The 71,882-nt window shown below is 46.5% G+C and overlaps 3 protein-coding genes across 4 annotated transcripts; 1 reads left to right on the plus strand and 2 right to left on the minus strand.

Moving 5' to 3' along the window:
- The first annotated feature begins 16,231 nt into the window (after positions 1-16,231).
- LOC123190334 (receptor protein kinase-like protein ZAR1) lies at positions 16,232-21,868 on the plus strand. Its single transcript, XM_044602957.1, has 2 exons — positions 16,232-18,114; positions 20,911-21,868. The coding sequence occupies exons 1-2, from the start codon at positions 16,293-16,295 to the stop codon at positions 21,624-21,626; spliced, it is 2,538 nt and encodes an 845-aa protein (XP_044458892.1). The 5' UTR covers positions 16,232-16,292; the 3' UTR covers positions 21,627-21,868.
- Positions 21,869-24,315: 2,447 nt separating this feature from the next.
- Positions 24,316-30,801, minus strand: LOC123190335 (HBS1-like protein). Of its 2 annotated transcripts, none has more exons than XM_044602959.1 (11): positions 30,592-30,801; positions 30,109-30,242; positions 28,225-28,374; positions 27,989-28,129; positions 26,903-27,237; positions 26,669-26,779; positions 26,082-26,581; positions 25,702-25,870; positions 25,015-25,254; positions 24,804-24,935; positions 24,316-24,693 (listed from the first exon to the last, which is right to left on the minus strand). In XM_044602959.1, the coding sequence occupies exons 2-11, from the start codon at positions 30,236-30,238 to the stop codon at positions 24,559-24,561; spliced, it is 2,043 nt and encodes a 680-aa protein (XP_044458894.1). In that variant the 5' UTR covers positions 30,239-30,242; positions 30,592-30,801; the 3' UTR covers positions 24,316-24,558. The 2 variants fall into 2 exon arrangements, with proteins under 2 accessions (XP_044458894.1, XP_044458893.1); XM_044602958.1 differs by having other exon boundaries at positions 27,989-28,132.
- An 8,611-nt stretch (positions 30,802-39,412) lies between these two features.
- Positions 39,413-47,863, minus strand: LOC123190336 (26S proteasome non-ATPase regulatory subunit 13 homolog B). Its single transcript, XM_044602960.1, has 10 exons — positions 47,744-47,863; positions 47,049-47,378; positions 46,383-46,688; positions 45,226-45,672; positions 45,064-45,144; positions 44,057-44,253; positions 43,852-43,951; positions 43,568-43,741; positions 40,606-40,687; positions 39,413-39,735 (listed from the first exon to the last, which is right to left on the minus strand). The coding sequence occupies exons 1-10, from the start codon at positions 47,861-47,863 to the stop codon at positions 39,413-39,415; spliced, it is 2,160 nt and encodes a 719-aa protein (XP_044458895.1).
- Between the last annotated feature and the right edge of the window lie 24,019 nt (positions 47,864-71,882).

A 71,882-nucleotide genomic window follows, 5' to 3' on the forward strand; every position in this document is an offset into this window, starting at 1 on the left:
AAGCAAGATTGACTTACTGACGCAATCGATGTTTCCTCCATACATCGACAACCAATCCATGCCTAATATCACATCCAACCCTTGAGATTCCAACACTATTAGGTATGAGGGAAATACGTAGCTACCAATCCTTAATGGCAAACGATCACACCATAGGCTAGCCATATATTCTGCTCCAGGCGAGGTTACTAAAAGGGTGACCTAAGGGCTTGGGTTGGCAGTTTATACTTATCCATAAATCCCCTTGATATGTATGAATGCGATGCACCAGTATCAAAAAGAACGAGTGCAGTAAATGACTTAACAAAAAACTTACCGATTACTGCATCCGGCTGCTCTTCAACCTCCTCCACGTTAACGTGGTTCACCTGTCCCCTATTGAAAGGGTTCGACTTCTTCCCAGAGCTTCCATTGCCATTTCCATTCTATGATTCAGGACATTCATTGGCATAATGTCCGATATTCTGGCACTTAAAACAAGTGACTTGGCTCAGGTCTCTCTTGGCTGGGGTCGATGGGTTGGTGCGGTTCTGGCCGTTACCTCCTCCATTCCCATTACCATTCTTGGTGCCATTGTGATTGTGCGAACTACCTCCTCCATGGGTATGCTGAAAATGTCCTCCTGGTCTAAGGGTAAAATGTGGCTTCTGCTGAGCTCCTGAAGTGTACTTCCCTTGTCCATACTTCCTCTTGCGATTCTCAATCTGCTGCTGCTTCCCTTCAATCATAAGAGCACGATCTACCAACTCCTGGTAGTTATTGAAGGTTGCTACCATCAACTGCATGCTCAACTCATCATTCAGTCCTTCCAGAAACTTCTCCTGCTTAGTTGCGTCCGTAGCAACGTCATCTGGGGCATAACGTGCTAGCTTACTAAAGTCCTCCACATACTGGCCAACTGTCCGTCCCCCTTGGCGCAAGTTGCGAAACTCTCGCTTCTTCATGGCCATAGCTCCTGCTAAAACATGGGCAGTACGAAAAGCATGCTGAAATTGGTCCCACATGACAGTGTCGACAGGGAAAGTGGTTGTGAAATTCTCCCACCATGATGCTGCGGGTCCTTCAAGCTGATGTGCGGCAAACTTCACCTTTTCTACATCCGTGCTTCCTGATGTGGTCAACTCTCTAGCTGTCTTGCAGAGCCAATCATCTGCCACTATCGGCTCAGTGCTACTGGAAAACACCGGCGGATTCAGCCTAAGAAAATGGGCTAAGTGATCAACAGGTGGTGGTGGTGGGTTGTTGTTGTTGTTCCCCTGGTTCTTATTCTGGACTAGAAACTGCATCAATGTGTTCTGTTGCTGGATCAACTGAGTGAGCTCCGGTGGAAAGGTAAATCCGGGGTCACGTCTCGGAGGCATCCGAGGGTTTAGAAAAGATGAGATTTAAGAATAGAGAGGGGTCTAAGAGAAAACACTACCCATATGCACATGAGGCAAAAGAAAACAATTCTCTTCATTCAATCAATCAAACAAGGGCATACAATCGATCTAACTATCGCAAAAGTGCTCGGACTACTATATTTACATGGTGGACTACTACTGCTGGTGAGGTGGTCTCCTAGAAATATTCTTCGGTTGCAGACTCCATGATATCTGCTCCATCTTCATCAACATAGTCATCATCGCTATCATCTCGATCCGAGTCGGTGTCGTCGATGATGATGTAGTCTTCCAGGCGAATCTCCTTGGGTTCTTCGTCTTCTTCTACTGGTGTAGGGCCTCCCATAAATATTCCGATCTTCTTGATCAGATTGTCATTCTTCTCCACCAATACTTCTATTTCCTCTTCATAATCTTCACGTGTAGCCTTGAGTTCTTCCTCCAGTTCCTTGATTCTTGTCCTTGCCTTCTTCAGATCTATCATGTCGCCGCACATCTGGTTCTCCTGACGTTGAATGTGCTGGTTTAACTCCTGGATAAAAGCTGCAACTGATCTATCCTTTCTGGTGCTGATCATCTCCCAGTGCTCATCTCGGCGCCCACAAATCTAGTAGATAGTATCCTTGAGATCATTGCGGTAGACTTCTCCAATGCGTCCCATGGCGATGTGAGCTGCCATGCTCTTTCCTAGACTCCAAGTTGGTGCATCAAAGGAAAACTCTATGGGCTCAATGACTGGCATGAACCTCCTTCCTGGAACTTGAACTTGAATCATCCAGCGCTCCTCTTCAGGTAAAGTGGCGTTGTAGGTTCCGGTGAAGCTTGGTACTCCTATGTTCAGGTATCTAGTGACTTCCTTCAAGTGACGTCCAAAGGGTGTATCTTCATCCGGTTGAGTGAACTTGTTCCTTGCATCCGCCATCCTAAAAGAGTAGAAAAGATGAGAAGTCAGAAAAGAGAGGAGAGTGAGTAGTGATCTAGGTCTTTAGCTTAGTGGTCGTGTCCTACGGTCAGCGTGTGCTCTGATACCATCTTGTAGCGACCAAACCTCAAACGGTCCAATCTCTGTGCTCAGGTATCATCCCTGGATCAGTAATGCTGACACCACACAGTACTTGAAGGATTTATAATAGAGTAGTAATCACACACTTATTACATCGAGTGTCTCAAAAGAGAACTTATTACAATAAATATAGCTTAAGGCCATCTAATAACGATAACAGCGGAAGGCTTGGAAGATAAGTGAGTCCATCAACTCCAACGGCATCACTGAGTGTAGAACCACGACCTAAAACTCCTTAATCGTCGTCTGAAAAGTCTGCAACATTAACGTTGCAGCCCGAAACGGGTCAGCACATGGAATATGCTGGCAAAATAACACATAGAGAGTAATGGAATGAAATAGGCTATTCTATATGCATATTTGGCTGGTGGAAAGCTCTATGGTTATAGTTTTGCGGAAAGCCAATTTTTCCCTACTGCAAAGGAATAAATTTTATTTAACTATTATGGTAGTTGTTAAACATTGAGAATGGTTGACAGCATTCTCAATCCCAATTAAGCATCATCATTAAACAAAACCCAACAAAATTAATTTTAGAGTAACATGTTGAGATTCACATGATAATCCAGGTACTAGATGCTCAAGATGTCCATAACCGGGGACACAGCTAATCATGATTAGTTTATACACTCTGCAGAGGTTTGCGCACTTTCCCCACAAGACTCGATCTCCTCCGTTGGGATTCTCGCACTACACGATGTTTGAGAAACGGATGACCAAGACATAGTCTTTCAGAAGCGCTAGCACCTTACGAACGGGTAGACCGTACCAACCTACATCCCCTACATCTGCTAGTCTACCACTGTAAGAGTTCGCACGACTTAGTCAACTATGCTAGAGCCCATAATAGCTTGTGGCTGCACACGGAAGTTTCTAGCATGAATAATCTCATGACCCCTTTGAGCCTGGGTGGTGGTCTATAAAGAAAAACAGGCAATCGCTGGAATACCCAGGTGCCTCAATCCACCCAGATGTGTATTTAAGTTGCCACCATAAGTAAACCATTAATTAACATCTCACATCTGTCATGGATACTCTCACCCAATCCACGTCTACTAGCATAGCATGGCATAATAAGCAAACGTAGAAGTAACTCCCAAAGGTTTGATAATAACAGGTAATAGGTACTACCTCAACTACTTCCCAAACCCACAATTTAATAGATCCTAATCATGCAATGTGTGAGGATTGATCTAATGCAATAAAACTGGGTAGTTGGAAAGCATGATCAAAGTGTTACTTGCCTTGCTAATGATCTGGGAAACCTAGCGATTCGAAGTAGCAAGCGGCGGACTCCAGGTACTCTATCACAAACAAATAAGCATACAATAAGTACTCAACTAATGCACAAGTAAAACTCACATAAGAGATCTAACCAGAAAGTTCAACTTAAGAACTCCGGTTGGCAAAAAGAATCAAAACGAATGAAGCAACGAAAGACAAACGGCAAAAGAAACAGGCTTCGTTTACTATTCTGGATCTAGGGAAATTTTTACAGTGGCAAAAACTCATTTGAGTTGGTTAAACGGAAAGAGGGTTTCGAGACGAAACTCCAGGCGCTTGAATCGCCTGATTCCGATAAATGAGCGAAAAGTTGGACTAAAACGAAAATCGTATCAGAAATCACGATCAGAAAAATCATGGATTAAATCCGAGAAAAAGAAAAACGACGAACGTTCGTTAAAACGAACGAACGGACGAACGCTTGCTAATTAAATAAACCGGAAAACCGATCTATTTAAAATAACCGAAACTAAAAAATGAACAAAACCGTCGGAAAACCGAACGGTTTTTCGAGAAAAAACCAGAAGCGAAAAAAAACTACCTCCGGCGAGTCCGGTGAATGGCGGCGGCGGTCCAGCGGCGGCGGGGCGGCGCCAGCGGGCGGCGGCGCGGGCGGCGGCGCGGGCTGGCTAGGGTTAGGGTTAGGGCGGGGGCGCGGCTGGGCTTTGGCCGGGGGCCTCTGGGCGCTTAAAAAGGCCCGGCCAGGGGAGTCCTGGCCGGTTACGGCCCAAGGTCGGTTCGGACTTTTTTTTAAATAATTACGCTAGGAAAAAAACAAAAGAAATACTAACGGACTCCAAAAATCCCAGAATAAATTTTCCCCGGCTTCTAAAATCAAGCCGCACGGGATGAACATTTATTTGGGGCCTAAATGCAATTTTTAAAAACGCGCATTTTTCCTAAATTCACATAAAATAGCAAATAAAACCAAAATAAATTCTTATTTGATTTTTTTTATTAAATCCTCAATGTTCCTTTATTTTGGGAAAGTCATTTTATTCCCTCTCTTATATTTTTGTAATAGAAATAATTGAAGATAAAATAAATAAAATCAAACGATCCTATTTTCAAAATTTGAGACAACTCAAATATGAAAATAACAAAATCCCCGACTCTCTCAGAGGGTCCTTGAGTTGCGTGAAATTTCTAGGATCAACCAAAATGCAATAAATATGATATGCAATGAGGATCTAGTGTATATCATTCCAAATTGAAAATTTGGGATGTTGCAGCTTGAGGACAAGCGAGGTCTAAGCTTGGGGGATTTGATACGTCCATTTTGCATCATGCTTTTATATCAATATTTATTGCATTATGGGCTGTTATTACACATTATGTCACAATACTTATGCCTATTCTCTCTTATTTTACAAGGTTTACATAAAGAGGGAGAATGCCGGCAACTGAGATTCTGGGCTGGAAAAGGAGAAATATTAGAGACCTATTCTGCACAGCTCCAAAAGTCCTGAAACTTCATGGAAGATTTTTTCCAAATATATAAAAAATACTGAGAGCAAGACTTCACCAAGGGGGCCACACCCTGCCCACGAGGGTGGGGGCGCGCCCCCCCTACCTCGTGGGCCCCCTGGTGGCCCTCCGGTGGCCATCTTCTGATATATGGAGTCTTTCGATGGGAAAAATATATAAGCCATCTTCTCGGACGAAACTCCACCGCCACGAGGCGGAACCTTGGCGGAACCAATCTAGGGCTCTGGCGGAGCTGTTCTGCCGGGGAAACTTCCCTCCCGAAGGGGGAAATCATCGCCATCGTCATCACCAACGCTCCTCTCATTGGGAGAGGGCAATCTCCATCAACATCTTCATCAGCACCATCTCATCTCAAAACCCTAGTTCATCTCTTGTATCCAATTCTTGTCTCCAAGTCCGGGATTGGTGCTAGTAGGTTGCTAGTAGTGTTAATTACTCCTTGTAGTTGATGCTAGTTGGTTCAATTGGTGGAAGATCGTATGTTTAGATCCTATATGCATATTAATACCCCTCTGATTATGAACATGTTTTATGCTTTGTGATTAGTTACTTTTGTTCCTGAGGACATGGGAAAAGTCTTGCTATTAGTAGTCATGTGAATTTGGTATCCGTTCAATATTTTGATGAGATGTATGTTGTCTCTCCTCTAGTGGTGTTATGTGAACGTCGACTACATGACACTTCACCATTATTTGGGCCTAGAGGAAGGCATTGGGAAGTAATAAGTAGATGATGGGTTGTTAGAGTGACAGAAGCTTAAACCCTAGTTTATGCATTGCTTCGTAAGGGGCTGATTTGGATCCATATGTTTCATGCTATGGTTAGGTTTACCTTAATACTTTTGTTGTAGTTGCGGATGCTTGCAATAGAGGTTAATCATAAGTGGGATGCTTGTACAAGTAAGGATAGTACCCAAGCACCGGTCCACCCACATAGCAAATTATCAAAGTACCGAACGCGAATCATATGAACGTGATGAAACTTAGCTTGACGATATTCCCATGTGTCCTCGGGAGCGCTTTACATCATATAAGAGTTTGTCCAGGCTTGTCCTTTGCTACAAAAAGGATTGGGCCACCTTGCTGCACCTTATTTACTTTTGTTACTTGTTGCTCGTTACAAATTATCTTATCACAAAACTATCTGTTACCACTTATTTCAGTACTTGCAGAGAATACCTTGCTGGAAACCGCTTATCATTTCCTTCTGCTCCTCGTTGGGTTCGACACTCTTACTTATTAAAAGGACTACGATAGATCCCCTATACTTGTGGGTCATCAATACCGTATGCACATTGATCCAAATGATGCCCAATTACAAAGATCTCAAGCCAAAGGAAGTCATTGGAAGAATTGTTGCTCATGAGATGTCACTCAAGGATAAGGAGGAGCTCCATAACAAGTCAAGTGGTGCTTACAAAGCCTCATGTGAAGCTCCCACATCATCAAGTGAGAAACAAACCTTCAATGAAGAATTGAGCCTAATGGTGAAGAACTTCAACAAGTTCTACAAGAGTAGAAGCAAAGGGAGAAGTTCCAAGTCAAGGTCCTACAATGACAAAAGATCTTCTAGTCGAGAGCAAAATTGCTACAATTGTGGAAGACCTGGACACTATTCCAATGAGTGTACGACACCCTACAAGAGAAGAGAAGATTCTCCAAAAAGAAGAAGTAGAAGAGAAGAATCACCATCAAGAGAGAGAAGGAGTAGAGATGATCGTTATGAACGAAGAACATCTTGGAGAAGCAAGGATTCGGAAAGGAAGGACAAGTCATCAAGGAGCTACACAAAACGAAGACATCAAGCTCATGTTGGTGAATGGGTATCCGGCTCCGACTCCGACAATCACTCTGAGAGAAGCTATCACTCTGACTCCGAATATACTCAAGATGAAGGTGTTGCCGGTCTAGCACTTGTGTCAACCAACTCCTACAACATATTTGATTCACCAAATGAAGGACTTGGAAGATGCTTCATGGCTAAAGGCCCAAAGGTATCACACACCGAGTATGTTGATTTCAATAGTGATGAAGATGACTTGTTAGGTGATGATGATTTACTTGTTGACAACTCTAGTGATGAATACTATGATGAAACGTCAATTAATCATGCTAATCAAGATAAAATGAATGACAATGCTAAGGAGAATATTGAGTTTCTAACTAAAGAACTAAACACTCTTAAGTTAGCTCATGAAACTATCTTAGGAGATCATCGAGAACTTTTAAGGACTCATGGAAAATTACGTTTTGAAAAGCTCAACCTTGAGAAAGAGCATGAGTTCTTAAAAGCGATCAATGATGATCTTCGCAAGAAAAGTTCTTCTTACATTGTTAAGCGTTTACTCTTATCCACTTACATGCCTCAAGTCAAGTCTAGTAACAAGAACAAGAAAGATTCTTCCTCTAGTAGTAACAATAATCATGCTCAATCCAATGTTGTTGCTTCTAGTAGTTCTCTTGATTCCACTAATGATTCTCTTAGCCAAGTTACACTTGAGCAAGAAAATAGCTTATTGAAGGGAATTATAGAGAAAGGTGTTTACAAGAGCCTTGCCGGGAGTAAGCAATTCGAGGAAATTGTACGCAAGCAAGGAAGGCACCGGAAGAACCAAGGTGTTGGTTTTGAATGAAAGTTCAATGCCAATGGAGTTGAGTGGGAAGAAGATCATTACCCCAAGTCGAAGTTTGTTCCTCAACAAAAGAAGTATGATCCTACTTCCCTCAAAGGGACACAAGCTCAAGATCTTCCACCACAAGACCACAAGCAAAAAGGCAAGGATAAGCTTCAAGAGGAGATTAATGCATTTGAAGAAGCTCCTAAGGCCTTGGTCAAGTGGGTTCCCAAGACTAAATCAAGTTCTACTTCATCAAGTACGACTACAACTCCAAGGATTCCCATCAAGATGATGTGGATCCCGAAGAAGAAGAAGAACTAGAGAATTCCTGAGGGTGACTCCGCCAACATACTTCACTCTTATCATTTTGGCAAGAACAAGTGCAATCAACTTCCACATCTTACACTAGGTCAAGGAGTCACAAACCCTCTTGTTGGTAAGATAAGGGACAAGGTAACCTAATGCTTTCATAGACATCATCTTGTGTGTGCATCACTCTATGTCTATGGATATCCTTGTTTGTTCCTTGTGGGACTAACCCGTGTAGGTATTGAAAGTGCAACTCACTCCAAAGGATTGCTCCAATTGATCTACATCAACATTGAGCATCCACATCTTCAACACCTACATGAAGTCATCATCGACAAAACCCAAGGTTAGTTCATACCTCTTAGGGGGGATCTCACATCTAGGGGGAGCTTTACTCTAAGAATTGAGCTAAAGCAAATCTAATGGTGTGAACACAACAACGCTTTATGTAAAAATGGTAACCCCACTTGTGCTTAAACGATGAGTATGACCTATGATCAAATGTTCTCATTTGACTCCTAAGTCAATATACTCATATATAGATGACCTAATCATCGCCAATTGCTTGATAGATGCTAGAATTGGTTGTGCATGCTTTGCCACATATTTCATTTGCCATTTTATTGTGTGAGCATGTTGGTTCCATAATTTACTCATTCGAGGACATCCACTTGCTGTTTTGATTGTTTGCTTCCTTTTTTTCTTTTGCCAAGTGGATGGACAAGAATGCCTAAGAACCTTCTCTAGCTATCTATGCTTTTCTCGTCTCAAACTCTATTCATGCTACATCACAAAGTTTGATCAAGTCAGATTAGAACCACTCTGTGTGAGGAGCACTCGGAGTCCCCGATTCGTCATAGACTTAAACTTCCAAAACTTCTGTGTGCGTTTCGGTCTGACCGATTCATCCATTTCGGTCATACCGAGATCACTAAGTCGATCTAGGTTTTCAACCTCGATGCAACCGATTTGAACTTTTCGGTCACACCGAGTTGTAGTAACTGCTTGCAGTTATGCATCTCGGTGCCACCGAGTTGTTCCACTCGGTCACACCGACAGGGTCAGGCTATATATATCCCTGGGCCAAAATTTGGAAAATTCTCTGAATCCCTTCGCCCACGCTCAGCCTGCTCTGCCTCCCTGGGTCTCTGGATTGTCCTCCTCATCGCCAGCTGCCTCCCACCGCTGGTCTCCGCCGCCGTCAATGGAAATCGTCTCTGCCGTTGCCGCCGTAGCAGGTCCATCGCCGCACTTAGGGTATGGACTTGATCCTTGTGCTAATCTCACTCCGATTCCTAACACATTGTTTTGCCATGTATCTTGCCACGATTGAGATCACTCTATCTAGCGAAATCACTCCGTAGTTTAGTTGTGGATTGAAAATTTAGGGTTAGGTTTCCGCCGAAATCATCTCGGACCAACCGAGTTGTTGAAATCGGTTCCACCGATTTGGCTAAGGCCATTGCACATGTGATTCTCGGTCTGACCGAGAATTGCAAATCGGTGTGACCGAGTTCAATTCTGTGTGAAACCCTAGCAGTCTCGGTGCCACCGAACTGTGACTCGGTCTGACCGAGTTCACTAGTTTAGGTTCCAAAAGCTGCTTCGGTATCACCGAGTTTTCAAATTGGTAGATCCGAAATGCTTTCTGTGGAAAACTAAAACTAACCTTTTGACTCATTCTTTTGCAAAAAAACTCCGCACTTTGTGATGCTCATCCAATCTATCTCATCTATATCTATTCACGGGGTCTGTTGTCAGTGTTTGCATCATGTAAGATCAGAGTGACAGTCAGAACAAGTCTGAACAGCAAGTTCACATGAGTGAGGGCACTAGTCCCTCTAGCAGCTATGATGATGGAAGCAGGAGTACACCCAGCAACTTGCCTAAGGCAGCCACCAGGACTAGAAAGAAGAGAACCTCAGATTCTGAGGATGAGGACTATGTGGCTGTTGAGGAAGAGGCCACTTCAAAGAGGAAAGTTCTGAAAAAGGAATATGGCACGGCTGCTGCAACTAAGCCAGGTCTGAAGACTAAGATGCTAGCAAGAAGACAGCCCATGTCTAAGGCAAGGAAAGTTTCCACAGGAGAAACAATGGAGTTCACTCTTGAACCCAAGGAAACTGGAGATGGTAAGAAGAGGAAATAAAGGGTCAAGAAGACCATTGCCAGAGTAATTGGGAAGCCCTCAATGATGGAAGATGAAGAGGAAGAGGTTGCTGCACCAGCACCTAAAGCTCAAAAGCTTATGGGAGATGCTATAAAATCAGGGGCTGCTCCATCTAAGCCCAAAGAAGCTCCCAATGCAGCTGCTCCAAAACCCAAAACTGCACCCAAGAGGAGTACAAGGAATATTCCAGCTGCAGAGAAGAACAAGGCCCAGTGACTGAAGCTGCTATAGAAGATGATGATGATGAGTCACATGTCTTGAGGAAGTTGAAGCCCAAAATTCCAGATCACAATGATGCTCATCCAGTAGCTGAGGACATGAAGCTTAGGAAGGATGCATGACTTAGACAGTGGAGATTGAATGATCCCTATGCAGTCAGGAGAAGAACTATTGTGGACTACAGGTTCCATACAAAGGAACAACATGACTTCTATGAGACAGTGTTGCTTGACAAGAAGCCTATAGTCTGTGATATGAGATGGGTGGACTGGGAGTACATCAGGGAAAATGAAGAACACTATCATGGAGTCTATGATAGTTTCAAGTCTTGTGGAGTAGAGGACTTTGTTGGGCAGAAGCTCACAAAGTGGAATGATGAGCTTATTATGCAGTTCTACTCCACAGCTCATTTCTACCTAGATGGAAGGATTGTCTGGATGTCTGAAGGTACTAGGTACCAGTCAACAGTTGAAGAATGCGCAAAATTGATCAATACTCCTAAGGAGAATGAAGATGACTTGGATGTCTATGCCAAGAAGAAGAAGGATCACAACACCATGGCACATATGTACAGAGAGATCCTAGATGCTGCTCTTGAGACACACAAATTTGGATCAGTACATTACCTTCTATCAGGTTTGCCAACAATCAATTGGATCCTCAGGCACACTCTATTGCCAAAGTCGGGTGATCACAAGATGATAAGAGGCCATGCAATTAACCTGCTTCACATATTTGATGTGCCTCAAAAGTTCAAAGTCATAAGCCTAATTGTGGAAACTATAAAGAATAGCTGCAGATCAGAAGAGAAGTTGTGGGTATGCCCATAGATCCAGGAACTAATCAACTCCAAGATGGGCACTGGCACATATCTCTTGGACAAGGAACATATGCCCCATCTACCCAGACTTTGAGGACAACACTTTGGTGATGGATGAGAATGAACCATCTTCTATGCAAGCACAAGCAAAGAGGGAGAAGGCAAGGACTGAAAAGGTTGCAAAGATGCCAACCATTGATGAGGCATCTTAGTATCTTCTGAAGAGCAAGTAAGATCAGCTTGGCTACTTGATTGCCTCCACTCTGAGGATGGAGAAGGGATTGGCCACCCTGACTCAAAACCAGGAGAGCTTGGAGAGGATCATGGAGCAGAAGTTCTATGATTTAGATGTGAAGGTCACAGAGATACAGTCAGTTGTTGAGCAACTTCAGGATGAAGTGCAGGAGAAGAAGGGCAAGTCTACCACTAATGCTTTTGCTAGAGTGCCTAGAGGACAGAGATCTGCTGCAATGCCAGTTACAGACACCAGAGCAACTTCATCTGCACCAGCTACAGCTTCAGTGCCACCAGCTCCAGCACCCACTCCACCAGCTCCATCTACATCAACTGATGCCTTCGTCCTTGGAGTTTTATCTACACCACTACCTGAAGACCAAGCCTGAGAGTCGATCTAGCACTATGCATTTTTTATGAACTTTTTGGTAACTTGTTGCCAAAGGGGGAGAAAATGTATAGATCATAGGCTTCGAGAGAGAGTGTTGCTCTTTGTTCTCTCTTGTTTTTTTGGTGGTTGAACTTTGTTATTTGCTTGTTTGAGATACTTTATGCTTTTGTGTGATACTTGGATGATCATGTGTTTGATCATATGCTACCTTAATGCTTGTTGGATGACATTATCCTTTTATATCCCCATATGATCATTCACTTTGCTTGGTGATGAGTGCATGTACTTAATTATTATCATTTTGAGCGCTCCACCAAGATGTATGTGACATGGAAGAGTAACCCATGATCCTAACTCATTGTGCATTGTGCAGTCCAAAGCAAATCTTAAACTATGCACAAATTTAGGGGGAGCTCTTGCTTTTCACATACTTCTCAAAGCGACAATGTTTTTCATTCTTATTATCATTTGTCGAAGCTTTGATCTATATGTTGTCATCAATTACCAAAAAGGGGGAGATTGAAAGTGCAACTATCCCTAGGTGGTTTTGGTAATTCCTAACAACAAATAGCTCATTGAGCTAATGCTATTTCAAGATTAATATTTCAGGAAAGCTCAATGATTGGCATGGCATGGATGAGAAAAGTGGACCCCTCAAAATGCTAAGGACAAAAGGATTGGCTCAAGCTCAAAGCTCAAGACTCTACATTTTCTATCTTAGTGATCCAAGATCACATTGAGTCTATAGGAAAAGCCAATACTATCAAGGAGGGATGAGGTGTTGCTTAATGAGGCTCTTGCTCAAAATGCTTAGTGATATGCTCCAAAGCCCTCAACTACTTTCTCACATCCACATATGACCTAAACCAAAAGTCAAACTCGGCCCCACTGATTCTGTCTATCCGGCGCCACCGAGTTCAGATGTCATAGCCACTGCCACAAACCCTAGGCAAATCGGTCTCACCGATAGGGATCTCGGTCTCACCGAGATGGCATTGTAATCTCTCTGTTTCCCTTCGTAACGTTTCGGTCCCACCGAGATGAGAGATCGGTCCCACCGAGATTGCAATGTAAACTCTCTGTTTTCCTTTCGTAACATTTTGGTCTCACCGAAATGAGCGCATCGGTCCCACCAAGTTTACCTGACCAACTCTCTGGTTAGCTTATTACCAAAATCGGTCTCAGCGAGTTTGTGTAATCAGTCTCACCGAGATTACGTTATGCCCTAACCCTAACCATATCGGTCCTACCGAGTTGCATGTTGGTCCCACCGAAAATCCTAACGGTCACTAGATTTGCTTAATCGGTCCGACCGAGTTTATCAATTCGGTCCCACCGAGATTGGCAAGTTGTGTGTAATGGTTAGATTTTGTGTGCATGCTATATATACCCCTCCACCTCCTCTTCATTCGTGGAGAGAGCCATCAGAACGAACCTACACTTCCAACTTACCTTTTCTGAGAGAGAACCACCTACACTTGTGTTGAGGCCAAGATATTACATTCCTACCATATGAATCTAGATCTCTAGCCTTCCCCAAGTTGCTTTCCACTCAAATCTTCTTTCCACCAAATCCATATCCTGTGAGAGAGAGTTGAGTGTTGGGAGACTATCATTTGAAGCACAAGAGCAAGGAGTTCATCATCAACACACCATTTGTTACTTCTTGGAGAGTGGTGTCTCCTAGATTGGCTAGGTGTCACTTGGGAGCCTCCGACAAGATTGTAGAGTTGAACCAAGGAGTTTGTAAGGGCAAGGAGATCGCCTACTTCGTGAAGATCTACCGCTAGTGAGGCAAGTCCTTCGTGGACGACGGCCATGGTGGGATAGACAAGGTTGCTTCTTCGTGGACCCTTCGTGGGTGGAGCCCTCCGTGGACTCGCGCAACTGTTACCCTTCGTGGGTTGAAGTCTCCATCAACGTGGATGTACGATAGCACCACCTATCGGAACCACGACAAAAACATCCGTGTCTCCTATTGGGTTTGAATCCTCCAAACCCTTCCCTTTACATTCTTGCAAGTTGCATGCTTTACTTTCCACTGCTCATATACTCTTTGCATGCTTGCTTGAATTGTGTTAAGATTGCTTGACTTGTCCAAAGTTGCTAAAATCTGCCAAGAACTAAAATTGGGAAAAGGATAAGTTTTATTTGGTCAAGTAGTCTAATCACCCCCCCCCCTCTAGACATACTTTCGATCCTACACTTAGTTACGGGATGATGCATTACAGACCGAGTAAAGAGATTTTCCAGTAACGTGATTGAACTAGGTATGATGATACCGACAATCGAATCTCGGGCAAGTAACATACCGATGACAAAGGGAATCACGTATGTTGTTATTGCGATTTGAACGATAAAGATCTTCATAGAATATGTAGGAACCAATATGAGCATCCAGGTTCCGCTGTTGGTTATTGACCGGAGATGTGTCTCGGTCATGTATACATAGTTCTCGAACCCGTAGGGTCTGCATGCTTAACATTCGATGACGATTTGTATTATGAGATATGTGTTTTGGTGACCGAAGATTGTTCGGAGTCCCGGATGAGATCACGGACATGACGAGGAGTCTCCAAATGGTCGAGAGGTAAAGATTGATATATTGGACGATGGTATTCGGACACTGGAATGGTTCGGGTATTTTTTGAAGTACCGGGAAGTTATCGGAACCCCCCGGGGAAGTAATGGGCCTACATGGGCCTTAGTGGAGAGAGAGGGGAGCCTGCAAGGGTGGCGCCCCCCTCCCCCCCCCCCAAGGGAGTCCGAATTGGACAAGGGGGAGGGGCGCGGCCCCCTTTCCTTCTCTCCCTCTCCCTCTCCTTCTCCTTCCCCTTTCCCTTCCGAAAGAAAGGAAAGGGGGGCGACTAGGATTGGGAGTCCTAGTCGGTTTCCCCCCTATGACGCGCCCCTTGGCCGGCCTCCTCCCTCTCCTCCTTTATATACGGGGGCAGGGGGCATCCCAAAGTACAACAGTTGTTCCTTAGCCGTGTGCGATGCCCCCCTCCACAGTTTACTTCTTCGGTCATAGCGTCGTAGTGCTTAGGCGAAGCCGTGCGCGGATCACATCACTATCACCGTCACCACGCCGTCGTGCTGACGAAACTCTCCCTCAACCCTCTGCTGGATCAAGAGTTTGAGGGACGTCATCGAGCTGAACGTGTGCTGAACTCGGAGGTGACGTACGTTCGGTACTAGATCGATTGGATCGTGAAGACGTTCGACTACATCAACTGCGTTAACCTAACGCTTCTACTTTCGGTCTATGAGGGTACGTGGACACACTCTCCCCCTCTCGTTGCTATGCATCTCCTAGATAGATCTTGCGTGATCGTAGGAATTTATTTTTAAATTACATGTTACGTTACCCAACAGGATTCCCAACTAAGGGGCCTCTTACCATGACAGTTCTCGCCCTGGTGGACCGATCTGAGGACCCCTTGTCGGTTCCATCATGGGCCACTTCAGACGACCCATGGAATGTTAAAAAAGATTCCAGGAGACTTTGATGGGCAAGAAAAGATGTTGGGGTCATGGAGGATTCTACCTCCTTGTACGTAGATGACTAGCATCCATGTAACGTAGGACCCCCCCCCCTCCCCCCCAGGGGTACACTATATAAGCCGAGGGGCCAGGTTCGTAGATAGACACATTGAAATCTCTCGGTACTTTTTACTCTTCATACACCCCAACATAATAAAGCACAAGCGGGGTGCAGGGTTTTATCTCCTCTAGAAAGCCTGAACCTGATTAAAATCATGTGTTTTTGCTACCATCATGCCAAGTAGCCTAGTTTAGTATACTCTACCGAGAGATCTGCTGGATTTAGTTTCGACAATATGTTCAATGAGGGACCAAGGAACATCACGAAGGTGCATTTAGACTCAAAAAATGACCTTATGTTTGCCTGCCGAGCGAACCGATACAGCTCCGCATTGAATGACAAAACACATCCGGACCGCGCAGTCCAAACGGTTGCGGGCAGTTTGAGGGTCGGCGTTCAAGATGCCCTAACATAGCAGATATACTTGGTTCTACAGTGAGATGCATATGGCAAACGGCAAGTGCACGAACAGAGCTCGCTCGCTCACCCACTCACCTCACCAACCAGGCCACCTAAAGTCCATACCCACAGGAATGATTACCCGGCCGTCCTCCAGTCTTTGGCTCACCGCAACGTCCTTCATCATACTCTACAGTCCAGCCACGAAGCGCACATACACACAACTTTGCTTCCCTTGTACTCCCCTCCCCCACACGTCTCTCTCCGGCTACTACGAGCCCCATTACCACATCCGGGGCCCTACCCACTCTAATGAAGACAGCCACCATTAACCATCTTTCCACGCATAACCACTTCCTCACTACTCCTAGCATGCCAACGAAAAGGAGAAAAATTCCATCACCACCACTCACATCCGGGGCGCCTTCGAAATCCAAGGTGTCCACTCGATTCCAACCGCAGCGCTGCCGCAGATCTGTCGGTTTCTATAACCCCTCTAACCTCTGCTGCCGCGCCTCTCTGTGGCCACTGACAGTCAGTGTTAGCCAGGGACACACGCTGACACAGACGATAGAAGAGTTTGTTCTGCTCATGAGGACGGTCCCGACCACGATTCTCCTCCTGCTGCTGCTCCTCGCGTTGCCGCCGGCGCCGGCCGTGGCGCTCACCGACGACGGCCTCGCGCTGCTGGCCTTCAAGGCGGCCGTGACCGACGACCCGGCCTCGGCCCTCGCCAAGTGGTCCGAGTCGGACGCCGACCCGTGCCGCTGGCCCGGCGTCACCTGCGCCAACATCTCCTCGCAGCCGCGCGTGGTCGGCCTGGCCGTCGCCGGCAAGAACGTGGCCGGCTACATCCCCTCCGAGCTCGGCTCGCTGCTCTTCCTCCGCCGGCTCAACCTCCACGACAACCGCCTCACGGGCGGCATCCCGGCCGCGCTCTCCAACGCCTCCTCGCTCCACTCCATCTTCCTCTACAACAACGCGCTCACCGGCAAGCTCCCCATGGCGCTCTGCGACCTCCCGAGGCTGCAGAACCTCGATGTTTCCCGGAACTCGCTCTCCGGCGAGCTGCCGCTCGACCTCCGGAACTGCCGGAGCTTGCAGCGTCTTATCGTCTCCAGAAACACCTTCTCTGGCGAGGTGCCCGCCGGTGTTTGGCCGGAGTTGTCCAGCCTGCAGCAGCTCGACCTCTCCTCCAACGCCTTCAACGGCTCCATCCCGCCGGACCTCGGCCAGCTCCCCAAGCTCTCCGGCACACTCAACCTCTCGCACAACCAGTTCTCCGGCATCGTGCCGCCGGAGCTCGGCCGCCTCCCGGCGACCGTCACTCTCGACCTCCGCTTCAACAACCTCTCCGGCGCCATCCCGCAGACGGGCTCCCTCGCCAGCCAGGGCCCCACCGCGTTCCTCAACAACCCCGCTCTCTGCGGCTTCCCGCTCCAAGTTGCCTGCCGAGCCGTCCCACCGCCGACGCAATCGCCGCCGCCACAGAACACCAGTTCATCAACAGCCTCCGCCTCTAACGACAGCCAGCACCAGCCAATTAAATCAAGCCTGATAGCGCTCATCTCCGTCGCCGACGCCGCCGGCGTCGCCCTCGTCGGCATCATCCTGGTGTACATATACTGGAAAGTCAAGGACCGGAGGGAAGGCCGCGGCGGCCGTGGCCGCGCAATCGCCGAAGACGACGACGACGATGATCGGAACAAGGGGCTGTGCGGCTGCATTTGGGGCCGCCGTGACAGAGGTTGGGTTGACGGCTCGTCGGACGACGAGGAAGAAGGAGACGGCAAGTGCAGCGGCGCCGACGGGGAGCTTGTGGCGATCGACCGGGGATTCCGGATGGAGCTGGACGAGCTGCTCCGGTCGTCCGCGTATGTGCTGGGGAAGGGAGGGAAGGGGATCGTGTACAAGGTGGTGGTGGGCAATGGCTCGACGCCGGTGGCCGTCCGGCGGCTGGGCGGCGGCGGTGGTGGCGCAGAGAGGTGCAAGGAGTTCAGGGCGGAGGCGCGGGCGATGGGGCGGGTGCGGCACCCCAACGTGGTGCGGCTGCGCGCTTACTACTGGTCACCGGACGAGAAGCTCGTCGTCACCGACTTCGTCGGCAACGGCAACCTCGCCACCGCGCTGCGTGGTAAGTAAAAGTAACACCGGTCAACTTTTCTTTTTTATAACAACACCGGTCAACTCGCTTACTGCTCTTTCGCTTTGAACAAAACTTGCTGCTCCTGGTAATATAACTTGAAGCCAAACTCACTAGGATAGTAAATCATCTTCATAGAGTGTGGGTTAGTATTTATTTTACTTTTATGTTGCTTGATTACGTATTAAATGCACGACAACAGCATTGAAATGTGGTATATTCCCCTGTAAAAATATAAGATATATTGGATCATAATAATAGTACAACCAATGATGACATGTGGCAAGAATTTCAGTGCACGGGAAGGGTCATAACTTTTGCCAAACAAAAAACATACTACCTCTCTTTCAGTTTACAAGTTGTGCGCGTACCCCTAGGTTGTCAATTTGACCAACCTAATACAAGTCATATATTACAAAAAATATACCAATATAAACTTTAGATGTTCTATTTTCAAATAATATAATTTTTGTGTCATATAGTTTATATTAGAGTGATAAAATTGGCAACCTAGGTATACGCGTAGGACTTATAAACCGAAACAGAGGTAGTAGATTTAGGGTATGGTTCCTCCTTATTTTAATCCATGACACACCATCAAATAAATTTCTACGGTCTCCCACCCACCCATCCCCCACTCCTTGCCCTCCTCTTCTGCTTTCCATCCTCGTCGTCGTCGGGCAAAGCTCATGCGGTACCAGCTCGCAGGGCATCTCCCTTCGCATGCAACTAACGATGTCTGCGCGTGGAAGGTCAAGCCAGTGTTTGCACATGGTCCACCAGCACCCCGGACGTGGATTTGGCATGTGGCTGGAGCATGGATCAAGCTTAATCGTGTTGCACCTCGGCGTGCGGCCCCTCTCAGACGTCTCTAGAGACGCTCGCATGGCGTGGTGGTTGGGACATGCAGATCCGACATACCCCAATGTGTTGAACGATGGGGTGACGGACGCAGGCTGGTGCAGCTCGCGACCGCGAGGCATGCCGAATCATGCAGGTCATGTGCGGTGCATCGGACGTCGGACCGGTCTCGTAGGGAGGTTGGGCAAGGCGGCATGATCCTCCCCCTCACCGTTGCCCAAGGGCCCTACCGAGGCCAACGTTGGCTCCATCGTGGGCCGGAACGACCATTGATGACATCTAGGTGGTGCATCTTGGTGCGGCGACTGTTAGGCGCAAACGGCAGCCATCGGCGAGATGGCGGTGCGGCAATGATCGGAAGCGGCGCGGTGTTGTCTTCCCTTCCGGTGATGTATCCTTTGTCCCGCCTAATTCTGTGTGAGCATGACTAGAATGGTGGACAATGACTGGTGAGAGACATAGCTTCGAAGATATTGGTTTGACGGTTATAGGCCAGGGTCTAACTTAGTCTGGCGAACCAACTGACTTTGACATGTGAGCGGCTAGTCTTTTTTGAAGGCGTTGTCTTGGAGGCTTTGCGCCCTTTTGTCCGATAACATGTCACCTTTAGGTTTAGCGGTAGGATTTGAAGATGCCACCACGAGGCATGTTCTATCTATAGGATCGAACCACCTGCCGTGCCGACGTGCCGTGCGACGGAGGCATCATCCCATCAACAGTTTCCTAACGGACGACGGACCGGTCAGGCGATTCGATCCACCGCAGGACAAGCGGCGAGAGCGAAAGCTTCCAAACACGGCACCGACCTGTGTCCCCGGACGGAGATGGACCACACTCACTCTGCCACCCATGCCGGGCATCTGCTGTCGACCGGACGGATGGATGGTTCCAGTGACATGCAAAGAAAGAAAAAACATTTCTGCCTCGTGTCTTCGCTCGTGCTCTCCAGTAACAGCAGCGAGCCGTCGCTGTCTGCTTGAAAACCAGGGGAGTTGCTAGCGTAACTTAAGAGCTTTTTTTTTGTTGCGTGACTTAAGAGCCAAGAGTCGCGCCATAAGCTGGGCCCGGCCGCTAACTGAATATGCTGCACCAAAAACTACGTGTTGTTTATGGCGTACACGCACGCTTTACAGTCCAATGCCTCATGGGATCATGTCATTTTTAAGGTATCCTCCATACCAGCACTTGCACAATACTGACAAACCAAGAGGGAAAGGGCAAAGGAATGCCTTTCCAGCATCCTGATTCCTTCGTGCAGACTGCAGAGCCTGGAAGGGGGGGAAAGGGGACCTTTTTAGGCCTGGAACCTTTGTCACTGTCACGGCCTAACAGAATGATCTTCCGGGGCTAAACATGACCCGAAAAGGCCTTCCACGCGAGCAGAAAGCAGAGCGCGGAGAGGTGATGATAATTGAGACCGCGGAGGCACGCCTCGGCGACGCGCATGCATGAGCGTGATCAACGAGCGCTTTTGATTACTGGGTGATCCGTGATGAGTGTAGTGCTGACTGCTGAGGCTGCTGTTGATGCTGCCTTTCTATGTGGCTTTCGGGCCTTGATAGGGCAAAGCTTGACAACTTTGTCAGGACGCCATAAAAGTGGTGTGTGCGGGCAGCAATGCTTGGTTTGCGTGTTGTGAGAAGCCATGTGCTTGCGGCAACAATTACTAGTACCACTGTCAAGTGAATGACAAATCAGGCACAACGTGGCAATTAATGCTCGCTGCACAAATCCCTTCCTCTTCCTCATATGCAGTCAGTGTCCATGAACAGTGGCATGTCATGGCTGCTTGTGTCCGTGCAAAGCGCCAAAGTTTTTATTTCTGGCGATGTGGACGTTAATTCTGTCCGTAGCATTTTTGTTTCTTATTCAGAATAAATGCCCATCATTTTGTTTCTTAGTAATACACCCATGTCGACGTTGCAGGTCGCAGCGGCGAGCCTGTGCTGTCGTGGGCGGCGCGGCTGAAGATCGCCAAGGGCGCGGCGCGCGGCCTGGCGTACCTCCACGAGTGCAGCAGCACCCGGCGGTTCGTCCACGGCGAGGTCAAGCCGTCCAACATCCTCCTGGACGCCGACTTCACCCCGCGCGTCGCCGACTTCGGCCTCCTCCGCCTGCTCGCCATCGCCGGCTGCGGCCCCGACGCCGCGCCGCCGTCCTCCGGCGGCAGCCTCCTCGGCGGCGCCATCCCCTACACGAAGCCGGCGCCGGCGCAGGCGCACGCGAGCGGCTACCGGGCGCCCGAAGCGCGCGCGCCGGGCGCGCGGCCGGCGCAGAAGTGGGACGTGTTCTCCTTCGGGGTGATCCTGCTGGAGCTGCTGACGGGGCGGGGGCCGGCGGACCACGCGTCGCCGTCGACGTCCGCGTCCTTCTCGGGGCCGTCCACGACGACGACGGACCGGTCCGGGAGCGCGGAGCACGAGGCGGTGCCGGAGGCGGTGCGGTGGGTGCGGCGCGGGTTCGAGGACGCGCGGCCGGTGGCGGAGATGGTGGACCCGGCGCTGCTGCGGGAGGCGCCGGCGCTGCCCAAGAAGGAGATCGTCGCCGCGTTCCACGTCGCGCTGGCGTGCACCGAGGCCGACCCGGAGCTCCGGCCCAAGATGAAGACCGTCGCCGACGGCCTCGACAAGATCGGGTCGTGAGAACGGATGCGTCACGTACGGGTACGGCCGTTGGCTTACGCTGCCACGTTATGTGTTCGTGACAAAAGCTCGTCGGAGAAGTCTTCTTTTCTTGAGCTTCCTCTCTCGCTCTTGAGCTCTTCATATTCTTTTTTATTTATTTTGTAATTGGGGTTTCTTGGTTATTCGTTCCGACAAAACTGACGATTTGTGATCATACAACAGCATATAGAAGTGTACTTTCCGCGTCCATTCCTTAAAAACTGGGTTTGCAACTTTGCATGCATAAGAAAAGAGCATCTTCAACGGCCGCGCAACAAGCGACGCGTTAAAAAACAGTTTATATCGCTGGAATTGTCAGTTTTTACGCGTCGCGGTGCACTGGCTCCAGCGGCCGCTGCAAAATATAGCGTGCCCAAGCCGCTCCAGCAGACGCGCTAAACTGCAAGGCGCGAGCAGCCGACGTTTGTCATATGTTGCATTTTGAAGACAATATGATGATATTTCAAACATCAAAACAAGAGATAGCATAGTTTAAAATCACCCAAACAAGTTCATGACATAAATAAAAGTTCAAAATCATGCCACATCACATTATCATCCAACCAAGTTCAAAATCATGCAACGAAGTTCATGACATAAAAGTTCATACAAACAAATGGCACATCAACAATCATGCTTCATCCTCGTCTTCGTCCTCCTTTTCCTCTGATTCTTCATCCTCCAAAAATGATTCTTCCTCCTCCTCATTATTGTGTCGCGCCGCATTATCATGGGGAGCTCGAAAGGCGTTGGCAAGATCTCCAACGGCATCATGCGAAGGTATGTGAGGCACACTGGAAGACATGCGTCCACCCATGTCATCCGGAGATACTCCCACGCCTCCCATGAAAGATGCAAAACTCATGCCTCCCATGATAGCTCCAAAGCCACCCATGGCCTCCATTGGTAGCTCCGAAGCTACTCATGCCGCCCATGGTAGCTCCATCGTCCGTCCATCGGGCGAATTCGCCGGCGGCGGGGCGAAAGCGGCGTGGCGGAGAGGGTGCGGCGCGGGCGCTCGAGTGTGCAGCGCGCGGAAGCGGGCGCATGAAATAAGCGGCACGTGATGCCATTTCGGCCCGCGCGTTGAACTGCTTATGCCGCGTGCGTGGTTTTTGCGCCTCCGCTGGAGCTCCCGAAACGATTGCGCGCGCAAAAAAAAAAACCAAATTCCAGCGCGGCTATTGGAGATGCTCTAACATGATGTATCGTAGTTTAGTTGAATGTCAGTCACCTGGTCAGTCGAATTTGCATGATGGAAGCAGCGGCCGCCGGAGAGAAGGAAGGAGCATTCGGGTATCTATGATAGGGGCGCGGGGATATAGATTTGACGGAAAAATATGGAGGTTCGTCGGGGTTAGAGGGATGGCGGTGTGCGGTGAGGCAAGCACGGGAGCGGCGCCGGTCGCGGGCGGCAATAGCATGCGGTTGGACTGGTGGTACGTGAGACGGTTTGGGAAAAAAGATGAACATGAGGATGGGAAGGAGGTTGAAGAAAGCGACATGGTCATTCATTCACATGTGACGACTTAAAACAGATCGATTGACAAAAAAATAATCGACTGACATCTAGCCAGTCTCATACATTGATTGCATTAGGGCGAGCAAGGACGGCCGCCTGGAGTTTCTTTTTTAAAGTAACCACATATATTTCATTAAAAAGCCGGGTTACACAAAGTACACACAATGTCACTATAAGAGACATACATATATGTCTTGCAATATTGCATTAAAGACTACACAAAAAGTAAAACTAGAATTTTACTCTGGCGGAATCTTGTGTCACGCTGAAAGGTCGTCCACCATCGTCTTTCACAGTCGCCGAGGCAACACTGAAAAAAAAAGGATTTGCCATCATACCCATATCTAGAGGAGCATCTTCGGGTATAAGGATGCTTTTCGGGCCGACGAACGGAATCGCTGTAAGCGACGCGATCGAGGCTTTTTAGCACGTCAGCTGGGATACTTTCTCATGTCTGTTACATCTCAGCACCGTCAACTTCATCCGACGCGGTCAAAGAAGAGGAACATCGTTGTTTGCCGCCATCCACACACCCTATTGCAAAAGACCAAACACAACTGTAATAGGCGATGCTAACGCCACCCGAGAAAGCGTTGTGCGTCGACCATCAGACAAATCTCACGGATCTGAAGACCATTAGAACGCTACCGAGATGGAGAAAGAGCATAAGCAGATTATTCCAACGTGGCGCCGTCTCCATCATTGATGCAGCAACTGTTGGGGTCCTCGTCCGCTAGAGCAACACACGAAGAGGACGAGGACCCACGACGTCGCTGGTGTCGAGAGAAGGCAGAAGATCACCTCCCGGTCACCTCGCTGGAGCCGTTTCCCGGAGTTTCTGGGCTGGAGCATACTAACTCCCCTGCCTAGACGCCACCGAGCTCCCTCGACAAATCTCGATCTCTGGACTCCGGATCCATGTTGGTTGAATAAGCCCACGCTGGCAAAGATGAAAGTTTGATTTTAGCTTATTGGTTTGTGAAACTTTAGCTAAAGGTGAACGAGGGTACGTGTGGAGGTTTGTGAAAATTTAGGTAGGAGTTTAGCTAGAGAGGTGAACGTGGGAATATATATGATTGATTCACCCTTTCTTCTAACAGCACAGGTTAATTGTCACATTACCCATTCAGAAATGTAACAGGCTGCTTTCTGCCAAAAAAAGTTACTGCATTCCCCAGCTTAATTAAAACTAACTCGGCATTCAAGGTATACAAGTCATTCACAGGTGTGAACATTTTTACAAGGCATAACTCAGCACTAATGCACAACAGCAACGGCGACAAGCGAACAGAGAACAAAACTTGCCAGCGCCGGTATTACAGTACCAGTCGGTAGGTACTGATCTTGCAAGGCAGCAACTTGGCCCGGGTTTTGGACGACAGGGGTCCTCTAGTGCTGATCCTGCCTCATTATCTTAGTCACTATACCGACAGCGATCGTGCTTCCAGACGACCTTAAGAATGCCCTTCCAAGAGCTCGGCATTTCGAGAATTCCTCGACACAGACCGCTTGATCTAGCATAACCTGACAAAAAGCAATAATGTTACAAGAATGCAAACAGTTTTCACAACATTCACAAGGTATATAACTTCACAAAAGTTAGCTGTTCACGAGGGCTAGTACTCGTTGATTACCTGCACAACAGCATTCTGCTTTGATTTAAGAAACCGCGGTGCTGTTTTACTTGGCTTGCCTGTCTTGTCAAGCAACGCCACGATTTTCGTTACTCTTGCAGCTTCCTTCACATGATGTATGTGAAACTCCACCTAGGTCAATAAAATTGATATGATTATGCTGGAGAAGAAGCTAATCAAACAAGGCTTTGGTTATATGACATTTCTTTACCTGATAACCAATGAGAATTGGGATGGCGATGTCCAACACTCGAATCTTAAGCTCCAAGTAGTTGGCTACAGGCACAGGGAAACCAGGGTGACAAAGAATCCCGCCAGGTATTATTCGACTACCATCAATTCCCTGTAAAATAACTGCCACATTGTCACCAGCTCTCGCTATGCTGCATGAACTAGAGTCTCGTTCAATGGATTTCACTGTCGCCACTTCCTCACAAGGTAAAACCAAGACCTGCACAAGGAAAAGATCCAAGCAGTCAGGAGAAATATAATTGCGCGTGCATGTCTCCAAAAAAAATCGTTTATCCAATCCAAACTATTTATCAAGGGAAAGTAAGATCAATAGTTGGCCCTATTGCTCTGTTCTGGTAAGGATTTCTGTATTGGAAACATAGGCATCCTGCTCTAGTTTCAGTTCAGTCATAAACCTATTGCCTGGAAAATATTTTCAAGATCATTGTAGCACTAAATCATTCAACTAAGTTATAAAGCAAAGAATGGGACATAATTTTGCCATGACAAATTCTCGCATCATGCTATTGCTGAAAGATTGGCATGTCACTAGCAAGATCATGCTCTAAATAGAATTGAATTAATCTACTCTCATTATAGCAACCGGTCTCAATGCAATACAGGAATAATGGTAGCTTCTGAAGAGAAAAGTTTGTGAGGAATCTACCTTTGAACCATTTCGAATAGCGCCAGTTTCTAATTTTCCAAAAGCTGCCAGTTGTCCTGTCGACTGAGATTTGATAACATCACATATAGGAAGAATGAGGGGCTTTGAAACATCCCGAGAAGGAAGCTGCAAGCAATCTATAGCATCCAAGAGACACGACCCTTGATACCTGAAAGGATATATCCATTCAAGATTCAAATTGTGAGAAAAACAGCAAAAATTTGCCAAGACTATATATGTCCACAGATCAACACTCTCAAAGTTGGCACATAAAACCAAACATTTAACTAGAGAGAGGCTACAACATCCACTGCACTGGAGAAATTCACCCTAAAGTGGTAAATCAAAAAGAAACAAAGTCCACTTGAAACAGAGCTTACCAGGAGGTAAAACGAGCATCTGAAGGAGATTTAATCAAATTCTGGTTCTCTACAGCACTAAGAGGAATCCAGGTAACAGCTGAATCCCGGAAGTTGCATGACCGCAGAAAACTACCAAGTCGTACCTTGATGAACTCCAGCCTATCTTTTGAGTACCCAATAGCATCCATCTTGTTGACTGCAACAATAAGTTGCTCAACACCAAAGCTTCTAATAAGCTGAGCATGCTCCTTTGTCTGCCCAACACTTTTCCCTCCTTCCCCATCCATACCAGATTCAAAAGAACCAGTTGATGCATCAACCACAAGAATAGCTGCATCAGCCTGTGTTGCACCAGATATCAAATTTGGCACGAAATCTTTGTGGCCAGGAGAGTCAAGCAAAACTACACGGTATTTCTTGGTCTCCAAATAGGCGACAGCCACTGTCATTGTGACACCTCTTGCCCTTTCTTCAGTACTCTCATCCATGGCCCATGCATAAGCAAATGACCCCTTTCCCTGGATAAACAAATGACAGCACACAAACAGTCAGATTTGTGCGCCAAAATGAATTGGGGGACTGACACAAAGGCAGTAGCAACTTACTTTTTCCTTAGCCTCCTTCTCATTTTTGTGCATATCTCTTTTCGATATCTTCCCTAATAGGTGTAGCAATCTCCCAGAGAGTGTTGACTTGCCAGAATCAACATGACCCACCTAACGAAATTGTTTAGAGACAAGTACATCTTTAGACAAAGCAAAATCTCTTTTAGAAGAGGAAATGTGAAAAGAGCAGATTCCATATTTAAAAGTCACAGCAAAAGATGAGTAGTAACATACTATTGCAAGGTTTAGTTGGCTCAGCACCCCGGACTCCTGATCAGCTAGCATCCACCCCTCAGGCTTATACTCTTCAGGTAAAGGCTGTGCAACATTGACATTATTCCTTTCGATACTTAGCTGGCTTATGTCAGAAGAAAGTGTCTCCATGGAACCCTTATTCTGAGCAGAACTGCTAGCCCTACTACTACTACCCTGGTCCTCCTTTAGCTGAAAATGATCAGCAATCAATTGAGGTGTCCTCTCGATTGGCACATTATTGTCAGAGATTACGGGTTGTTTCTTTTTTCCAGTGCTTGATGAGCTACCAATAGACGCCAACTGTGTGGAATTGACTGTTGAGACACAAATGATTAATAATTAAGGAATGCAAAAAACAACGCTAACAGCAAAGGAAGGACAGAGTTCACAATAGGTAATACTCCCTCCGTTCCTAAATATTTGTCTTTCTAGAGATTTCAACAAGTGACTACATACGGAGCAAAATGAGTGAATATACACTCTAAAATATGTCTATATACATCTGTATGTGGTGGTCCATTTGAAATCTCTAAAAAGACAAATATTTAGGAACAGAGGGAGTAGTATGTACAGCACTGCAACCTTAGTTCATCAATTCACCCTTAACAATAGAACTAACTTGATTCAGAAGGGATGTCAACAAAGTTATTGACTTCCAACAAGTCCAACCATTGAACCACTTTTAATATGTATGTGCTGTGACAGTGCTGCGCATCCAAATTTTATTTATAGATGGTCCAATGCTGCTAAACATATTACCAAAGAAACTTATTGAAAGGGACTGCTTATACTGAACTGCAAAGGAAGTAAAGAGTTCACAAGCGAACCAGAATACTAAAATATCGGTGCATATAGAGAATAATAGATCAAAGCCATGTTTTCAACACATAACATAAGCAGATTGGTTATACTGTGAGATGTCGAATTAGCATCTTCCTTTCTTTCCTCTTTTCATATTTATTGGGTTCATGATGAAGGACAAACTTGAAGGAACAAAAGAGCAGGGCTCTTAGTTAAACATAAACATAAATTCACGAAACCAATTTCAATATTTACCAATAATACCTTTATCATGAGATGTGCTAGCATACTTTCTCTCAGAATCACCGTCGAAGTTTGTAGTAGAAGTCTTCGCTGGCATCTTGGTAGAATCAGAGTTTGACAGAGCAGATGTCCCAGAATTGTTTGATATTCCGTTGACAGATTCTACTAGTTGCAACGAGAGCATATAAGATTACATTACAACCCTTATGTATATGCCAATAATCAGAATTGTTCAGACATGTATGAGACTCAAATACCTTTGATCGAAACATCCTTGCCAGATTTGACGAAAGATTCCCGGAAAACCCCACACATCTCACAGTATACCATAGTTTCATGATTATCGAATGTGCACATGGAGCACTTCCAAAGCACAGGCACTGCATTTGAAGACTTCTTCGATGATTCTATACAAGAGAGTGGCAACATAATATGAGACCAAGGAGACAAACTACAGGCACTTAAACTAATCAAGAGACTAACAGAGTAACACAATGCCTAAAGAAACTACATATTCCACTAAGGTGCAAAATCATCCAAAGGTGTATGGCCATAAGAACTACTCCCTCCGTAAAGAAATGTAAGAGCATTTAGATCACTAAAGTAGTAATCTAAATGCTCTTATATTTCTTTACAGAGGGAGTATATTAGAAGCTTAGAATAATTGAAATTGTATGATGGATACACCCCAACATTCAACAAATAACCAGCAAGAAAAAATGGCTAATTCCAACCGACAACCTGCTAAGCTTCGAGTTTTAACAACATTTTATTTTGCGTATTTTGTGAGTAAGTTTTGACTGCTAGACTGGATGGACGAAACAATTTGACTTTCAGTCAAAAAATTATCATATAGACAACAACGCCTTGCAGAAGAAGATGGACACTTAAAAGGTAATAAGACATTATATCACATGTGCATCCGCGGTGCAAACAGACACGTGCACATGCATTTAACATTAATAGATGGGCTAAACAGGCAGCAGAAATCAACGGAAGAGCAGGGAATCATTAATGATAAGCTTAGTCGCCATCCCAATTTGTTTAACAATGGTGTTGGGGAGCTTTATATAGAGTATGTGGAATTCTGTTGGTCATACCGAGACTATAAATGTGGTAGCAAGCATAACGGAAAACCGACGTATAACATGAACATTACAACCTCGAATGCACCGATACTTCAGGCAACTAGCGAATCGGTATCGGATACCGTATCCGATACCGATACTCCTCCGATACGCCCCCGATACGTATCCAAGGAGTATCCATGAATAAAGGATTTAAAACAATTCAGATACTTGAAGGATACTTTTTCAGATCGTTTTGGATACGACCCAGCCCATCTAAGAGACCACTCAGCCCAGTTAAGAGGCAGACAGCAACCCTAGTACCCCAATGCCCCCTTCCTTTCCCTCCCAGTTTTCTTTCCTCCCTCCTGAGCTCACACCAGGCGGTGGTTGGTGGATGCGTACCTAGCAGCTACTCACTCAGGGCCGGCGGCAGCGACGGCTAGCCGGCGACGAGCTACTACTCCTCACCAACGTCTCTTCTCCTTTTTCCTGCCCAGCCAAGCTCATCCCCTCTTCTTTCTCCTCTGATCTGTGAAGATCTCATTTTTCTCATCTCCTCCTGCTGAACCTCCTACTGTACCTACAAATCTAAGGGCACCATTGTGCAGCCATGTTCAAATCATAGAGAAATCACCTGGAGGAGGCAACACTAAATGGAAATGCGACTACTGTGGTCATGAAGCTTTGAGTAGCTACTCTAGAGTTTCTGCTCATTTGCTAAAGAAGACAGGGAACCATGGAATCCATGGATGTAGAAAGGTCACGGTTGACATTCTGAATCCCTTTTTTTGAAAAATAAATAAATAGTAAAACGTATCCGTATTGGCACTTTTTCAAAATGACGAATTTATGTATCCGTATTGGCCCGATACTGATACCCGTATCCGTATCGGTGCATTCAAGATTACAACTGTACAACAGTTGCCGCCAAACAACTTAAAATGCTTCAATTGCGGAGTTGATCAGATATGATATTGCAACTACTTATAACTGAAATTACTTCCTACTTATAACTGATGCAGTGAATACGGTACGCAGACAGACTAGTAGCTTGCACAGACGGCCGCGTACCTTTCTCCTTCACAGGGGGCTTAACATCAGCATATCCAGTCTCATCATAATCATCATAATCGTCCTCATAATCCTCATAATCAGCATAGTCGTCGTCGTAGTCGGGGCCGGAGACAACCTTGCGAGGCATTGTCCTGGGAAAGCGCGAAAGATGGTCCATAGTTAGCATACACAACGAGCAGTCAAGCAAAATCGAACCCTAGTTATGGCACTCCCCATTCAAGAACCCTAAATCGCATCTGGCACAAATCAGCACTGGTCAGTACTGAGTAGTAGAACGGCGCACTACACGCAGGTGCCCCGAAACCCGCAGCGCGCAAAACCCCGCCGAACCCCACGACGGCGACCGAAGCGCGAGCGGACGGGCGGAGGTTTCGCTCCAGGAATCGCACGCTCACCAAATCAAGGAACCCTAACAAAAAAAGCGCTGGAAATACACCGAAAAAAGGGGGCCGGGGGGCAATGGGGAACGGATGATTTTACCTGGATGTGAGCTAGATGTCCTCGGCGTTCGGCTTGGAAGATGCTGAGCTCTGCCTCCCCCTCTCGCTCGTCCCCCTATCCCGCCTCTGGATTCTCGGGGAAGAGTCGAGGAGGCGCGGCCGCGGCGTGAGTGTAAACTGAACCGGACACAGCAGGGCCAGGGGAAGGGCGGCGGGGGGTACAGTAGAAGGGAAGCTCCGCGTGGGCAACCAGGTCGCGTCTATCGTATCGTATCGTATCGTATCGGGTTAGAAACGGAAACGGCCGGACCGGACCGGAGAGGTTTGCGTTGGACCCGGTCCGACTAGAACCCGTTTCCGAACAGAGGTTTGGATGCAGGGGATAGGGGCGGCAGCGCCGGGTCGACGCAGGGGCGGCGGCGGTGGGTCGATGCAGGGGATGGGGGCGGCGGTGGGTCGATGCAGGGGATGGGGTCGGCGCCGGGTCGATGCAGGGGATGGGGTCGGTGGCGGTGGGTCGATGCAGGTTCGGCGGCGGTGGCTCGATGCAGGGGATGAAGGCGACGGGTGGATGCAGGGGATAGGGGCGGCAGCGCCGGGTCGACGCAGGGGCGGCGGCGGTGGGTCGATGCAGGGGATGGGGGCGCGGCAGCGGTGGGTCGACGGAGGGGCGGCGGTGCTAGGGTTTGGCGGCGACGGCGAGATGCAGTGCGGGCGGCTGCTGAGGGAGGGAGAGCGTCGAGATGTGTTTTTTTTTAGATGAAGTGTGTGGAGAAGGGGAAAGAGGAGGGGAAAAGGCCACGGTGGGCTTCCAGTGTCTTCTAATTAATTTTTCATTCTCCCGCGACTTGCCTCGCGCGCTTTTTGGGCCTCAATTCGTTAATTCCGCGCCAACTGGTTAAGGGCAGTGCGTTCGCCCCCAAAATGAATTTGGGGCAATTGGGCCGCCCCAAAAGATGCCGGCAGATGGCCTGCCCACCTAGCTTCCATATTCCCGGCAGATGCATTGACCTATACATCATTGCCCGGCATATAAAGCTTTCCAGGCAGTTACTCGCCCCCAATTCTTGCTTATTCCCGGCAGTTAATTGCCCTTAATTTTTTGTCATGGTGTAGTGTGCCCCCGCAGGGGCGTCGACGGAGCTCGACGTTGTGTTCGAGGAGGAGCTGCAGTTGTGCTACGATCGGGAGCTCGACATGTTCGAGGAGGAGCTGCAGCTGTGCAGGGTCGACGACATTGACGTCTCCCAGCTTTTGGTCGTGTTGCGGCGCATCGATGTTGTGTCCTGCGGGTTGGAGTCTCGTTGTTTTTTGTTGCATTTCTCCATGTGTTCGCAAGTTCTAACCAGTGTTGGATGGTTGCAGTGGCGGAGCCAGAAATTTGCTCCTGGGTATTCATTGCAAATTTGTTTTTGTAATTCAATAGAAACTGGCAGTGATGTCCGAATTTTTTTGGAAATGCAATAGAAAGTGGCGGAGACAGATTTTTTTCCAATGCAATAGAAAACAAACACAAATGTCCGCAATGATGCAAATTCTTACATTACAAGAACATAAGAAAAAATATCAGATACGTTCTAGAATTTCATCAAAGTTGCAATCAGTAGCTGATGCACACACATACAAAGCCTGGCAATGAACTATCCAGCAAAGCTCCAAGTGGTCACATTCAATAGCACTTTTGGAGTTTTGGTCTTGCCAATAAATAATTTCTTGGATTTTTTTTCTTTTGAAAATGAAAATAGAAAAATACACAGCTGCATTGCATGCAGTAAGCTTGCTGGAAAATATATTCTTATAATAGTAAAATCTCCTGCTCTTAAAGTTGTTTGCATAGTTGATATGTCTGAAAATTTCTAAATGATTACTTGATCATGATTTTTATTTTAATAGTTGGCAGATGGAAAGGATTTATGAACCATCAACATAATGCCAGAATTATACTATTACTATGGCTGATTCTTGACCTTTCTATTCTGTTCTAAATCAGAGGATAAATTTACCTGGGCGGATGGATCTCGTTGAGCTTCTACAATGGCAGGCGCCGAGGGCAGAGCTGCAGAGGGCAATGACCTGGGAACAGCGGAGGCCAGAGGGCCGGACCCGGAGTGGCAGTTCGCGGACTTGCTTGCTTGCCGCGCCGCCGCCACCACTTTCCTGCAGGTGCCATCCGCCACCACCTCGGGCGGCTCCAGCCTGCAGGCAGCTAGGTCCTGGGGAGCAGGGGAGAATAGATTTTTTTTGAGACAAACCCATGAAGCTTTATTAATTCGTCACAACGTTTACAGGGACGAAAGAAAGGTTTCCGGGATGACCTAACCAAACATGGCGGCCCACCCCTAACTTCAGAGCGTGCTTCGCGAGATTGTGAGCCTCGAAATTCGAGCTCCTAAACTGATGGACAAAGATACAAATAGTAAAAGACCTACTAGACTCTATTATTTCATGTATTATCGCACCATAGCTTGCCAAACACTGTTGCTTGATGTCGTCCACCACCACCTTGCAATCAGAAGCCACATGTATTTTTTGTTCATGAAGATCCTAAGCTAGAGCCAGAGCCTCTCGAACTGCCATCGCCTCAAGTGTCGTGGGATCACCAATCCCGCGGAAACCGACCGCCGAGGCCCCCCAAAAAAGACCGTTCTGATCCCGGCATACTGCAGCTACAACACCCCTTCCCTGATTACCTCTTTTTGCCGCATCAACATTGATCTTTGCTAGACTCGCCGGAGGGCGAAGCCACTGTGTTGGTCTAGAGTTAGATTGGACAGTTGCCGTCCTTCCCGATGTTTCAACACTCTTGAGATCATTCAGGTAGGAGACAATGAACTGGTGAGTAGACATTGGGCTAGTGAATATATCTTCGTAGATCGCCTTTCTCCTTGCTCGCCACACTGCCCAAAGTGATATGATTAGCTTCACAAAAGCTGTGTGATCAAGGACCTTGTGCATAGCGAAAAGCCAGTTCTTCGCGTCACCATCGTTGTTCATGCTCATCTATTCCACCACATGCTCATCCGATAAAGCCCAAATGCACCTCGACATGGTGTAATCCAGCAATGCGTGCCTCCATGAGTCCGGGGCTCCACACAGCGCACAGAGCGGAGACTGAGACATGTTACGATGGTGTAGAACATCCGCAGTCGGCACTGAGTGCTGGGCTAAACGCCATGCAAAGATTTTCTACTTCGATGGAACCTTAGTATGCCACAAAGAGGTCCATGCTTTCCCTTGAGAAGTCATATCCGAGACCCCGGCACTTTCATCTATCCAATTCTCTCTCTGGTATTTGGTGTTCAGCACCATTTGATATGCGGACTTAACTGAGAAGACACCCCATCGTTCAGCACTCCAAGCCCAAAAATCTTCTACATTGCGTGTGCACAATGGTATTGCCAAGATAGCATCTGCATCAAAAGGAATAAAAACTGACCGGACAAGCTCTTCTCTCCAGCTGGCCGTCGAGGCATCAATCAACTCAGAAACAAGCCTGGGGGGGTTCGCCACCAGCGCCGTGATGGGCCTCATCGGACCAACCCTGGGAAGCCAGTTATTCTCCCATATATACATGGACGCTCCGTTGCCTATTCTTCTGACGAGTCCTTACTTTAGGACATCCCTCCCGTCAATAATGGCACGCCAGATTTGTGAGGGGTGGCTCCCAGCTCAGCTTCAAGAATTGTACCATGCGGATAATAAACTGCTTTCAGGATCCGCGCACTCAGAGAGGAGGGGTCGTGCAAGAGCCTCCAAGACTGTCGTGCCAACAAGGCCAGGTTAAAGATCTCCATATCCCGAAAACCCAAACCTCCCAAATGTTTGGGGTGTGTCATCACGTCCCACGCCACCCATGCTGGCTTTCTTTTGCCTTGTTTACTCCCCCACCAGAACTGTCGAATAATCGATGTAATATTCTCACATAGTCCTCTCGGCAAGCGGAAGCAAGCCATTGAATATACTGGTATTGCTTGAGCCACCGATTTAATTAGTACCTCCTTACCTGCAGCTGATAACAGTTTTTCCATCCATCCTCTCACCTTCTCCCATATCCGGTCTCTGAGATACTTAAACTTTCCCATCTTTGCTTGGCCAACATCAGTAGGCATTCCCAGATATTTATCACTCAGCGACTCATTATGAACATGCAGAATGTCCTTGACCGCATCTCTTCTCTGTTGTGGACAGCCCTTGCTGAAAAAAATAGATGACTTGTCATTGTTGATCTTCTGGCCAGATGCATTACAATAAATTTCCAACAGGTTTGATACCGCAGTCGCACCCTCCGTACTTGACTTAAAAAGCAACAGGCTATCGTCGGCGAAAAGGAGGTGGTTCACAACCGGAGCTGTAGGAGCCACCTTGATTCCCTCAAGACCTGACGACTCAGAACTGGATTTTAAAAGGCACGAAGGGCCCTCTGCTGCTATTAAGAAAAGATAAGGGGAAATGGGATCTCCCTGCCGAATACCTCTGGATGGCACAAAATGTTCAAGCTTCTCACCATTAAACATGACTGAAAAAGAGATAGACCGAACCATGCTCATAACTGTATCAACCCATGACTGTGCAAAACCCAATCTCTCCATCATGGCCTGCAGATAGTCCCACTCAAGCCTATCATAGGCTTTCATCATATCAAGTTTCAACGCGCAAAAAATATTGGACCTGGACTTATTCCGCTTCATAAAGTGTAGACACTCATAAGCACATATTATGTTGTCTGTGATTAGTCTACCGGGGACAAAAGTTGACTGCTCATGAGATATGATATCTGGTAGTATCTGTTTAAGTCTGTTGGCAACAACCTTTGAAGCAATTTTGTAGATGACATTGCACAGACTAATGGGACGGAACTGAGCAAGCTGAGTCGGGTTCAAAACCTTTGGGATGAGTACCAAAACCGTATCATTCACACATCCATCACTTTCCTCACCTCTGACGATCCTGAGCACTGCATGGGTCACCTCTTCACCACAGATATCCCAGTGACGCTGATAGAAGTGTGCTGGGAATCCATCAGGCCCCAGTGCCTTAGTCGGGAACATCTAAAAAAGGGTTGTCTTCACCTCCTCATTAGTATATGGAGCTAAAAGAATGTCATTCATTTGTTGAGTTACCTTTGCGGGCACTTTGGATAGGACCTGATCCATTCCGTTGACACCCTCGGAAGTATAAAGACTCTTGTAAAAATCTGAAACCATAGATCTCAGCGCTCCCGGATCATCAATGATCGCTCCCAAAGAGTTGGCAAGAGCTTTGATCATATTCCTCTTGCGCCTCTGACTTGCACGAAGATGAAAAAAACGAGTGTTTCTATCTCCCGCCGACAACCATTCCAACCGCGACATCTGCCTCCACATCAGTTCTTCCCTATGAAACAGTTCAATCAACCTTTCATTGATCTTCAGCTCCACATGAGATGGCCCCGTCCTCGCTGGGTTGCTCCGCAAGCGTTCGAGTTCCGATTTGAGACCCTTGATCTCCTTGCGTACCGACCCGAACGTATTTTTGTTCCAACGTCCCAAATCTGCAGCCACCCGACCAAGTTTGACACGCAACTCTTGCATTCTCGTTGTGGCACTGCCTGCTGTCCAGCTCTGGAGCAGTGTCTCACTCAGGTTCTCGTGCGTATCCCACATCACCTCATACTTGAAAGATTTCGGTGCTCTCAGTACTGGCCCATCATGCATGGTAAGTAAGATAGGGCAATGATCCGAGGTGGCCGCCGTAAGATGTTTCAGATGTGCCGACGGGAAGCGTTCGTTCCAGTCTGCCGTTGCCAAAGCTCGGTCAAGCCTCACCCTAGTATAGCTCCCTCTAGTGACTTTCTTCTCATACGTCCAGAATTGTCCCTGATAGCCCATATCCATAAGCATGCAAACGTCCACGGCCTCCCGGAAACCCTGGATCTGAGCGTTACTCCTTTCTCCGATTCCTTCTTGCTCTTCCGGACGTAAAACTTTGTTAAAATCTCCTATGCACAGCCATGGATCATCTCTCAAATTGCTGATCCCTTTTAAAGTATCCCATGTTTGATGCCTCAAGTGGGTCTGAGCTTCCCCATATACTAAGGTCATCCTCCACGGATTCAAGTTTTCCTCAACAATCGAGCAATCAATATGATATGGAGAATAACCCAAAATCTCAACATTTATTGAATTGTTCCAAAAAATCACTAGACCTCCACTTCTACCTCGACTACTCACAGCGTAGCCATTATCATAACCAAGAGTTGCAGCTAACTTCTCTACCCTTTCTCTATCAATTTGTGTCTCTACGATACAAAGCAGGGTAGGGGCAAAAATCTCCGCAAAACCGCGGAGCTCGCGAACTGTCGCAGCGTTGCCCGCGCCACGACAGTTCCAGCTCAAGACACTCATTGGGCCTGGCGGCGCTCCTCTAGGGAGCCCGCCAATAAGTTTTTAGCCGCCGGGTTGACGATCCTGCCATCCTCTTCTGTCTTGTTCCTCTTCGATTCTCTCTTTGGTGGGGGGCTTATGGGAGTAGAGTTCTGATGAACCACCGCTAACTCCAGCCCGGACACCTTCTTGGCGCTGTTGGCCATTGCATCAACTACTCGTACTATTGATTTATCAGTATCATTAGCAAAAACGGGGTCCATCCTCTTTCTACTTGAATCAAGCATGTCCACGTCTATCTTCTCCCCCACCGCTGCGTCTTCCTCCTGAGTACTATTCGGACGTTGGGTGGTAGCTAGACTGCTATCAGCCCCGCTCCTTGATCTTCCTCCAAAGCGGCCGCCACGACGGCCCCCTCGACGTGCCCGTCCTTCGCCAGGGCCTCTTCTGTTGTTCATAAAACATTCAGCCCGAAGCTCCTTGAAGACTAATGCAGAGGGGGGATGAATCCCATTGCCATGCTCTTTGAAAAGATGTCCCATCATCCCACAGACGGCACACCAGTCGGGCAATCTCTAGTACTTGACTTTGTAAATCTGCCTCTGTCCTTCTCTGATCATTGAAACCGCGTTCTTTAGTGGTTTGTGGACATTGATACGCACCCAAACGCGGTAGAAATTCCCTATGAAGTCATGGGATTGGGTTTCAACAAACAAAACTTCGCCCACTCTAGCTGCCAGAGGCCTGACTAGATGAGCATATAAATCTGGCACGTCGTGGATTTGAATCCATATGTCAATGGTCTCCAGCTTGACCGTAGACGGCTTCGAGATTCCATCATATGGTGCCATAAGCACCGCATCCCCCCTGAAATTCCACGGCCCCTGCTGCATTACTCGCTCCCAATCTCCCAAACAAGTAAACTGAACAGTATACAGATTCTCCTCCAAAGGCTTGAATTTTGCTTCCCGTGCCACATCCCAAGCAGATCGCATATTCCGATAGAACCACGTCTGGCTGTAGCTCTTGTTGGTATTGACCTTGATCAGCGCGACCCACCGTGGTGACTCCGGCGGCGCTTCCTTCTCATCGAAAACGACATCATCCAGATCCTCCTCACGAAGGCCTAATTCCATCATCATCTTCTCCACGTCGGTGAGTCCAGAGGAGCCCGCGGCCCCTTCACCAGCCATCTAGAACCCTAACCCGATGAGAGAACAGATCGGGTTTATTGGGGGGAACCCTAGACTCCGCCCCGTCCCGGTCCAGTCCAAGAGCGGGCAACGATGCCTGGATCGCTCCCAGCGGACAGCGTGACGAGAGTCGGCGGCAGGGAAAGATGCCTCGACAGCGGCGATGAGATCGCCCCGGGAGAAAACGGCGGAACCCTAACTAGAGGGAAAACGGCGGCAGGGAAAGATATCGAGGACGAAGTGCCAACTAGCAGGGGAGAATAGATGATGTGTACTGGACTAGAGTCGGCCAGTTTGAGGCCTTGAGTTGTTGTGTGGGCTGGACCTGGACATGTGTCGAATGCGCTTTGGCTGTTTCAGTATATATACATAATATACATGTATTAATGTATATATAATTTTTTTGCCCCAAAATCATTGGTATTCCATGGAATACCAGGGAGTACCCCTGGCTCCGACACTGGATGGTTGGGAGCATAGTGGTATCCCCTACCCATCAGAGTTCAAGTCCTAGACATTGGGGTTTGCATTTTTCTAGATTTATTTCGGGTCTTTCGACGATGTGCGTTCAGTGGGAGGAGACATTCACGACGACTACGAAGGCGTCTGTGGCAACTTCGTCAATCTCAAGATGATGCACCAACTTAATCTCTCGAAGGTGTCTCAGGGGTAGGTTGTGCGTGCATGTGTTTATAGGGATGAGTGTATGTGCGTATATATATGAGCGTTTGTGTATGTACTGTGTTAAAAAAGATCTCAATGAGTGTTGCAGTCTCGGTGATTTATTTGTTACGGTACTTGTTTACGTGTGTCAGAGCATTTACAACCAGAAATTGCCTAATTCATTCCGCGGACTTGTCTAGATGTGCCCATAAACAGTGACCGGACATCAAATAATGCATTTTGCATCACAATCCCTACTTTCAAAACATTAAATACATGCAAACAAATGCGCGTTGATTATTTTGGCCAAACATAGTTCAGTGCACATAAATACAAATTATTCATACTTAAGAATCATAATTCAAACATAGTTCAAGCCGAAATATTGTTCCTGGTGCATAATTGACAAGTTAAATGCAAAATTCACTGCCGGTATGGACCCACATATACTTCATAAGATCATTCAGAAGTTGCATATGCACCTGTTGATCTTGTGGGTGTGCATTCATCTCTAGAAAGTTAGCATGCTCTGCCTCTTGTTTTGAGAGACGAACCTGAACATCAGGCTTGTCGACATCATGCGTGCAGGCTACCCCTTCACCCTCATCCTTGATAATCATGTTATGCAAGATCACGTAGCATGTCATGAGCTGTCAAATGTCTTTGTTTTCCACGTTATTGCAACTTCACGAACAATACCACAACGAGCTTGAAGCACTTCAAATGCTCTCTCCATATCCTTCCTAATTGCCTCTTGACATGTTGCGAAGTGGCTTTGTTTGTTTCCATGTGGATCGGATATGGTCTTGACAAACGCCACCCACTGAGGATAGATAGCATCAGCAAGATAGTACCACATGTTGTACTTGTGCCCGTTGACAGTGTAGTTGCATGATGGAGCTTCCCCATCACAAAGTCTCTTGAATAAAGGAGATCGTTGGAGCACATTGATGTCATTGCACGAACCTGACGTGCCAAAGAAAGCATGTCAAATTTGCAAGTCCTTTGATGACACTTCGTCAAGTATGACGGTGGCTTTTGACGTGACCTTGATATTACCCACGCAAAACCTTTTGTATAGTTCTTCCATTGCCAGTGCATACAATCAATCGAACCCAACATACCAGAGAATCCTCTTGATGCTTCAATTGCCAACAATTTTTTTGTGTCCTCCACAACTGGCTCTCTCAGTTACTTTGCTCCATACACCTTCACAACAATGCATGCAAATTGCACAGTTGTCTCCAGTTTCGTGCTCTCTCCCATTCGGATTTCAGTATCAATTACATTTGCGGCCTTCCCATAAGCATCCTGAGCGAAGTCGTGCATTTATGTGGAGGAGAGAAAGAAAGTTGTCTGCAACAATCTTTCCTCAGCTTGAAGTTGTCACCGGCCCTTTCCATGGTAGTCACTGCACGCAGGAACAAATTTCTGCTCATTCGGAAGCGATAACGGAAAAAAGCCTTCAAGATATGTTGGGTCCGTCATGAAGTAGTCTGTATATAGAAGTCGTGCACCGGAAATCCTATCATGGGGAATAACTCTCCGCCCCTTCATGCTGCCCTTAAAGTTTAGGTCATGCTCCTCTGCCTTCTCCATCTTCTCTTGAATGCTCATCATGATCATCATCATTTCGGCATCTTTGTCGTCCGAGTCCGATGAGGTGATGAACTAGTTGAATATGAATTCATCAAGGTTGTTGTTTCCATAGCCACCATTCCACGACAAAATCCATCGGTGACCTACAAGTAAAGACCAAAAGAATATAAAACACGGCTCAGACATTTCGTCGAACACCTGGAGCACGAGGTGCATATAGGGAGGAGTTGGACGTACCAAGGCGGCATCTGGTGGCAGCGACCTTGACCGTTTGCAGCACGGGACAACAACGATGTGGGTATAGAGGGCCTCCAGTTATCTGAGGCGAATACAAGGAGTGCCGATCAATCCATGCATTTAAGGCAGATTTGCAAGGTTTGGTTGGGTGCGGTTTTTGTGTCCGGTCAGGCCACCCAAGCGTTTGAGGCGGATTTGAGGGCTCCGGTTGTAGATGATCTTAGAGCATTACTAGTAGTACCCCTAAACCCTCAAATCCTCATAAATAACCGCTTTTTTGCGGGTTGCAACAAAAAAACGCAAAGACTAGAACCCCTAAACCCTCAAACCCTCAAAAAAAGTAAGGGTCCAACCCTCAAACCCAATTTTAAACCATAGAAGTGAGGGTTGGAGGGGGGCGCTCGACCCCAGCCCGCACTCCCTTCCCCCGTCGCGCGAGAGGGAAGTTTCCCGTCCCCAACCTCCCGCTTCCTCCCTCCCAAGCCGCCGGCCGTCGCCCGCCGCCAATCCGGCCGACCCCCCGCCCCCCCTCGACGCCGCCGCCGTCCCGCCCCTGTGCCACGCTCCCCGCCGCCGGATCCGCCCTTCCACGCCTCCCTTCGACGCCCCCCGCCTCCCGCCCCGAGCCCTCCCCCCCGGCCTCCCGCGCCGCCGCTCCCGCCCCGGCGTCCCGCCCCCCAGCCTCCTGCGCCGCCGCCTCCCGCCCCGGTGCCCCGCCCCCCGCCCGCCCGCATCAGTCGTCGGCCCCGCCCCCCGCCCCCCAGTCGCCTCCCGCCCCCCAGAGGCCAGAGGCAGGCCGGCCTCCTCGAGCCGCCGCGCCAGACGCCCCCGCCTCCCCTCGACGCCGGCCCGCCTCCCGCCCCCAACCCGCAGGTATGCTTCCTGTTCTTCCTTTTTGTTTTATTTTTTTCCTTTTTGATTCATTGTTGGCACTCACAATTTATTGTTTGTTGTATTGTGTAGATGGAGGTGAACAACAACGACATGGACTCGTTGTCCGATTCGTCGGGTTGGTCGTCATCCGACGATTCGGACATCGACGAGTTGTTGCAAGACGACGACGTCGAGATGATGAGCCTCCTCATCGACGTGCAATCCTTTGAAAACCGCGTGAGGCTGATGGATCAGAGGAGAGGGTCGAAGATGGGGCGAGTCACCATCTACCGGAACCGCGCTCTCGGACACGAGCATTTGATGGAAGACTACTTCGCGGAGGTACCTACATACCCTCCTCGTCTCTTCCACAGAAGGTACCGAATGCGGCGTAGTTTGTTTGTGAAGATTGTCAACGATTGTGAGGCCGCCTCCTATTACTTTAAACGTCGTAGATCCGCCGCCGGTATCATGGGGTTTAGTGCATATCAAAAGATATCGGCGGCAATGCGGGTACTCGCTTATGGCATACCCGCGGATTATACCGACGAGTATCTTCGCATTGGGCAAGATACAACCACGGAGTCAGTCCGTAGGTTTGCCAAGTTGGTCATTCGGCTGTACGGTGAGCAGTATCTTCGGGAACCAAACGAGGAAGATACAAAGAGATTAATGGAAATGAATGAAAAAAGGGGATGGCCGGGGATGCTAGGTAGTCTTGACTGCATGCATTGGAGGTGGAAAAATTGCCCAAAGGCATGGCACGGAATGTATTGCGGTAAAAGCCGTGATGCTACCATTGTGCTTGAGGCCGTAGCATCTCAGGACACATGGATTTGGCATGCATTCTTTGAGTTGCCGGGAACACTCAATGATATCAATATCCTCAATAGATCTCCTTTGTTCAAAAGATTAATTTCTGGGGATGCTCCAGCTTGCAACTACAAAATCATGGACAATGAGTACTCAATGCGATACTATCTCACCGATGGCATCTATCCCGAATGGGCAACTCTTGTGAAGTCCATCAAGGAGAAAAATGGGGTGCCCTTAACAAGAAAAGAGGCTCATTTCACCAGGGCACAAGAGGCAGCCCGCAAGGATATTGAGAGAGCTTTCGGTGTTTTGCAAGCAAGGTTTGCCATAGTTCGTGGTCCAGCTCGGTTTTGGGACAAAAAAACCTTAATGAACATCATGAAATGTTGTGTGATTCTACACAACATGATCCTAGAGGATGAAAGAGGGTTAAACCTCCCTTGTTTCTATGACAATGTTGGTACCCGTGTGCAACCGGAAAGAAATCCTTCTCGCATACACGCTTTTCTTCAAGCACATCGTGAGATTGAGGATGCAACCACTCATGGTCGGCTCCGGGATGATCTAATAGAGCACCACTAGCAGTTGGATAGGCGGCGCATTGGTCCATGATGTATCTTTGTTTTACTTTTCTATGTCCTATTTGATTCGAACAATTATGTAATTTGCTCAAACATTGTTGTAATAATTTGAATGATTATTGTTTTATTCGCTGTTGTAATAATAACTAGAATGATTATTGTTTTATGTCAAATGTGATGAAATTTGTGATATGTCATATGATGAAATGTGTGATATATGAAATGACAGTTTTAAAGGTTAGGGTTGAGGCAAAGACTAGAACTCTCAAATCCAACCCTTAAAGCAGTTTAAGGGTTGGGTTTGAGGGATCTAGTCTTTGCCCCTGTTTTTCAACTCTTAAAAGTGTCAAAAAGTGGCACTTCTCAACCCTTAAAACTGCTACAAGGGTTTAGGGGTTCTACTAGTAATGCTCTTAGACTGCTATATTAGATGATAGGCTACCGAGAGGGTTTGTACGCAAACAAGAACCAGATTTCACTTCACTTTGGTGCGTCAGGAAAGAGCCATTGCGCATACAGCGAGTTCCACGTCAAAACAAAACAAGACTGATCATCATGTTTACAAACAAATCTTTCTAGGTTTTGCGAGATTGCAGCCTAAGAATCAATACAAATTTCAAATCCATCTGTTCACTTTGTGTAAGGTCACAGCCATCGTTCAACAGGGGACCAAAAGAACATCACGAAGCTACCAGGTCGGGTGTCTCGGCTTCAACAGATAGCAAAGTAGTGTGCACCTTCCCGACCCAGGTATCAAGCCGGTCACGCAGGGATTTCACTTGGTCAATCCCAAGGACCCTCGGTTGCGCCCATGAAACATGGACAGTCCCGTCGACCCCATCAATAATGCCTTCGATAAGATGAGCCTACAATTTTAAAGGTAACGGTGTCATCGTTTCACTTATAAGCAAATAAGTGTCACTGGAACTAGGGTTGGAACTATTTTACAGCGACGAGAAAGGGGCTTTAGACTTACAGAGAGGCTCTTCATTAGTAGATACTCCACATCTTCAACTGAGAGCCTGGTCTGTTCAGCTATAGTGCTCAACGGGATTGTACGGTCTTGGGATGCTCGACTGCAATGGATAAAAACGGTTAGGGAACAAAGCTTAGCTCTGAATAGTAACAGACGGGTAACATCGATGAGCATCTTAGCTTGAATTGTACCACACATGAATTACCTGAAAATGATTTCCATCAAGCAAAGGATATTGATCTTTTCAAGAAGTTCCCTCTCCTTCTGTACCAAAGCAGGCTGCGCACTCAAAGCGGCGGCGTGAACTTTGCAGAGTTCCTGGTAGGACGCTAGATTGCCAGAGTTGAACGCTTGCAATATATGATAAATCCACTCCACCGATGTTCCCACAAGGCTGTGGATCTACATGGTATCCGGAAGGGGAATTAGAGGTGCACACAGATACAGCAAAATCATGCAAATTTTGGTGATCCAAAATCACAAAGAAGGCACTACAGCTGAAAAACAGCCTGACACTAATTCAGCCAAATATTTCACAGCTAACATCACCAATTGTAATGTCACCACCAGCTTCAAATTTTCAATGAAGAAATTGAACCACACAAAGTAAATATAATCACGACTTTGTTTCAACACTGAATTCCAGATATTTCAACAGAATGCCCCTTAATTCCCAGCTTTAAAATCAATAGCTCTATTCTAATGGCAAAAATTGCTCTTGTCAGAGGCAAAATATAGCAAAGATAAGAAAACAACTATCAAGAATGACCAGCTCAGTTGAATGTAAGCTCACACAATGACATAAAATAGGCCAAAAAGGCAAAATAAACATGGTTTCGTTACAAGAAACTAAAAATACATACTTCTTTATGACCTGCTAGTCTGATCAGGAGCTAAATGTAACTGTTCATCCTCCTTTTTGTTCAAATATGAATTAAGTATACATGCTTGCAAGCAGAATGGGCAACCAATAATATTTATACAAGAATGTGTCACTCAACAATTCAAGCATCACTAAGCCTACAGTTAGCTCTTTACAGGGGTAGCCATGGGTATCACGTACTCCCTCCATGCCATAATTCTTGTCTTGGTTTTAGTTCAGATTTGAACTAAAACCACGACAAGAATTATGGAACGGAGGGAGTAAGTAGTAAAGTGTAACCAGACAACAAAGATGAAATGCACATATAAATTATAAGTATAAGGACATACAATTGGATGGGCAAGCAACTCCCCGAAGTTGTATATGTTGTCACCCAATAAAGCAGCAAGTGAGAGGTCAAATGCCAGGTTCTGCAGGTAATTATTGGAATCAGAAACAGCAACCATCAAATCCAACTTTTCATGCCGAAAGAGCAGGTAAGCAAACAATACCTGTTTGAATGGTTCTGAAAGTGACTCCACTGTTGTGTATGCAAGATAGAGAAGAGCATTTTTATAGAATTCAGAATAGTCTTGACACACTTTATGGTACTGAGAACATAACCAATAATAGGTCGAATGTACTGAAGGATCAACATCGTCCATGCTATCCAAAGTGGTTTTCCCCTCGTCTACCAGTTTCTTACACTCCTTTTGATTCCCTTTCTCAAGAAGAAAACTTGCAATCTGCATCTTCACATACAGAATGGGCTCTTCAACCCGTGATTCCTTGGTATCACGCAGCTTCGAAATTACGCCTTCGAGATAGCTTATACCGGCATCTTTATCTGAATACTGGCGTGAAACTACTACCGCGAAGTGAGCAAATTTAAGAAGATTGATCTTGCTCTCGAAATCAGAGATGAAATGAGTATACAGCTGAATCAGAGCATCACCCGCCTGTACAAAAGGAAAAGACCACACAGTGGTGATAAGCCCCGTGACATGGCAAGCAATATCTCGAAAAAGCAACCAAATGTAATGCAAGTATTTCAGAGTTTCAGGAATCATGATGAAACTTTCAGAACAGAAAATATGGTACATGTACATCTGTGACATATTACTATAGTAGACAGCAAAGATATTATGATTATACTTCTTCAGATTTCTGCGCTACTGAATTGAACCAAAAACATGCAGGTACTGGGACATCTCTTCAGTATACGACTCATGACATTTGTAATACATGAGAAAAAATGCTCAATATCTTCATCAGACGACCCGTGAATCACAGGTCGCATGACATAACGAAGTGCAGGTCGTAGCATACATAATTAACAAATCAACGGAGTGAATTAAGATACTGCTCTGAACTGAAGCAAGCCAGGCAGTTTTGTGCAAGACACCCTAAAGGGAGAGTGTTGGCAACTTGGCACCATCCAGTTTATCAGCTACCTTCGGCCAAAGGGAGCTAGCCCCACTGGTATCAACTCCCAACAACGAGGTACTCCCAATCAGGGCGGTAATATTTTCCCGGGAGATCAGGGGCGCCTCGCCTAACAGGGAGCCTAAAGGGAGTCTCCTTCAACCCTAAAAGCAGATCAAAGCGCGCTACATGATACGAACTACCGGGAGAGGGGGTAGGGAGGGGCGGATCGAGTCAACCGGACCTGGACGACGGCGAGGGCGAGGAACTGGTCAAGCTTGAGGGTGAGTTGGTGCCAGAGCTTCCGCTGGTAGAGGTCGGCGAGGGCGGCGTACCACTCCGCCAGCTCCGGCCGGGTCGAGCCCTGCGCCTCCAGGAACTCCAGCGGCGCCGCCATCGCCTGGTCTCCGCCGCTTCCTTTCCCTTCCTTTCTTCCCGGCCAAGAAGACGGAGACGAGGAGCAGCAAGGGCTGGATCTGTTTCGGTCGCGGTGCGGTCGGACTCGCACTCCTCCGCGATGCTCCAGACTAATAGCAACTCTGACCCATCCCTAAAATTTGACTAAAACTCTATTTCCAAAACTTGTAATTTCGCTCACCAATCTGTGCTTGAATGTTAGGAAGACAACGTGGTATTCGCATTTACAGGGTTCAAGTCGTAGATTTAGATATAAATGCTCATATTTTTTTGTATTTATTTTAGGCATTTTGATGATGTGCGTTTATTACAAAAGACGTCACATAGACTAAAACTTATAATTCCTTCCATCTAAATAAAACTTGTAATTCTTAAACATAGGAGGTGCCATCTACATATCATTTAAATGTAAATCCCAAATTAGTTTTCTACCACACATCATATTACATATCATTGTACGAGAAAATGGTTTTAGACCATTTTCATCAAATACCTTGTGTATGTCACTGTTGAAGGACACGATGGCCAGAGCAGACTGGGAGCTCACCACCAGCATTGGAGGGAGGCGAAGATGTGCCATGGCTTGATACCCAACATCAGTGACGCCCGAGGCCATAGTAGGCGTCGTGACATAGACATAGAAGGTGCCCAGGAGCCCTAGAGGAGGTGTAACTGTGCGTGGGAGGATGCTTGGGAGGTGGAAGTGATCGAGCACGATAGCGTGGAGATGTGCTAACGCGACATCAACGGCCACAGACTTGGGCTTGGTTGTGAGAAGTGTCAACAAATAGAGGAGGCTCGGAAGGCGGAGAAATGCAACACCCTGAGCGGGAAAGGTGAGGACGTGGATGACAATATGACCCCCCCCACACACACACACACATGCTCAAACAAATGTTATTGGGGTTAGGGATTGAGATGGAGCAAACTTTTGGGACATCTTTTTGTAATATCCAAAAAAGTTTTGAAAAACATATCTATAACAATACATTTATGTAAAAAAATGATTAGAATATTACTGTAATTTTTGATAGTGAAATTGCTTTGTTTATTTAATTTTGGCCAAGCTATACTCTAAAAAATCCCTACAACATTTTTAACACATTGGGCTTTTTCCCAGTCCACCAAATGCCTCACACGAACACGAGGAGCCCTTATCACACGAGGCACGACCCCGCAACCGCTTACCGCCCTTCCTGCCCTAGGTTTCTTGCCTCTACCTCCATCTTCCTCGTCATCCCCAACGAGCTCGCTAAGTATATCATCTCCTGCCCCTAGCTCACTATGGATCGTCTCCTCCGACCGCATTTTCGATTATTTCCTATTCTCGCTAAGCTACTTTTTTTCTATAAGATAATATTACATCATTGTATTTGTTGGGGAACGTGGTGATTTCAAAAAAAATTCTACGCACACACACAGGATCATGGTGATGCATAGCAACGAGAGGGGAGAGTGTGTCTACGTACCCTCGTAGACCGAAAGCGGAAGCGTTAGCACAACGCAATTGATGTAGTCGTATGTCTTCACGATCCGACCGATCCAAGTACCGAACGCACGGTACCTCCAAGTTCAACACACGTTCAGCTCGATGATGTCCCACGAACTCCGATCCAGCAGAGCTTCACGGGAGAGTTTCGTCGGCACGACGGCATGATGACGGTGATGATGATGCTACTGATAACCCACAAGTATAGGGGATCGCAATAGTTTTTGATAAGTAAGAGTGTCGAACCCAACAAGGAGCTAAAGGCATAAAAAATATTCCCTCAAGTTCTATCGACCACCGATACAACTCTACGCATGCTTGACATTCGTTTTACCTAGAACAAGTATGAAACTAGAAGTATTTTGTAGGTGTTGTTGGATAGGGTTGTAAGGTAATAAAGAGCATGTAAATAAAAAGTAGGGGCTGTTTAGATAAGGACACAACTAAGTTAGTTTTAGTGAAGAGCTTTTTGTTACGAGAAAGTTATTTGTCCCTGGACAATCGATAACTAGATCGGTAATCATTATTGTCATTTTATTTGAGGGAGAGGCATAAACTAACATACTTTCTCTACTTGGATCATATGCACTTATGATTGGAACTCTAGCAAGCATCTGCAACTACTAAAGAACATTAAGGTAAAACCCAACCATAGCATTAAAGTATCAAGTCCTCTTTATCCCATACGCAAACAATCTACTTACTCGGGTGTGTGCTTCTATCACTCACGCCACCCACCATAAGCAAATCATGAACATATTGCAAACCCTACAGCGGGAATCCCTCACGCTTGCGCGACACGGAGAGCACCATAGGACAACACCAATAATAAAACATGCAACTCAAACCAATCACGATCATCAAATAACCCATCGGACAAAACGGATCTACTCAAACATCATAGGATAGCCATACATCATTGGGAAATAATATATAGCGTTGAGCACCATGTTTAAGTAGAGATTACAGCGGGTAAGAGAGGGGTTACACCGCTGCATAGAGGGGGAAGAGTTGGTGATGATGGCGGTGAAGTTGTTGGTGAAGATTGCGGTGATGATGATGGCCCCAACGGTGTTCCGACGCCACCGGAAGAGAGGGGGAGAGGGCCCCCCCTTCTTCTTCTTCTTCTTCCTTGACCTCCTCCCTAGATGGGAGAAGGGTTTCCCCTCTGGTCCTTGGTCTCCATGGCATGGGAGGGGCGAGAGCCCCTCCGAGATTGGATCTGTCTCTCTGTTTCTGCGTTCTGGTATTCTGCCCTTTCACCGTTTCTTATATTCCCGGAGATTTATAACTCCGATTGGGCTGAAATTTTAACACGGTCTCTATCCGGATATTAACTTTCTTGCGGCGAAAGAAGGGCATCAACTGCCTTATGGGGTGGCCACGAGGGTCAGGGGCGCGCCCCCTGCCTCGTGGCTGAAGGAAATATGCCCTAGAGGCAATAATAAAGTTATTATTTATTTCCTTATATCATGATAAATGTTTATTATTCATGCTAGAATTGTATTAACCGGAAACATAATACATGTGTGAATACATAGACAAACAGAGTGTCACTAGTATGCCTCTACTTGACTAGCTCGTTAATCAAAGATGGTTATGTTTCCTAACCATGGACAAAGAGTTGTTATTTGATTAACGGGATCACATCATTAGGTGAATGATCTGATTGACATGAACCATTCCATTAGCTTAGCACCCGATCGTTTAGTATGTTGCTATTGCTTTCTTCATGACTTATACATGTTCCTATGACTATGAGATTATGCAACTCCCGTTTGCCGGAGGAACACTTTGTGTGCTACTAAACGTCACAACGTAACTGGGTGATTATAAAGGTGCTCTACAGGTGTCTCCAAAGGTACATGTTGGGTTGGCGTATTTCGAGATTAGGATTTGTCACTCCGATTGTCGAAGAGGTATCTCTGGGCCCACTCGGTAATGCACATCACATAAGCCTTGCAAGCATTGCAACTAATGAGTTAGTTGTGAGATGATGTATTACGGAACGATAAAGAGACTTGCCGGTAATGAGATTGAACTAGGTATTGAGATACCGACGATCGAATCTCGGGCAAGTAACATACCGATGACAAAGGGAACAAAGTATGTTCTTATGCGGTCTGACCGATAAAAGATCTTCGTAGAATATGTAGGAGCCAATATGAGCATCCAGGTTCCGCTATTGGTTATTGACCGGAGACGTGTCTCGGTCATTTCTACATTTTTCTCGAACCCGTAGGGTCCGCACGCTTAAGGTTTCGATGACAGTTATATTATGAGTTTATGCATTTTGATGTACCGAAGTTTGTTTGGAGTCCCGGATGTGATCACGGACATGACGAGGAGTCCCGAAATGGTCGAGACATAAAGATTGATATATTGGAAGCCTATATTTGGATATTGGAAGTGGTCCGGGTGAAATCAGGATTTTACCGGAGTACCGGGAGGTTACCGGAACCCCCCGGGAGGTATATGGGCCTTAGTGGGCTTTAGTGGAAGAGAGGAGAGGTGGCCAGGGCTGGGCCGCGTGCCCCTCCCCCCTAGTCCAAATAGGATAAGGAGAGGGGGGCGGCGCCCCCCCCCCCTTCGTTCTCTCTCTCCTCTTTCCCCCCTCCCGAATCCTATTCCAACTAGGAAAGGGGGGGAATCCTACTCCCGGTGGGAGTAGGACTCCTCCTGGCGCGCCCTCCTCCTGGCCGGCCGCACCCCCCCTTTGATCCTTTATATACGGGGGCAGGGGGCACCCCTAGACACACAAGTTGATCCACGTGATCATATTCTTAACCGTGTGCGGTGCCCCCTTCAACCATAGTCCTCGATAATATTGTAGCGGTGCTTAGGCGAAGCCCTGGGACGGTAGTACATCAAGATCGTCACCACGCCGTCGTGCTGACGGAACTCTTCCCCGACACTTTGCTGGATCGGAGTCCGGGGATCGTCATCAAGCTGAACGTGTGCTAGAACTCGGAGGTGCCGTAGTTTCGGTGCTTGATCGGTCGGGCCGTGAAGACGTACGACTACATCAACCGCGTTGTGCTAACGCTTCCGCTGTCGGTCTACAAGGGTACGTAGATCACACTCTCCCCTCTCGTTGCTATGCATCACCATGATCTTGCGTGTGCGTAGGAAATTTTTTGAAATTACTACGTTCCCCAACAGTGGCATCCGAGCCTAGGTTTTATGTGTTGATGTTATATGCACGAGTAGAACACAAGAGTTGTGGGCGATATAAGTCATACTGCTTACCAGCATGTCATACTTTGGTTCGGCGGTATTGTTGGACGAAGCGGCCCGGACCGACATTACGCGTACGCTTACGCGAGACCAGTTCTCACAACGTGCTTTGCACAAAGGTGGCTAGCGGGTGACAGTTTCTCCAACTTTAGTTGAACCGAGTGTGGCTACGGCCGGTCCTTGCGAAGGTTAAAACATCACCAACTTGACAAACTATCATTGTGGTTTCGATGCGTAGGTAAGATTGGTTCTTGCTTAAGCCCGTAGCAGCCACGTAAAACTTGCAACAACAAAGTAGAGGACGTCTAACTTGTTTTTGCAGGGCATGTTGTGATGTGATATGGTCAAGACATGATGCTAAATTTTATTGTATGAGATGATCATGTTTTCTAACCGAGTTATCGGCAACTGGCAGGGGCCATATGGTTGTCGCTTTATTGTATGCAATGCAATCGCGCTGTAATGCTTTACTTTATCACTAAGCGGTAGCGATAGTTGTGGAAGCATAAGATTGGCGAGACGACAATGATGCTACGATGGAGATGAAGGTGTCGCGCCGGTGACGATGGTGATCACGACGGTGCTTCGAAGATGGAGATCACAAGCACAAGATGATGATGGCCATATCATATCACTTATATTGATTGCATGTGATGTCTATCTTTTATGCATCTTATCTTGCTTTGATTGACGGTAGCATTATAAGATGATCTTTCACTAATTATTAAGAAGTGTTCTCCCTGAGTATGCACCATTGCGAAAGTTCTTCGTGCTGAGACACCACGTGATGATCGGGTGTGATAGGCTCTACGTTCAAATACAACGGGTGCAAAACAGTTGCACACGCGGAATACTCAGGTTATACTTGACGAGCCAAGCATATATAGATATGGCCTCGGAACACGGAGACCGAAAGGTCGAGCGTGAATCATATAGTAGATATGATCAACATAGTGATGTTCACCAATGAAACTACTCCATCTCACGTGATGATCGGACATGGTTTAGTTGATTTGGATCACGTAATCACTTAGAGGATTAGAGGGATGTCTATCTAAGTGGGAGTTCTTTAAGTAATATGATTAATTGAACCTAAATTTATCATGAACTTAGTACCTGATAGTATCTTGCTTATTTATGTTTGATTGTAGATAGATGGCCCGTGTTGTTGTTCCATTGAATTTTAATGCGTTCCTTGAGAAAGCAAAGTTGAAAGATGATGGTAGCAATTACACGGACTGGGTCCGTAACTTGAGGATTATCCTCATTGCTGCACAGAAGAATTACGTCCTGGAAGCACCGCTGGGTGCCAGGCCTGCTGCTGGAGCAACACCAGATGTTATGAATGTCTGGCAGAGCAAAGCTGATGACTACTCGATAGTTCAGTGTGCCATGCTTTACGACTTAGAATCGGGACTTCAATGACGTTTTGAACGTCATGGAGCATATGAGATGTTCCAGGAGTTGAAGTTAATATTTCAAGCAAATGCCCAGATTGAGAGATATGAAGTATGCAATAAGTTCTATAGCTGCAAGATGGAGGAGAACAGTTCTGTCAGTGAGCATATACTCAAAATGTCTGGGTATAATAATCACTTGATTCAATTGGGAGTTAATCTTCCAGATGATTGCGTCATTGACAGAATTCTCCAATCACTGCCACCAAGCTACAAGAGCTTCGTGATGAACTATAATATGCAAGGGATGAATAAGACTATTCCCGAGCTCTTCGCAGTGCTGAAAGCTGCGGAGGTAGAAATCAAGAAGGAGCATCAAGTGTTGATGGTCAACAAGACCACTAGTTTCAAGAAAAAGGGCAAAGGGAAGAAGAAGGGGAACTTCAAAAAGAAAAGCAAGCAAGTTGCTACTCAAGAGAAGAAACCCAAACCTAGACCTAAGCCTGAAACTGAGTGCTTCTACTGCAAGCAGACTGGTCACTGGAAGCGAAACTGCCCCAAGTATTTGGCGGATAAGAAGGATGGCAAGGTGAACAAAGGTATATGTGATATACATGTTATTGATGTGTACCTTACTAATGCTCGCAGTAGCACCTGGGTATTTGATACTGGTTCTGATGCTAATATTTGCAACTCGAAACAGGGACTACGGATTAAGCGAAGATTGGCTAAGGACGAGGTGACGATGCGCGTGGGAAATGGTTCCAAAGTCGATGTGATCGCAGTCGGCACGCTACCTCTACATCTACCTTCGGGATTAGTATTAGACCTAAATAATTGTTATTTGGTGCCAACGTTAAGCATGAACATTATATCTGGATCTTGTTTGATACGAGACGGTTATTCATTTAAATCAGAGAATAATGGTTGTTCTATTTACATGAGTAATATCTTTTACGGTCATGCACCCTTAAAGAGTGGTCTATTCTTATAAAATCTCGATAGTAGTGACACACATGTTCATAGTGTTGAAGCCAAAAGATGCAGAGTTGATAATGATAGTGCAACTTATTTGTGGCACTGCCGTTTGGGTCATATCGGTATAAAGCGCATGAAGAAACTCCATACTAATGGGCTTTTGGAACCACTTGATTATGAATCACTTGGTACTTGCGAACCGTGCCTTATGGGTAAGATGACAAAAACACCGTTCTCTGGTACTATGGAGAGAGCAACAGATTTGTTGGAAATCATACATACAGATGTATGTGGTCCGATGAATGTTGAGGCTCGTGGTGGATATCGTTATTTTCTCACCTTCACAGATGACTTAAGCAGATATGGGTATATCTACTTAATGAAACACAAGTCTGAAACGTTTGAAAAGTTCAAAGAATTTCAGAGTGAAGTTGAAAATCATCGTAACAAGAAAATAAAATTCCTACGATCTGATCGTGGAGGAGAATATTTGAGTTACGAGTTTGGTGTACATTTGAAACAATATGGAATAGTTTCGCAACTCACGCCACCCGGAACACCATAGCGTAATGGTGTGTCCGAACGTCGTAATCGTACTTTACTAGATATGGTGCGATCTATGATGTCTCTTACTGATTTACCGCTATCATTTTGGGGATACGCTCTAGAGACGGCCGCGTTCACGTTAAATAGGGCACCATCAAAATCCGTTGAGACGACGCCTTATGAACTGTGGTTTGGCAAGAAACCAAAGTTGTCGTTTCTGAAAGTTTGGGGCTGCAATGCTTATGTGAAAAAGCTTCAACCTGATAAGCTCGAACCCAGATCGGAGAAATGTGTCTTCATAGGATATCCAAAGGAAACTATTGGATACACCTTCTATCACAGATCCGAAGGCAAGACTTTTGTTGCTAAATTCGGAAACTTTCTGGAGAAGGAGTTTCTCTCGAAAGAAGTGAGTGGGAGGAAAGTAGAACTTGACGAGGTAACTGTACCTACTCCCTTATTGGAAAGTAGTACATCACAGAAACCTGTTTCTGCGACACCTACACCAATTAGTGAGGAAGCTAATGATAATGATCATGAAACTTCAGAACAAGATACTACTGAACCTCGTAGATCAACCAGAGTGACATCCGCGCTAGAGTGGTACGGTAATCCTGTTCTGGAAGTCATGCTACTATATGATGATGAACCTACGAACTATGAAGAAGCGATGGTGAGCCCAGATTCTAAAAAATGGCTTGAAGCCATGAAATCTGAGATGGGATCCATGTATGAGAACAAAGTATGGACTTTGGTTGACTTGCCCAATGATCAGCAAGCAATTGAGAATAAATGGATCTTCAAGAAGAAGACTGGCGTTGATGGTAATATTATTGTCTACAAAGCTCGACTTGTCGCAAAAGGTTTTCGGCAAGTTCAAGGGATTGACTACGATGAGACCTTCTCACCCGTAGCGATGCTTAAGTCTGTCCGAATCATGTTAGCAATTGCCGCATTTTATGATTATGAAATTTGGCAGATGGATGTCAAAACTGCATTCCTGAATGGATTTCTGGAAGAAGAGTTGTATATGATGCAACCAGAAGGTTTTGTCGATCCAAAGGGAGCTAACAAAGTGTGCAAGCTCCAGCGATCCATTTATGGACTGGTGCAAGCCTCTCGGAGTTGGAATAAACGCTTTGATAGTGTGATCAAAGCATTTGGTTTTATACAGACTTTTGGAGAAGCCTGTATTTACAAGAAAGTGAGTGGGAGCTCTGTAGCATTTCTGATATTATATGTGGATGACATATTACTAATTATAAATGATATAGAATTTCTGGATAGCATAAAGGGATACTTGAATAAGAGTTTTTCAGTGAAAGACCTCGGCGAAGCTGCTTACATATTAGGCATTAAGATCTATAGAGATAGATCAAGACACTTAATTGGACTTCCACAAAGCACATACCTTGACAAAGTTTTGAAGAAGTTCAAAATGGATCAAGCAAAGAAAGGGTTCTTGCCTGTGTTACAAGGTGTGAAGTTGAGTAAGACTCAATGCCCGACCACTGCAGAAGATAGAGAGAAAATGAAAGATGTTCCCTATGCTTCAGCCATAGGCTCTATCATGTATGCAATGCTGTGTACCAGACCTGATGTGTGCCTTGCTATAAGTCTAGCAGGGAGGTACCAAAGTAATCCAGGAGTGGATCACTGGACACCGGTCAAGAACATCCTGAAATACCTGAAAAGGACTAAGGATATGTTTCTCGTTTATGGAGGTGACAAAGAGCTCATCGTAAATGGTTACATTGATGCGAGCTTTGACACTGATCCGGACGATTCTAAATCGCAAACCAGATACGTGTCTACATTAAATGGTGGAGCTGTCAGTTGGTGCAGTTCTAAACAAAGCGTCGTGACGGGATCTACGTGTGAAGCGGAATACATAGCTCCTTCGGAAGCAGCAAATGAAGGAGTCTGGATGAAGGAGTTCATATCCGATCTAGGTGTCATACCTAGTGCATCGGGTCCAATGAAAATCTTTTGTGACAATTGAAAGCACAAGTGCTCCCTAGGTGGTTTTGATAATTGATGACAACATATCTCTTGTTGGACTAACATTTCTATCTAGCATGTTTCAGATAAGTTCAACAATGGAGTGGCATGGACTAAAGGTTGTGGGAACTCCTTAGATGCCAAGGACAAAGGATTGGCTAAAGCTTCAAGCTCAAGACTCTTCATTTTACATTTTAGTGATCCAAGATCACATTGAGTCCATAGGAAAAGCCAATACTATCAAGGAGGGATGAGGTGTTGCTTAATGAGCCTCTTGCTTCATGTGCTTAATGATATGCTCCAAAATCCTCAACTACTTTCCCATGTCCACATATAACCTAAACCCTAAGCCAAACTCGGTCCTACCGATTCTTCCTATCCGGCGCCACCGAGTTTCACTTGTCATTAGCCACTACCAAACCCTAGCAATTCGGTTCTACCGATAAGGATCTCGGTCTCACCAAGATGGGCTTGCAAACTCTCTGTTACCCATTGCAATATTCTCGGTCCCACCGAGTTTGTGTAATCGGTCCCACCGAGATTGCAATGTAAACTCAGTGTTTCCCCTTTGTAACTTTTCGGTCTCACCGAGTTCCACTCGGTCTCACCGAAAGAGCAAATCGGTCCCACCGAGTTTACCTGACCAACTCTCTGGTTAGCTAATTACCAAATTCGGTCTCACCGAGTTTGTGTAATCGGTCTCACCGAGATTACGTTATGCCCAAACCCTAACCGAATCGGTCCTACCGAGTTGCATGTCAGTCCCACCGAAACTCCTAACGGTCACTAGGTTTACTACTTCGGTCAGACCGAGTTATTTATTCGGTCCCACCGAGATTGGAAAACTGTGTAACGGTTGGATTTTGTGTGGAGGCTATATATACCCCTCCACCTCCTTCTCATTAAGTGAGAGAGCCATCAGAACACACACACCATTCCTACTCATATGTTCTGAGAGAGAACCACCTACTCATGTGTTGAGACCAAGACATTCCATTCCTACCATATGAATCTTGATCTCTAGCCTTCCCAAGTTGCTTTCCACTCAAATCTTCTTTCCACCAAATCCAAATCCTATGAGAGAGAGTTGAGTGTTGGGGAGACTATCATTTGAAGCACAAGAGCAAGGAGTTCATTACCTACACACCATTTGTTACTTCTTGGAGAGTGGTGTCTCCTAGATTGGCTAGGTGTCACTTGGGAGCCTCCGACAAGATTGTGGAGTTGAACCAAGGAGTTTGTAAGGGCAAGGAGATCGCCTACTTCGTGAAGATCTACCGCTAGTGAGGCAAGTCCTTCATGGGCGATGGCCATGGTGGGATAGACAAGGTTGCTTCTTTGTGGACCCTTTGTGGGTGGTTGCTTCTTCGTGGACCCTTCGTGGGTGGAGCCCTGTGTGGACTAACCGTTACCCTTGGGTGGAGCCCTGTGTGGACTCGCGCAACCGTTACCCTTCGTGGGTTGAAGTCTCCATCAACGTGGATGTAGGATAGCACCACCTATCCGAACCACGGGAAAAACATCCGTGTCTCCAATAGCGTTTGAATTCTCCAAACCCTTCCCTTTACATTCTTGCAAGTTGCATGCTTTACATTCCGCTGCTCATATACTCTTTGCATACTTGCTTGATATGTATTGTGTGTGTTGAAATTATGCCTAAACTCCACTTAAACCGAAAATGCTTAAAAATTGCAACTTTAGCACAAAGTGTCTAATCACCCCCCTCTAGACACATCTACTTCTAGATCCTACAACAATACTGGTGCAATTGCCTTGGCAAAGGAATCCAGATTTCACAAGAGAACCAAGCACATCAAGAGACGCTTCAATTCCATCCGGGATCTAGTCCAGGTGGGAGACATAGAGATTTGCAAGATACATACGGATCTGAATGTAGCAGAACCGTTGACTAAGCCTCTTCCACGAGCAAAACATGATCAGCACCAAGGCTCCATGGGTGTTAGAATCATACTGTGTAATCTAGATTATTTACTCTACTTCAAGTGGGAGACTGAAGGAAATATGCCCTAGAGGCAATAATAAAGTTATTATTTATTTCCTTATATCATGATAAATGTTTATTATTCATGCTAGAATTGTATTAACCGGTAACATAATACATGTGTGAATACATAGACAAACAGAGTGTCACTAGTATGCCTCTACTTGACTAGCTCGTTAATCAAAGATGGTTATGTTTCCTAACCATGGACAAAGAGTTGTTATTTGATTAACGAGATCACATCATTAGGTGAATGATCTGATTGACATGACCCATTCCATTAGCTTAGCACCCGATCGTTTAGTATGTTGCTATTGCTTTCTTCATGACTTATACATGTTCCTATGACTATGAGATTATGCAACTCCCGTTTGCCGGAGGAACACTTTGTGTGCTACCAAACGTCACAACGTAACCGGGTGATTATAAATGTGCTCTACAAGTGTCTCCAAAGGTACATGTTGGGTTGGCGTATTTCGAGATTAGGATTTGTCACTCCGATTGTCGGAGAGGTATCTCTGGGCCCTCTCGGTAATGCACATCACATAAGCCTTGCAAGCATTGCAACTAATGAGTTAGTTGTGAGATGATGTATTACAGAACGAGTAAAGAGACTTGCCGGTAACGAGATTGAACTAGGTATTGAGATACCGACAATCGAATCTCGGGCAAGTAACATACCGATGACAAAGGGAACAATGTATGTTGTTATGCGGTCTGACCGATAAAAGATCTTCGTAGAATATGTAGGAGCCAATATGAGCATCCAGGTTCCGCTATTGGTTATTGACCGGAGACGTGTCTCGGTCATGTCTACATTGTTCTCGAACCCGTAGGGTTTGCACGCTTAAGGTTTCGATGACAGTTATATTATGAGTTTATGCATTTTGATATACCGAAGTTTGTTCGGAGTCCCGGATGTGATCACGGACATGACGAGGAGTCTCGAAATGGTCGAGACATAAAGATTAATATATTGGAAGCCTATATTTGGATATCGGAAGTGGTCCGGGTGAAATCGGGATTTTACCAGAGTACCGGGAGGTTACCGGAACCCCCCGGGAGGTATCTGGGCCTCAGTGGGCTTTACTGGAAGAGAGGAGAGGTGGCCAGGGCTGGGCCGCGCGCCCCTCCCCCCGTAGTCCGAATAGGATAAGGAGAGGGGGGCGACGCCCCCCCTTCCTTCTCTCTCTCCTCTTTCCCCCTCCCAAATCCTATTCCAACTAGGAAAGGGGGGAATCCTACTCCCGGTGGGAGTAGGACTCCTCCTGGCGCGCCCTCCTCCTGGCCGGCCGCACCCCCCCTTTGATCCTTTATATACGGGGCAGGGGGCACCCCTAGACACACAAGTTGATCCACGTGATCATATTCTTAACCGTGTGCGGTGCCCCCTTCAACCATAGTCCTCGATAATATTGTAGCGGTGCTTAGGCGAAGCCCTGGGACGGTAGTACATCAAGATCGTCACCACGCCATCGTGCTGACGGAACTCTTCCCCGACACTTTGCTGGATCGGAGTCCGGGGATCGTCATCGAGCTGAACGTGTGCTAGAACTCGGAGGTGCCGTAGTTTCGGTGCTTGATCGGTCGGGCCGTGAAGACGTACGACTACATCAACCGCGTTGTGCTAACGCTTCCGCTGTCAGTCTACAAGGGTACGTAGATCACACTCTCCCTCTCGTTGCTATGCATCACCATGATCTTGCGTGTGCGTAGGAATTTTTTTGAAATTACTACGTTCCCCAACAATGGCCCCCTCGGGCATTGATACGTCTCCAACATTTCTATAATTGTTTATTGTTCCATGCTATTATATTATCAACCTTGGATGTTTTATATGCATTTATATGCTATTTTATATGATTTTTGGGACTAACCTATTAACCTAGAGCCAAGTGCCAGTTTCTATTTTTCCCTTGTTTCAGTGTTTCGCAAAAAAGGAAAATCAAACGGAGTCCAATTGAGCTGAAACTTCACGGAACTTATTTTGAGAAGGAAAGCAACCCGGGAGACTTGGAGTCCACGTAAGGGGAGCAATGAGGAAGCCATGAGGTAGGGGGCGCGCCCACCCCCCTGGGCGCGCCCACCCCCCTGGGCGCGCCCTCCACCCTTGTGGGCCCCTATTGGCCCCCCTGACATACTTCTTCCGCCTATATATCTCCATATACCCTAAAACGACCAGGAAGCACAATAGATCGGGAGTTCCGCCGCCAGAAGTCGCCGTAGCCACCGAAAGCCAATCTAGACCCGTTCCGGCACCCTGCCGGAGGGGGAATCCCTCTCCGGTGGCCATCTTCATCATCCCGGTGCTCTCCATGACGAGGAGGGAGTAGTTCTCCCACTACAAAAAAAGACACATCCGTGACATTTTGGGCCGAATGAAATTTTTTCTGTCATACATATGACACTTCTATGACGATAATTGTGACAAAACCCGGTATCATCATAGATGTGGTGGGCTCCTACTTCTATGACAAAAAATCATGACAGAAAATGGGCTTTTCGTCCTGGGCGGGCCGGAGACGCAACTGCATGACATTCTTTGGGCCGTCCATGATGGAAAAAACCATGGTAGAAGCGAGGGGAGGAAAATTTCAGGGAGTTCCCGGTTACGGTGGGAGGTCGGGGGCCGAGCAATGCGCATTTCTCTCATACACGTACGCGCGTGTGTGCGAGGCGTTGGCTCTAACTGAACCCGAGCGAGGCGTTGGGCTCTAACTGAACCCGAGCGATTGCACTGCAGGCTACGCGTTACTGAACCCGAGCGATCGATCAATGGCTGTTAACTGAACCCGATCGAGCGATTCCTTCGCTAGTGCTGCTAATGAAGCCAATCGATGCTGCCTCTGGATGAATAGTGAGCGTTGCGGGGGGTGGTGGTGGTGGTGGTGGTGGATGAACAGTTCCCGGTGGGGGTGGATGAACAGGACCCTGATCGATCGAGCCGGTTGGGGTTGGATGAACAGGACCCTGTGGAGGGCTGGATGAACAGGACCACCCCGTGGAGGGCAGGATGAACAGTAGACGGTGGAGGGCAGGATGAACAGTAGCCCGTGGAGGGGTGGTTGAACAGGAGCCCGTGGAGAGGGGTGGTTGAACAGTAGCCGATGGAGTAGCGTGCGGTGGAGGCTGGATGAACAGGAGCCCGTGGAGGCTGGAGGAGGTCGACGGTGGATGAACAGTAGCTCGTGGAGGATGGAGGGGGTCGACGGTGGAGATGAACAGTATCTCGTGGAGTCCCGTTTTGCGGTACGCCACACCCCTCCCGATGAACAGGATCCCCGTTTCGACCGTAGCGCTCCAACACAAGTCCGTTTCGTCCGTTTTGCGGTATGCCACACCCCTCCCGATCAACAGGACCCCCGTTTCGACCGTAGGAGGTCCATTTCCTCCGTTTTGCGGTACGCCAGACCCCTCCCGATGAACAGGATTCCGTTTCGAACGTGGCCAGTCGAACACAAGGCCGTTTCCTCCGTTCTGCGGTACGCCAGGCCTCGTTTCCATCGCATGTTCCGTCCAAGCCCTCCCGATGAACATGACACATTCCGTTGCCTCCCCATGAACACGACGCATTCCGTTGCCTCCCCATGAACATGACAACGATGTTGTTTCTCTGTTCCGACCCAGCCATGTATACGAGCCCTGGCCGTACGTATGCCCGAGTAGGCGTTCGAGACCCCACCCGTATGTACACATACGTGGCCGTATTTTCTTTCTTGCACCCTGGCCGTTGTACGTACGTGTACATGTTACGTGCGCGCCTCTACTACGACACGTGCGCGCCTCTACATCGACCAGTATATATGTACGTACACGTTCGCGACCAGAATGACAACGCTACGTACGCTTCGACCAGGTGGGTCCCGACTGTCAGGCACTTCCTTGCGTGTGAAGATGTAGCTGGTGGGTCCCAGCAGTCAGGGGGCGAATCATTTCTTTTTGCTCGGACGCACTTCCTTGCGTGCGAAGATGTAGCTGGTGGGTCCCAGCAGTGAGGGGGAAACGTTTTTTTGCGAAATACAGTGGCCCGTCCGGTGGGTCCCAGCTGTCAGGTGGAGGAATCATTATTTTCCGCATAATAAGGAGGCACTTCCTTGCTGCGTCCATGGACCCAGCTGTCAGCCTCTCCACGTACAGTCCATGTCCGATCGAAGTCGTTCCTTGACCATGTTGACCACGCCGCGCCGAGAGCACCAGGGCGGTGGACGACGGCGAGGCCTACGAAGGGGACGACACGGAGGCAGGGAAGACTCGGCAATTGTTCCCACCGTGGAGGGGAGTACGACTGTACGAGGGTTTACTGGTTCGTCTGCCGTCACCGGAGAATAACAGTAGGTGTGGGTGAGTAGAGGGATGACTAGGCCAGTGATGGTAGTACGGTCGGGCGGTGAGGCCTGCGTGGCAGCACAGCCGGCCGCGAGGAGGAGGGAGCAGGCAGTCCCGCCGGCGCTTGTTTGAGCGGCTGGAGCAGGAAGAGCAGAGATTAAAGAAGCACGACGGCCGTTGGATGGACATCCAACAGTCAGTGCTTGTGCGTCAACCTTTTTTTAGGAAAGCCTCAAATATGTGGAAAACATCATACATCCCATCTGCCATTATTTCTAATAATTTACAGCCCATTTGCTAATTCTTAAGTTTTTTTTGGAGCCCATATTCTTTTTGTTAGCATTACAGTCCATATTGTGGCAACGGTTAAAAAATTATACGAAATTTTGCATATTTCGGTGCGGTCCGAACTGTTTTTAATCCCGAAATTTTGACTCACATTCAAACCGATTTTAAAAATAAATGTATATCAATATAAAATCCAACAAATTCTCCACGCATAAAAATTAATGTAATTTAAAATCTTGAAATGAAAAAAATATTTTGAAACTAATTGCCGGTATGATGTGTTTTAAAAATGTACAGCCCATTTCTCATTACTGATGGACCATTTTCTCGGCCAGCCGAATGAAAGCTCTTCTTGTCTTGAAAGATTTGCAGCCCAACAGGCCTGACAAAGCGACTTACTTGGCAAATCACAAAAAAACTGTGTTGTGGCTGTGGACCCAGCCGTCAGCCTCTCCACGTACAGTACTCTTCCGATGGAAGTCGTTCCTTGACCACGTTAACCACGCCGCGCGGAAAGCACCACGGCTATGGACGACGGCGAGGCCTAGGAAGGGGACGACGCGGCAGTGGAAGCCCATGCAGAGAGGACTACGAGGGTTCACTGGTTCGGCTGCGGTGTGAGGCTGCCGTCTCCGCAGGGCCTGGCCAGCGGTGGGAATAGTAGGGGGCGGTGAGGCCTCTGCGGCAGCACAGCCGGCCACGGGAGGTAGGAGCATGCGGCACGACCGGCGCTGCTTTGGGCGACTGGAGCAAGAAGACCAGAGGTTGAAGAAGCACTACGGCCGTTGGATGGACAGCGTATGGTCACTAGAGCTAGAATCGTTCATATTGACTAAGTTCACAAAGCCCTTCGTCCCCGTCAACTTAGTAGGCCCACAAGTCAGCCTCCCAGCAAGGTGGGTCCCAGCTAGCCGGGGGAGTATTCATTTTTTGTGCGTAATAAGGAGGCACTTTCGGTGGGTCTGAGCTGACAGCGGGGGGAACGTTTTTTCGCGAAATACGGTGGCCCGTCCGGTGGGTCCCAACAGTCAGGGGGAAACGATTTTTTTTGCAAAATACTGGTGGCCCGTTCGGTGGGTCCCTGCTGTCAGGTGGAGGAATCATTATTTTCCACGTAATAAGGAGGCACTTCCTTGCTGCTGCCGTGGACCTAGCTGTCAGCCTCTCCACGTACAGTCCACGTCCGATGGAAGTCGTTCCTTCCATGTTGACCACGCCGCGCCGAGAGCACCAGGGCGATGGACGACGGCGAGGCCTAGGAAGGGGACAACGCGGAGCCGATGAAGACGCGGCAGTGGATGCCCACGCGGAGAGGAGTATGAGGGTTCACTCGTTCGGCTGCGGAGTGAGGCTGCCGTCGCCGCAGGGCCTGCCCAGCGGTGGGAATAGTAGGGGGCGGTGAGGCCTCCACGGCAGCACAGCCGGCCACGGGAGGCAGGAGCAGGCGGCACGACCGGCGCTGCTTTGGGCGGCTGGAGCAAGAAGACCAGAGGTTGAAGAAGCACTACGACCGTTGGATGGACATCGTACGGTCACTGCAGCTAGAATCGTTTATATTGACTAAGTTGACAAAGCCCTTGGTACGTCAACTTAGTAGGCCCACAGGTCAGCTTCTGAAATGGTGCGTCCCAGATGTCAGGGGGAGGAATCATTTTTTGGGCGGGTGAAGCTAGAATATCCAAGATTGAAGAAGAAGCACGACATCCATTGGATGGACATCCAACGGCCACTGCTGCTAGAACCATGTGTTGACTATAAATTGACAAAGCCTTGCATACACGTCAACTCTGTTTTTTAGGGGACGCGTCAACTTAGTAAGGCCAGAAGTGTGTGGCAGAGAACTTATAGCCCATTTGAGATTTGTAAGAATGTGTAGCCCATTTTTGAATTCTAATGGAATTTACTACAGCCCATTTACAGTTTGTTAAAAGTACAACCCATTTCAACCAACCGTTCAAAACAAATAAAATTTCCCACATTTTGATGGGATCTGAAATATTTCTATCCCGAAATTTCTAGTCAGATTAAAAACAATTTCAATATAAATTTATATTACGTAAAAATCCAACGAAACATTGCCCTCGCAAGAATTAATGAAATTAAAATTTTCAATATCCAAAAATAATATTTTAAAAAGTAATCACGTGTTTGGTGCATTTTTTATAGTTACTGCCCAGATTTTATAATTAAATCTCATTTATTATTTCTTAAAGCCCATTTTCTTGTTAAGCCTAATGCATCCCTCCTAGGAAAGATTTGCAGCCCAGCGGGGCGGAGAATAACAACTTGACCTTGCCTGGGTATTCCTAAAAGAAAGTATAGCTGGGCTAGCCATTTTCAGCTTGAAAAAAATTAATATCTGGGCTGGATATCTGGCCTGGGCTAGACGGGCCACAACCCGCCCAGTTAATACCTGCAGCGATGTTTTCGTTGTTGTTCACAGGAGAAAAAATAATATTTGGGCTAAACATCGAAAAACTCCGCAGTGCTCACACCTCAAAAACACAAATACTGCTCGAGCTGCTTGGTCCCAGCTGTCGGTCGCTTCTTGTGCAATTCTCTCGTTTATTGACTAGTACTACATAGGTTGACAATGGTGTGGGACCGTGATGTCAGGAAACCAGGGGGAAGCAAAATAAATAACTCCAGCGAGCGCTTCCACCTCTGCCTCGTTGTCTCCCGTGGAAACCCCTTTCCTCCCTTTTTTTTGCTCGGGCAAGGACCAATGCATGCAGCACGTCCATGCGGTTATTAGGCAAGAAATAAAAGCGCTTTGCATGCTATGAATTACGATGGCCTACATGGGTAGCTAATAAGGCATCCTCTTAACTGCTGTGATTAAATGTTGTGTTTAGAAGAGAGAAATATTCTTCTTTTCCACCAATCTGCTTGCACCTAGGTCGTGATGCACCTTCTAATATGACTTATTCACCTAGATGGAGGAAGTATAGTTTTATACATATATATAATAAGGAGGCACTTGCGTACGTGAGGCTATGGACCTGGTGGGTCCCCATTGTCATCCTCTCCAGGTAAAGTCATTTCCTCGCCCGCGCGTGCTTTCCGCCCGAAACAGTCAGCGCCGCCCGCCCCGCTTCCCAGTGCAGGCGATTGCTCCGCCTTCAAACAACACAAGTGTCGTCCTTCCATCTGCCGCCCACATTTATGATACGCGGTTGCCGAGGCGGCTACTTCGGCGCCACACGTCTGTTGGGGAACGTAGTAATTTCAAAAAAATTCCTACGCATACGCAAGATCATGGTGATGCATAGCAACGAGGGGAGAGTGTGATCTACGTATCCTTGTAGACCGACAGCGGAAGCGTTAGCACAACGCGGTTGATGTAGTCGTACGTCTTCACGGCCCGACCGATCAAGCACCGAAACTACGGCACCTCTGAGTTTTAGCACACGTTCAGCTTGATGACGATCCCCGGACTCCGATCCAGCAAAGCGTCGGGGAAGAGTTCCATCAGCACGACGACGTGGTGACGATCTTGATGTTCTACCGTCGCAGGGCTTCGCCTAAGCACCACTACAATATTATCAAGGATTATGGTGGAAGGGGGCACCGCACACGGCTAAGAATATGATCACGAGGATCAACTTGTGTGTCTATGGGGTGCCCCCTGCCCCCGTATATAAAGGAGTGGAGGAGGGGAGGGCCGGCCCTCTCTATGGCGCGCCCTAGGGGAGTCCTACTCCCACCGGGAGTAGGATTCCCCTTTCCTAGTCCAACTAGGAGTCCTTCCATGTAGTAGGAGTAGGAGACAAGGAAGGGGAAGATGGAAGAGAAGGAAGGAGGGGGCGCAGCCCCTCCCCCTAGTCCAATTTGGACTAGGCCTTGGGGGGGGGGGCTGCCTCTCCCTCTCCCCTAAAGCCCAATAAGGCCCATATACTTCTTCTCCCGTATTCCCGTAACTCCCCGGTACTCCGAAAAATATCCGAACCACTCGGAACCTTTCCGATGTCCGAATATAGTCGTCCAATATATTGATCTTTATGCCTCGACCATTTTGAGACTCCTCGTCATGTCCCCAATCTCATCCGGGACTCCGAACTCCTTCGGTACATCAAAACTCATAAACTCATAATATAACTGTCATCGAAACCTTAAGCGTGCGGACCCTACGGGTTCGAGAACAATGTAGACATGACCGAGACACGTCTCCGATCAATAACCAATAGCGGAACCTGGATGCTCATATACGAAGATCTTTATCGGTCAGACCGCATAACAACATACGTTGTTCCCTTTGTCATCGGTATGTTACTTGCCCGAGATTCGATCGTCGGTGTCTCAATACCTAGTTCAATCTCGTTACCGACAAGTCTCTTTACTCGTTCCGTAACACATCATCCCGCAACTAACTCATTAGTTACAATGCTTGCAGGGCTTATAGTGATGTGCATTACCGAGTGGGCCCAGAGATACCTCTCCGACAATCGGAGTGACAAATCCTAATCTCGAAATACGCCAACCCAACATGTACCTTTGGAGACACTTGTAGAGCACATTTATAATCACCCGGTTACGTTGTGACGTTTGGTAGCACACAAAGTGTTCCTCCGGCAAACGGGAGTTGCATAATCTCATAGTCATAGGAACATGTATAAGTCATGAAGAAAGCAATAGCAACATACTAAACGATCGGGTGCTAAGCTAATGGAATGGGTCATGTCAATCAGATCATTCACCTAATGATGTGATCTCGTTAATCAAATAACAACTCTTTGTCCATGGTTAGGAAACATAACCATCTTTGATTAACGAGCTAGTCAAGTAGAGGCATACTAGTGACACTCTATTTGTCTATGTATTCACACATGTATTATGTTTCCTGTTAATACAATTCTAGCATGAATAATAAACATTTGTCATGATATAAGGAAATAAATAATAATTTTATTATTGCCTCTAGGGCATATTTCCTTCAGTCTCCCACTTGCAGTAGAGTCAATAATCTAGTTCACATCGCCATGTGATTCAACACTAAGAGTTCACATCACCATGTGATTAACACCCATAGTTCACATCGTCATGTGACCTATACCCAAACGGTTTACTAGAGTCAATAATCTAGTTCACATCATTTATGTGATTAACACCCAAAGAGTACTAAGGTGTGATCATGTTTTGCTTGTGAGATAATTTTAGTTAACGAGTCTGTCACATACAGATCCATAAGTATTTTGCGAATTCTATGTCTACAATGCTCTGCATGGAGCTACTCTAGCTAATTGCTCCCACTTTCAATATGTATCTAGATCGAGACTTAGAGTCATCCAGATCTGTGTCAAAACTTGCATCGACGTAACTTTTTACGACGAACCTTTTGTCACCTCCATAATCAAGAAATATTTCGTTATTCCACTAAGGATAATTTTGACCAATGTCCAGTGATCTACTCTTAGATCACTATTGTACTCCCTTGCTTAACACAGTGTAGGGCATACAATAGATCTGGTACACATCATGGCATACTTTATAGAACCTATGGTTGAGGCATAGGGAATGACTTTCATTCTCTTTCTATCTTCTGCCATGGTCGGGCTTTGGGTCTTACTCAATTTCATACCTTGTAACACATCCAAGAACTCTTTCTTTGACTGTTCCATTTTTGAACTACTTCAAAATATTGTCAAGGTATGTACTCATTGAAAAAACTTATCAAGCGTCTTGATCTATCTCTATAGATTTTGATGCTTAATATGTAAGCAGCTTCACCGAGGTCTTTCTTTGAAAAAACTTCTTTAAAAACACTCCTTTATGCTTTGCAGAATAATTCTACATTATTTCCGATCAACAATATGTCATTCACATATACTTATCAGAAATGATGTAGTGCTCCCACTCACTTTCTTGTAAATACAGGCTTCACCGCAAGTCTGTATAAAACTATATGCTTTGATCATACTATCAAAGCATTTATTCCAACTCCGAGTGGCTTGCACCAGTCCATAAATGGATCGCTGGAGCTTGCACACTTTGTTAGCTCCCTTTGAATCGACAAAACCTTCTGGCTGCATCATATACAACTCTTCTTCCAGAAATCCATTCAGGAATGCAGTTTTTACATCCATTTGCTGGATTTCATAAAATGCGGCAATTGCTAACATGATTCGGACAGACTTAAGCATAGATACGAGTGAGAAACTCTCATCATAGTCAACACCTTGAACTTGTCGAAAACCTTTTTGCGACAATTCTAGATTTGTAGATAGTAACACTACTATCAGTGTCCGTCTTCCTCTTGAAGATCCATTTAATCTTGATGGCTCGCCGATCATTGGGCAAGTCAATTAAAGTCCATACTTTGTTCTCATACATGGATCTCATCTCAGATTTCATGGCCTCAAGCCATTTCGCGGAATCTAGGCTCATCATCACTTCCTCATAGTTCGCAAGTTCGTCATGGTCTAATAACATGACTTCCAGAACAGGATTATCGTACCACTTTGGTGCGGATCTCACTCTGGTTTACCTACGAGATTTGGTATTAACTTGATCTGAAGTTACATGATCATCATCATTAGTCTTCCTCACTAATTGGTGTAGTAGTCATAGGAACAGATTTCTTGTGATGAACTACTTTTCAATAAGGGAGAAGGTACAATTACCTTATCAAGTTCTACTTTCCTCGCACTCACTTCTTTCAAGAGAAACTCCTTCTCTAGAAAGGATCCATTCTTAGCAACGAATGTCTTGCCTTCGGATCTATGATAGAAGGTGTACCCAATAGTCTCCTTTAGGTATCCTATGAAGACATATTTCTCTGATTTGGGTTTGAGCTTATCAGGATGAAACTTTTTCATATAAGCATCACAATCCCAAACTTTAAGAAACGACAACTTTGGTTTCTTGCCAAACCACAGTTCAGATTGTGTCGTCTCAACGGACTTAGATGGTGCCCTTTTAAACGTGAATGCAACTGTCTTTAATGCATAACCCCAAAACGGTAGTGGTAGATCGGTAAGAGACATCATAGATCGCACCATATCTAATAAAGTACGGTTATGATGTTCGGACACACCATTATGCTGTGGTGTTCCAGGTGGCGTGAGTAGTGAAACTATTTCACATTGTTTTAACTGAAGGCCAGACTCGTAACTCAAATATTTTACCTCTGCGATCATATCATAGAAACTTTTATTTTCTTGTTACGATGATTCTCCACTTCACTCTGAATTTTTTTCAAATATTTCAGACTTGTGTTTCATTAAGTAGATATACCCATATCTGCTCAAATCATCTGTGAAGGTCAGAAAATAATGATACCCGCCACGAGCCTTAACACTTATCGGATCTCATACATCAGTATGTATTATTTCCAATAAGTCAGTTGCTCGCTCCATAGTTCCGGAGAATGGTGTTTTAGTCATCTTGCCCATGAGGCATGGTTCGCAAGCATCAACTGATTCATAATCAAGTGATTCCAAAACCCATTAGCATGGAGTTTCTTCATGCGCTTTACACCAATATGACCTAAACGGTAGTGCCACAAATAAGTTGCACTATCATTATTAAATTTGCATCTTTTGGTTTCAATATTATGATTATGTGTATCACTACGATCGAGATCCAACGAACTATTTTCATTGGGTGTGTAACCATATAAGGTTTTATTCATGTAAACAGAACAACAATTTATTCTCTTACTTAAATGAATAACCTTATTACAATAAACATGATCAAATCATATTCATGCTCAACGCAAACACCAAATAACACTTATTCAGGTTCAACACTAATCCCGAAAGTATAGGGAGTGTGCGATGATGATCATATCAATCTTGGAACCACTTCCAACACACATCATCACTTCACCCTTAACTAGTCTCTATTTATTCTGCAACTCCCGTTTCGAGTTACTAATCTTAGCAACTGAACTAGTATCAAATACTGAGGGGTTGCTATAAACACTAGTAAAGTACACATCAATAACATGTATATCAAATATACTTATGTTCACTTTGCCATCCTTCTTATCTGCCAATCACTTGGGGTAGTTCCGCTTCCAATGACCAGTCCCTTTGCAGTAGAAACACTTAGTCTCAGGCTTAGGACCAGACTTGGGCTTCTTCACTTGAGCAACAACTTGCTTGCTGTTCTTCTTGAAGTTCCCCTTCTTCCCTCTGCCCTTTTCTTGAAACTAGTGGTCTTGTCTACCATCAACACTTGATGTTTTTCTCGATTTGTACCTTCGTCAATTTCCGCATTACGAAGAGCTTGGGAATCGTTTCCGTTATCCCTTGCATATCATAGTTCATCACGAAGTTCTACTAACTTGGTGATGGTGACTAGAGAATTCTGTCAATCACTATCTTATCTGGAAGATTAACTCCCACTTGATTCAAGCGATTGTAGTACTCAGACAATCTGAGCACATGCTCACTAGTTGAGCGATTCTCCTCCATCTTTTAGCTATAGAACTTGTTGGAGACTTCATATCTCTCAACTCGGGTATTTGCTTGAAATATTAACTTCAACTCCTGGAACATCTCATATGTTCCATGACGTTCAAAACGTCTTTGAAGTCCCGATTCTAAGCCATTAAGCATGGTGCACTAAACTATCAAGTAGTCATCATATTGAGCTAGCCAAACATTCATAACGTCTGCATCTGCTCCTGCAATAGGTCCGTCACCTAGCGGTGCATCAATGACATAATTCTTCTGTGCAGCAATGAGGATAAACCTCCGACCACGGATCCAATCCGCATCATTGCTACTAACATATTTCAACACAATTTTCTCTAGGAACATATCAAAATAAACACAGGGAAGCAACAACGCGAGCTATTGATCTACAACATAATTTGCAAAATACTACCAGGACTAAGTTCATGATAAATTTAAGTTCAATTAATCATATTACTTAAGAACTCCCACTTAGATAGACATCCCTCTAATCCTCTAAGTGATTACGTGATCCAAATCAACTAAACCATGTCCGATCATCACGTGAGATGGAGTAGTTTCATTAGTGAACATCGCTATGTTGATCATATCTGCTATATGATTCACGCTCGACCTTTCGGTCTCCGTGTTCCGAGGCCATATC

The sequence above is a fragment of the Triticum aestivum genome, chromosome 2A (assembly GCF_018294505.1).
Source record: "Triticum aestivum cultivar Chinese Spring chromosome 2A, IWGSC CS RefSeq v2.1, whole genome shotgun sequence".
Classification (NCBI taxonomy): Eukaryota; Viridiplantae; Streptophyta; class Magnoliopsida; order Poales; family Poaceae; genus Triticum; species Triticum aestivum.

What these genes read in the sequence shown, in the direction of transcription:
- LOC123190336 (XM_044602960.1), bottom strand. Translation starts at nt 47,863, where the DNA reads ATGCGGTCGGAGGAGACGATCCATAGTGAGCTAGGGGCAGGAGATGAT. An exon ending in TCGCCCTCGCCGTCGTCCAG is followed by an intron (nt 45,673 to 46,382) that starts GTCCGGTTGACT and finishes CCTTTTGTACAG; the next exon opens with GCGGGTGATGCTCTGATTCA. An exon ending in AGTTGCTTGCCCATCCAATT is followed by an intron (nt 44,254 to 45,063) that starts GTATGTCCTTAT and finishes GATACCATGTAG; the next exon opens with ATCCACAGCCTTGTGGGAAC.
- LOC123190335 (XM_044602958.1), bottom strand. Translation starts at nt 30,238, where the DNA reads ATGCCTCGCAAGGTTGTCTCCGGCCCCGACTACGACGACGACTATGCT. An exon ending in GCCCCCTGTGAAGGAGAAAG is followed by an intron (nt 28,375 to 30,108) that starts GTACGCGGCCGT and finishes TCTCTTGTATAG; the next exon opens with AATCATCGAAGAAGTCTTCA. An exon ending in CTATTCGAAATGGTTCAAAG is followed by an intron (nt 25,255 to 25,701) that starts GTAGATTCCTCA and finishes TTCCTTGTGCAG; the next exon opens with GTCTTGGTTTTACCTTGTGA.
- LOC123190334 (XM_044602957.1), top strand. Translation starts at nt 16,293, where the DNA reads ATGAAGACAGCCACCATTAACCATCTTTCCACGCATAACCACTTCCTC. An exon ending in CCTCGCCACCGCGCTGCGTG is followed by an intron (nt 18,115 to 20,910) that starts GTAAGTAAAAGT and finishes TCGACGTTGCAG; the next exon opens with GTCGCAGCGGCGAGCCTGTG.